The 72089-nt window shown below is 39.1% G+C and overlaps 1 protein-coding gene across 3 annotated transcripts; it reads right to left on the reverse strand.

Moving 5' to 3' along the window:
• Positions 1 to 18286: 18286 nt before the first annotated feature.
• BTLA (B and T lymphocyte associated) lies at positions 18287 to 60385 on the reverse strand. 3 transcript variants are annotated; one of them, XM_058661877.1, is made up of 6 exons: positions 60106 to 60385; positions 36335 to 36658; positions 28472 to 28507; positions 26967 to 27110; positions 25742 to 25794; positions 18287 to 21094 (listed from the first exon to the last, which is right to left on the reverse strand). In XM_058661877.1, the coding sequence occupies exons 1-6, from the start codon at positions 60191 to 60193 to the stop codon at positions 20819 to 20821; spliced, it is 921 nt and encodes a 306-aa protein (XP_058517860.1). In that variant the 5' UTR covers positions 60194 to 60385; the 3' UTR covers positions 18287 to 20818. The 3 variants fall into 3 exon arrangements, with proteins under 3 accessions (XP_058517860.1, XP_004578352.2, XP_058517861.1); XM_004578295.2 differs by lacking the exon at positions 28472 to 28507; XM_058661878.1 differs by lacking the exon at positions 26967 to 27110 and having other exon boundaries at positions 18288 to 21094; positions 60106 to 60383.
• Positions 60386 to 72089: the final 11704 nt, after the last annotated feature.

Raw genomic sequence — 72089 nt, forward strand, 5'->3', positions numbered from 1 at the left:
TAAGACAGGAAGCCCTATATTGCAGAAGAAAATAAAATAAAGTTATACAAACTTCCCTCAGAGTAGACTTCTCAATTCAACTTTACAGGCTAGGAGCTTGTGAGATCAGATTTTCATAGTACTGAAGGAAGAAATTCCTAACAAAGAATACCATGTCTAGAAGAGAGATCCTTCAACTAAAAGGGAGAGAGACAAAGACATGTCCAGAGAAACAAAAGCTATAAAAATGTGCACCACAAAGTCTGTACTGTAAGTTACACTAAAAGAAATTCTTCAATATGGATGATGAAGATTTCAATGAGTAACAAGAAAATAGTGGAGGTTTCAAAATTGCTGGTTGGAATAAACATACAGACAAATTTAAGTTGCCATGATATTGAAGATATAATGCACAAACCATTCAAATCATCAGTGTGAAAGTACAAATTAACACAATTACATAGCAACTACATTAATACATTAAGATATAGACAATATAGAATGATGTAAAATAGAGCATTTAAAATAAAACATTGAAAAACACAGGATGGGGGCCAGCACAGTAGCAGATTAGGCCACTGCCTGTAGTGTAAGTATCCAATATGGGCATAGTTCACATTCTAACTGGTCAACGTGCAATCCAGTGTTCTGTGAATGGCCTTGAAAAAGCAGCAAAAGATGGCCCAAAGATTTTGGTTCTTGGTGCCATACAGGAGACCCCTGGTTCCTGGTTTGGTCCTGGCCCATTGCTGGCTGTGGAGGCCATCTGGGAAGTAAACCAGCGGAGGATCTATCTCTCCTTCTCACTCTTTGTAATTTTGGTTTTTAAGATAAACTAATATGAAAAAAAAGGAATGGAGTGCAAGTGTGGAATTTTTAATTTGTATTTTTTATGGGGGGGGGTTATTTCTGTGATTTCAAAATAGCTTGTTATAATCACAAGATATTTTTGTAGAGTGAATGGTGACCACAAAGCATCAAGGCAATATTTTAAAAAAAAGAAATAAAAGATAAAGTGAAATAGTGTGCAATAAGGCTTTAACAATTCACTCTATAAAGTTGATGCTGTTAATAAAAAAAAAATAAAGTTGATGTTGTTAAAAAGAAATAAAATTAGATACTAGTTCAAGTGATAAGGATGGATTTTATTCAACAATTATGACAGCAGGGAAGAGGATCCAGTGAAACAAAACACGACTTGTCCAAAAAGGCTGCAGTATTCCCCAGAAAAGATTCTAATGGGTGTTAACTGGAGTTTGTACCATATGAACTGGACATCTAGATTTGATCATTAGTACATACCTGATAGAGTAATAAACTTTTGCCTTTGTTACTGGAGGCAGTAGTGTAAGTCAGAGCAAGGTAACCAAGGAAGTTGACATTAAATCATTATCCTCAAAGAAACCAAATTCCAGAACTTCCTGGCCGGGCGGCCAGCAGGCACAGCCTGGCGCCAAATGGCAATTTGGTTTCTTTGATATGCTGCATGAGACGCTCCATGCTGAACCCACAGTACTCTGAGAATGTGTATTAGTTCATAAGATTTTCAATGGCATTAAATCTCCCTCTGAAGAACCTGTAGTCTCTTTATAGTGCCGATTGCCAACATCAGTTCACTCAAAAGCAAAATTCCGGGCTTGTCTAGCAGGATACCCCATTATCTGATAGGATGAGGGATCAGCAGAGGGGTCACAGAAGGCAGGACTATGACATTGACTGGCATTCGAGAACCATACTCGGGGCTAGAATGTGTGAGGCCTGCGTGGACCAATCCCCTGGAAACTCTGACCCCATTGGATGGTTTAGAAGGGCCGGTGGAGTCTATGCAGGAGGCATGACAGTCTATGGGGCGCGCTGGGCTGACCCAGAGCAACCTCTGGCATACTTAACACTGGCTGGCAACAGGCCTGGTTGGGGAGCGTGGGGGAGGCCTTGGCTGCGTGGAGCCTACCACCAAGAGGCGCAGGAACTGGAAGGGGGCTGAGTTCTGGTCGGGTCACAGTTGTAATCCCTTGGCACAACTATCGATTCGGACTTGATGCACCATGCCGGATTAGACCGCAACACAGTTTGGTGCTCCGGAGGACCAGGATAGATGTGGGACGGCTCGGCTAGGCCTCAACCCCAACTGAGCCTTGTATGAGATATACGTGGGTATGGACGAGCCGTGGCTGGGCTGAAACTCCCAACAGCAGGAACCAGAATGGATTGAAGAGCAGAGCTGGCCAAAGGACCTGCTGGTTTGCGTGAAGCCTGACACCAGGAAGGAGTCGGAGGGAGGAATCTGAACAGTTCCTCTGACAGGACACTGACCCTACAAATAAACGCAGGAAGCATGGAGGTAAACAACCCAGAAGAGGCTTTGGAATGTGACCCACTGGCATACACTTGGCTCGGGTTGGGGCAGAGCAGGCTGAGCCAGTTCACGTCATCCACTGGCAAGCCCAAGCGCTGAAGCTGTGTGGGGGCCTGGCCGGGTTCAGTCGCGATTAAAAAAAAAAAAACAGTACAAAACACAAAATGCCAAGGTGAAATGGCCTGTGTCAGTAGGGAATGCAACACCCGACCAGCACACCTCCCACTGGTTTAGGTGAGGGACGAGAGTGTGATGGGCAGAGCCGGGGAGAGATGCGATACTCATTGGTTCCAATAGAGGTCGAGGCTCAGAATAGAACCAACCCAGGGGGTAAAACCACCAGCTGATCGGAGTGATGGACGGTGGCGGGCACTGTGCTTACTAGTAGTACATGTAGGCGCCTGGACTGGGAATGCCTCAAAGTTTTTTTAGGAGATTCCCCTGAACAAAATGGAGGAACCAAAGCATTAACCAAGAAAAGATGGAAAATGGAGTAGATCAATCAACCACCTCAGCTATATGCTTCCAGCGGAAAACTGGACAAGGGGAAACTCTAAGATGGACTATGTCAATCAGTGGACTCTGCACCAGCCTCATCATACCTGGACTGTTGCTGATGATATGTTGGAGCTTCTAATTGATCGAGGTGACGCTCTGCTCGCTCTGCCTTCAAACCTGAGAGGGCCTCCCTAAGAGGCCGTTGAACTTGAACTGGACAAATGGGATGCTGGACTCTGTATGGTGTGAGCTTTTAATTAAGGAATCTCAACGGAACTTGAGCTGTGGTTATGCATCAAGGTGAAGGAATTCACCATGGGGGAAGGGTTTGGGGTGAAGGGGGTGGGGGGAATCCCAGTACCTATGAAATTGTGTCATGTAATACAATGTAATTAATGAATAAATGAATATATCTATAAAAAAATAAAGTAAATTGAAAATGGAAAAAAAAGAAAATATATGTGTATCCCCTTTTACATCAGATATATGAAGGAAACAATTTTAAAAAGCTATAAAAAAATAAAATTAAAAAAATCATTATCCTCCCACAGGGATGAGAAAAAAGAGAGATGAGAGTTATCTACCTGAACATATATTAGCCTGCTTGGGTTACCATAACAAACTATTACAGACTAGGTGTCTAATACAGTAAAAATGTGTTTTTCATAGTTCATGGTAGGCTCCAAGGAATCAAGGTTCTGTCTGAGTAAGTTCCTGTTGGCAGCTCTCTACCTAGCTTGAAGGTGCTGTTTATTGATTGTGTGCTCACCTGGTCTTTTCTTGGTACGTTAACAAAAAGAATATTCTAATGACCTTTCTTCTTATAAGGACACCAACCTCAGAAGATTGGGGTCCCATCCAATGACCTCCTTTAACTAAATGACTTCATCTCCAAATATGTTCAAATTGGAGATTATGACTTCTGTTTATGAATATATAAAGTAGACTAAAGATATCAACAGGCATTTTCAAAGGATGAAATACAAATGTTGACAGACGCATGAAAAGATACTGGTCTCACCAGAAATCAGGGAAATGCAAATAGAATCTGTTTCATAGGCTAAGGCTTAGCCTGCTACACCATGGCACCAGCCCCTTTGAGTATCGATTTTAAGCAGTGGGGTTGAGCAGTGACTGGAGTAACTATAAGGGTATGGCCTTAGGATTCTAAAAGCTCTGCCAGCATTTGGGCAAGTCTGTCAGACAGAGGTTTCAATGCAATCACATGCCTGGAATTCTTTAGATCTCATTGCCAGCATGACAAATCACCCAAAGATATTTTATGCTATGGAGATGTTACTTAAATGAAGTGTCTAGTCTCAGTAATTAATATAATTACTCTTATGTTTCAGGTTCCTGCATACATGCATGATTCACAATACAATGAACCCAACACTCCAGCATGAATGGTCAGACCAAATATAGTGATGATTTGTGGGTGTGATTAGTCAGCTGTTATTAGTGTCTAAGTATAATTATTTATGTGACTTCTCTAGGAAGAGTATTAGCTAGACAGAGTTCCATTAAGTTTGTAACTTCATGGAAGTCAATGAAGGGGAAATTAATGATCTGACAAGGGATAAGTTCTTCAGATATTGAACACTATTGATTTCAGAGTTTAAGAATTGTGCATTTGGCTATGGTTAAACTTCATGAAATATCTGATCTTTATTGAATACTACTTTTTTTTTAAATTCAAGACTCTTACAACCTCTTGTATTAATCTGATGAAGTAGGCTTGGATGAAATTTTATTTTTAAAAAGTGGGGAGAATTTATGGTAATACCTGTGTGTGTGTTGAGAGAGGGATGGAAGGATGCTTACATTGTTTTTTTTTTCAATCCCACTAGAATTTTTATTAAAAGAGTATACATTAAAATAAATTTATCCTTGAATTTCCAAGTAAATCAAATAATTCACAATGAAATTATACAGTGTAAAGCATATTCACAATGAAATTATACAGTGTAAAGCATATTTTGAATATTGCATTAATATTCTTCAACAAAATGCTTTGTCTTATTGAGATGCTTACATTGTTTACTTAAACTCCTTTTATTGCTGCTGAAGCAATGTTTGGAGCACAGCTAATTGGGAAATTCTACACTTACTTAAAAGATTCCTTACCTGAATAATTCAATTTTTTCACAGAGTTGAAAGTGCTTTATCATGACTTAGAGGGTTTAAAAAGTTGGTTAGCTTTTTAGGATGAAGAAATTGGCTTTGTTTCAGATGACCGTGTTGTTTAGCTGCTATTTTGTGGATGTGATGTTTTTGGATGGACAGTGTTTGGTCAGTGAGTTGGTTATCGTCAACACTACTGTGGTTGTTAAACAGTTAAAGACAACGCAAGAGGCAGAAATTGAGAAAATATATGATTAAAATTTGCTAAGCACCTTTGTTATTATTTGTGACTATAGAAACTGGAATGAAGGCATTTTTTATGATCAAGTTTTGACCTGCTCTGAGATGTACTAAGTTTGGGAAATGGTGAGCAATGATTGTGAAATAGCCAAGTAAGTAAGGCAGCTTAGAGAAGTGTGAGATTTATTAGTAAGTTTGCTCATTAAGTTTTGAGATGAGATTTTAGGCCCAAAATGCAGTGGAAGTAGGAATATGCATAATGAAAAGCATCACATTTAAGTAATCCGGTATAGCTATGTATAGTGAAAATGGCTTGACTTATTGTTAGAGTGGCATTGTTAATAAGAGTCAGATAAAAATGCTTTGAGAATATGTTTGATTGAATTTATCATCAGAATTATTCCCATAAAATAACATTAATATTGGAATTTTAAATTCTGTATTCAGCGGTAGCAATTAAAATTAGAAAATAAAAAGCATGCAAATAGACTAATGACTAAAACGTCTAGGTCCCACATCAGAGTACCTAGGCTTGATTCTCAACTCTGACTTCTGACTCAATATTAGATGTTGGCATAGGCAAACTTCTTGGAAAGAACCCAGAAGCATAGGCAATAAATTAAAAAATAATGATAAACAAATGTGATTGCATCATGTTAGTAAGCTTATGCACTGCAAAAGCAAGACCCAACAAAGTTAAAAGACAACAGAATCAAGGAAAACATTTGCAAGCTATCTGATAAAGGATTAATATTCAGAATCTGTAAAAACACAGTAACAACAAAAGATCCACTTAAAAGATGGGCAAAAGACATGAACAGTCACTTTTTCAATGGATGAAATTCAAATGGCCAATAGACATGTGAAAATGTGCTCAGGACTTCTAATCAATAGAGAAATGCAAATGGAAACCACAATGAGATTTCGTCTCACCCTAGTCAGGCTGCTTGTCATACAGAAATCAAAAAACATGCATCTCTATTGCCAGAACAAAAGATAGACTCCCAATGAAACTGTTAAATATGTCCTTTACAAGATGCTGGCCTTCCTACCATTGTCTATACTTACAATGTTGTGATGCACCTAAATAGCAGGATGATGGACTTGTGACTGTACTATTACAATGTTAAGCAATCTGCACTATTATAATAATAAGTAACTATTATAATAATACCAGAGAAAATGGGGGTGGAGAGGTTGGGGAGGGTAGAAGGGGAAATTACTGAGCCTGGGGAACTGTATCATGAAAGAAAGGAAGGAAGGAAGGAAGGAAGGAAGGAAGGAAGGAAGGAAGGAAGGAAAGAAAGAAAGAAAGAAAGAAAGAAAGAAAGAAAGAAAGAAAGAAAGAAAGAAAGAAAGAAAGAAAGAAAGAAACAAGAAAGAAAGAAAGAAAGAAAGAAAGAAAGAAAGAAAGAAAGAAAGAAAGAAAGAAAGAAAGAAAGAAAGAAAGAAAACAGCAATTACTGACAAGGATGTGGGTGATCCTAATCCACTGTTAGTGGGAATGTAAACTAGTGTACTAATTATGGAAGACAATGTGGGGAGTCCTCAGAAATCTGAAAACACATGTGTTCCAATAAGACCCAGTCATCTCACTCTTACGAATTTATACAAATAAAATGAAATCTGCATTTAAGAGAATTGTTTGTACCCCTATGTTTACTGCAGCTCAATTCATAATAGCTATGTGGACCCAACCGAGATGTCTACCAACATGTGACTGCATAAAGAAAATGTAGTGCATACTACTCAGCAATAAAAGAGTCGTGTCTTTTGCAACACAATGGATACAATTGAAAATCATTATGCTTAGTAAAATCAGCCATTTCCCAAAGACCAACTTAACCTCTTTTTTTTTTCCAATATGTGGTAGTTAAAATAAAATCCCCCAAAATGTATGAGAATCAAATAGACATCTTGTGATATGATTGTCATTTTTAGCCTTTATTTATTCTGCTGTGCAACTGTAGTTTTCCTGCTTTTCACTTGGTGAGTATTATGGTTAGTTTTGGATTAAGCCTATGACTACAGAATGGATTCAAATTATGGTTTTGTAAAACTTAAAGAAATCAAGGAAGGAGGAATATTGATGCAAGGAGAATGAGTGAGGGAAGCATGGCTATCTTAGCACTGTACCTGTGAAATACATGAAATCTGTTCTCTTTATATTAAAAATAACTTTTAAAATTTAGAAAGGAGCTAAGAAACAAATAAACCCATTCCAACGTGGGATATGGGTGTCTCAACCACTAGGCTAAACCCACTTGAAACTGTAACTTCTACACCAGTTTGTGATAAAACTTAAGCAGAAGCATAATGTGTTGCTATGATAGTAGGTATGATTTCTCGGTTTGGATAGTAGAATTGTCTTTTGTAATATGATGAAATCTGCTTAGCAGGAAATCATTTACTATTTTTCCTAAGGAAGAACAATATTGGAAGTAAGATTAGGCCATCTATGAAGAAATGAAATCACTGATGGAGATAAATTGTGTCTGACTTCTGAATGTTTCTATAATTACATTTAGCTAAGTGGAATTGCTGGAATAATAAAAAGTAATTTTATGGTTTCACCTGCTATGATGAGAAATATTTATGATAGAATTACCATTAGGGTAAAAATATTTTATTTTCAAACCTTTAAACAGTTTTGTTACCTAGATGATTAGTTTAACAAGCAGATTGGTGGTGAATTTATCACAAGTCAGTGAACTAATTGCACTTATTTAAGTTAAATATGAAGCTATCTAAACTACAGTTAATAAAAACTTGAATCACATGTACTTTATGTATTAATTAATGTGAATCCAGCAATGACTAACCTTGGAGTAGACCAAAGTTTTGAACCTACTGACTACAAATATTTGATAGTTTTACTGGGAATGGAAAACTAACAATGGATTCTCATGCTGCAACTGAAAGTAAAGTAATGGCGGCCCTGCTTCCCATCCAGCTCCCTGCTTGTGGTCTGGGAAAGCAGTTCAGGACAGCCCAAAGACTTGGGACCTTGCGCCCAAGTGTGAGAGACCCGGAAGAGTTTGCTGGCTCCTGGCTTCGGACCGGCACAGTACCGGCCATTGTAGTCACTTGGGGAGTGAATCATCGGACAGACGATCTTTCTCTCTGTCTCTCCATCTCTCTGTATATCTGACTTTGCAATAAAAATAAATAATAAAATCTTAAAAAATAAAAAATAAATAAGTCTTAAAAAAAGAAGAAGAAGAGGCATAACCCACACTGAGTACTAAGAAATTAACTTAGAAGGAAGCAAGAGTGAAGAGGGTAAAAGTCCTGGGAGAGATGAAGGCAGAATTAAGTCTGCAGTGTCAGTTTGATTAGACTTTAAGTCATCAGAGACTGGATTTATAAAGTAGAGATCCAGGCAAGAAATATTATAAAATAAAGGTATAAATTATCTATCCTTTGTGCTGAGAAGCAAGGATAGATTGCATTAAGATATTAGCTGAAGCAGATTTCACTCAAATTTAAGAAAAGCATAAACTTAGTGGAAAATGTTGACGAAATGTGTTCCTACATAATGGTGACATTTCCAATAGGTTCCAAGCACTGTGCTGGTGATGAGGAGACAGAGATGCAGCCTTGAACATAGTTGAAAGGAGTCAGAGTCCTCCTGGGACACAGAGAGACAATCATCATCCAACATTATGAGCAAACACAGAATGAAGCAATGCTGCTTGAAAACATCACTCCAAAAATTTACAATGAAAGTCACGTTTGAATTAAATCTTAAACAAGTGGGAATTGTCCAGTTAGCAAATGATGGAAAATCTTAAAAGAAACAAACTACTTCATCCAGTATTCAGGTGACACATTAGTGATTAAATTAAATAAATGCATAAATGTGACTCTTCCTGTATGCTCACTATTCCTACACAGATTCAGGGGCCCTGGAGCTAAGGTGGTGTGTGTTTTATGCATATATGTTTGATTTGTGTTTTTTTTTTCTGCCTTTTGGGTGTGGATAAAAGTGTAGAAGATGAAGCTGCGGGTGTAAACTGGAGCAAAATTGAAAAAGCTTGAAAATATACTGCTGATGAATGTGTAGATGGCCCAGCCTCATCACTGTCGATGTCTAGGAAAGCGTGAGATTACTAGCAGCTAGTCTTGTGACATTCACAGGGAACAGAGCCGGAACAGAGCCAGAACAGAGCTGAAAGGGATACAAGAACTGAATTGAGATACGTTGATAAAATAAAATTCCTCATTTATTTAGTGAGAATATGTATTAAGTAAAAACTTGAGAGATTTCTATTGCAATTGGGATACAGAGCAACCCAGGCAAAGCTGCTAAGAATTGCTATCAATCCAGACTAGTACAACACATCCAGTCTTTGGAGATATGTTTCTTCAAAATATGCCCTAGATCAGAAAGAATGTAGTGACGGCATTAACTTTCAAATAAGTGAGACTGCAACTCTCAAGCAGGAACTTTCCCCCAAACAAGGTGGGGAGTTCTGGCAAACTAAATTTGGGCTTACCAGAAAGACATGAAGATAGTCTATGGAGTGCTAGCCAAAATAACCATGCTGGGCCATCTTCCAGTGAATTTCCAGCAGTATAAGTAACACAAGGTAGAATGAAAAGTTTTTGTTACAGAGAAGTTTAGTCAAACTAATTTTCAAACCACATTATTTTGGTGAATCGGCCTGTTATTGCTGAGAGTTCACAAAGTCATGTCTCAGTCAGTAATTACCTCAGACTTTTTCCAATCTGCTTTAGTCAGATTTTCATTTGTTTAAATAAAAATATCTGCAAGGAACAACATGGGAGGAAACAAGGGCTTGTTTTTGCTTTTTTAGCTTACAGTTTGGAGGTTCAAAGTTCAAAATCTGGCAGCCTTTTAGTCTATCCTCTGATGGAAGCTGGAAATCACAGAACAATTGTTTGAGAAATAATTATTTGGAGAGCAAGAAGGCAAAAAGGCAGTCTAAGTTAAACTCGGCTCCAATAACAGACCCTCTCATTTGAACTACTTTCCAAGGGCCCAACCCAATGACAGAAACTGCCCATTGGGTCTACTTCCAAGCTGCCACAACAAAAATAAGTTTCCACACTAATCCATCAGCTAATAGCATTAGTTCATTAACTGTTAACATAAGACTGTGGGGTTTAAATGTCTCCACGAGTTTGGGAATTTAAACCGTTTCAATCTGTGAAATTGGGTAAGTTGAGAACACTTCAGGAAATTCTCTTAATGTTCAACTTCTCAGGATTCTTGAGATAGTGAGAGATAGTAAAGTTAATAGCAGAGTTGCCAGGAATGCTGTGGAGCTCCTTGTCAAGGGATGTGACAAGGCAGATGGAACCACTGTCCAATCCCAATCAGTCCCATTAAGAATAAGGCTGTAACTAACAGGGCTCTTTAAGATCCAACCATAAACACAACGACCTCCTAATCTGGTGCTGTTCACTGGCAACATGTGCCTTTAGCAGAGTAAGACCTTGTCAGAAAAATGGATCTTAACCTGCACTCATTGTCTCTTGACATTATTTACATTAGAAATAGAATCCAAGGGTGAACAGAGTGAAAACGCAGAAGTTTCTAAAGACCTCTAAGTTTTCTGGGGATAAACATCCTTCACTGTGGCTCTAAATCCAAAGTTTCACATCAGAATACTCCTGTTCTCCTTTGCTTCAATTCTACTGTACACTCTGATACTTTTAATCTAGTTTTTAGTACCCATTTCTATATCCCTCTGTTTATTCTCATCAGTCAGATTAAGTGGTTAGACTATATGCTTAGACTTGGGTTTAGATTTTTTTTCCTGAATATTAATCTGATTTTTCAACTTAATTATGCATTCTAAGACCCAAAGTGAGGGCCCAGCATGATGCCTCAGTGGTTAAATCCTCATGTTGTAACCTCCGGGATCCCACATGAATGCCAGTTCATGTGCTGGCTGTTCCACTTCCCAACCAGCTCCTGCTTGTGGCCTGAGAAAGCAGTGAAGAATGACCCAAAGCCCGGAGACCCTGCATCCATGTGGGAAACTTGGAAGAAGCTCCTGATTGCTGGTTTCATATCCACTCAGCTCTGGCTATGGTGGCCACTTGGGGAATAAACCAGCAGAAGGAAGATCTCTCTGTCTCTCATTCTCTCTGTAAATTGGCCTTTCCAACAACAACAACAAAAAAATCCTTTAAAAAAAAAAAAAAGATCCAGGATGAAGCCACATATGGCCCCACTGACTAGCTCAAGTATTCATGACAACTTCACCTTGATTTATTTTCCTGTGTTTGTACATCCCAAGGGAAAGACCTTATAAGGCAATAGTAAATCCACAGGGTTTCTAAACAGGAAACATCATTAATTGGATGTTTCAGCAAATAAATAAGCCTTTGAAATTGTAGATGACACAAGCTAAACTAATTGGCTTAAACAAAACTGCAACCCCTTTGAGTCCCAGGTTTCTCAGCTCTAGATTAGGACCTTAATTGGCACCTACCTCATCAAGTGTTGTAAGGCTCAAATGAGATAAACCATGTAAAACCCACAACATACCTCCTGCTATGTAGCGGGCATTCAGCAAGCTTCAGAGATTATTATCTATGTGCACTGGTGGACTGCCAATGGTTTAGCAGTATTTAAGATTCACATTTTCTCTCATATTTGCTCTCATGACTCAAGTCGTGTTAATAAATACATCTACTAGAATCAACACACATGTTCTCTCTTTGTTTACAGTTCAGTGGTATTGACTCATGTGAGAAAGGTAGCTTCTGATGGTGCCTACACAAACCCAAGCCAAAGGGACTTCCTCCTCCTGTGCACCAAGGGCACCCTAACCAACTTTGATCTGCAACAAGTATGGCTGATATGAAAATTACCTGTGTGTGGCTTCTCCCGCTGGCTGCAGGACTCCTTAACACAAGGTCTCTTTGAACACCCCAGAAGCTAGCACAGAACTTAGTATGCAATGAAGTCTCTCTCTCTCTCTCTCTCTCACACACACACACACACAAAATACTTGCTGAGAAAATTAATGAATGAGTAAAATCAACAATTCTGAGTGCTCTAGACATGATGTAAACTGGGACATTTTCCCCTCTTATTTTTAGGAAGTATTGCCTCTCATGGTTTCTAATGATAAACAGGGTATTACGCTGTTTTACTACACTCTGTCTGTAGACCACTGAGCCTAAAGCTCTAAAACTACTGATTGAATGCCTGGGCCGTGACTCAGTGACATGTGTATCTCCCACAGCTTGCTAAACATGATATTTCAGCCACCTGTATCAACCAAATAAAACTGTGCAAATAATAAGATTCATAGATAATGTGCACACATTCAGGTTGACGCACATTGCTTAAAGGTCAGTGAAATTAAGTATATAGCACCAATAGCCACTGCCTTGAGTATTATTCACTCATTCATTGAGACAATGCCACTGAAAATTTGCCTGTTTTTTTCTATTAAATCAGTAATTCATTTTAAAAGATGGTTACAGACATTTTTAAATAGCATATTTTGATGATTTGAAGTTGGTTTTTAGATTCATTTGTTGTGTGATTTTTCTTTAGTTCTGGTTGTGGTTCAACTTCAGTTAATTTCTTGTTTGTTCAAAATGACCCAACTTACATTGCTAAGTCATACCTTATACTTTTTGCTTTTCTGGACAGAACTGCTAAGATTTTACTTTAGGAAAGTAGTTAAGTTACAGACAGAACTGCTCAACAAGCTACTTCAATTCTGGCTAGTTGGAACAACTGTTTCCCAATAGCGTGTTATTTCTAGACTGTTCATCCAGCTCACACCTTCCCAGGACCTGTCTCTGGCCTACTCTCATGTAGTTTCATACTCCACATGGTCATGTTAATACTCACCCAGAGCTAAGAGAAACTTCGTCTGGATTTATGAATTTTCTTTTCTCTCTAGCTTTCTTGTCCCATACCTTGCTTCACAATCCCAGCAGACTTCGTCTGCACTGTTTCACCTCAAAAGGACTCTCCTGCTGCGATGGGGCTGCAGCCACTGTGTACAGACTTCATAGAACTCTCTGAGGAAAAGGTTGCTATTCCCCTTTTCAGGAATAACAGCCCTGTGATTCTATGGATTAATATTTCAACACAGTTGCTTCATATATAAGTATCTTTTTCAGTTAGAATTTTTTTTTAATGTGGAAGTACTAGTCTAGTGAAGTTTCTCTGTGACTTAAGGCAGAGGTCTTTTAATCCTGTTCTTCAGCACTTCGTAGATACATACCATGCGTTTACAATCCATATGTATGTACCCGATGCATTTCACTTATGTATCTGCTACTAAAAAGTTTATCTGTTTTATGTTTTATTTTTTAATATTTTTCTTTAAGACAAATATAGAAAGCAGGTCAATTATAAGGCAAATCCAATCTGTCATGCATTCTTGTTGGCTTACACAGTTAAAAACAAATTTGTGGAGCTGACTATATGGACTAAAGGGTAAAGCTGCCTCCTGTGGGGTAGATGTCCCATATAGGTGCCAATTCAAGTCCCAGCTGCTCGACTTCTGATCTAGCTCCCTGATAATGTGCTTGGCAAAGTGGCAAAAGATGGCCCAAGTGTTCTCCAGGCTTCGAACTGGTCCAGTTCCAGCTGTTGCAGTCATTTGGGATGTGAATCAGTGGTTGGAAGATCTCTCTCTCTCTCTCTCTCTCTCTCCTTCTCTCTCTCTCTCTCACTCTCTCTCTCTCTGTAGCTCTTTCAAATAAGTAAATAAATAAATCTTTTTAAAAATAATTTACCCTTTTGGGGGCCAGTGTGGTTGCTCAACAGACAATAATATATCCATACAGAAATATATGTGTACAGTAAAAATATAATTAATTTGATGTGATTATTCTAGTCTTTCTATACTGTGAACTCAATATAAAATTAAGTTTGTTTCACTTTGTTTTCACCTTGGGAGATTACTTTATGTTTATGAAGTATTATTACCATTTTCATTATTCCAAAGTCAATTTTTTAAAGAATTTATTTGAAAGCCAAAATTATACAAAGAGGGATGTGTGTGTGTGTGTGCGCGCGCGCACATGTGCACACATGCACATATAGGCAGTGGTTTTATCCACTGTTCTACAGCACCAGATCCTAAAGTAAACTGTACACCAAGATATACTTCTAGGAGCTTCGTAAATCTCTTAGATCACACACTATTCTGTCCTCTCACCACAAGACAGCCATTTAAATTTTTCAGTTTTCATTTTTGAATGAGTTATACATAGGTGTGTACATGTGTGCCTGTATATACATACATTAAACTCGCTACTTTCTTTATATAGATTTCTGAAATATCCTAAGATACTCAGTATACTTACATTATATAACAAGCAATACATTTTTGTGATTAAAAAAAAGCAAATTTTGTGCATTTGGAGGTTGTTCCTGTAGAATCAAATACATAAAGGTCAGCATATTTTAAATTGTTGTCAGCAAAATGAAGTTAAAATTAGGACATTCTGTACATGTGGGTTTTAGCCAATGGTAAGCCCTCTAATTTTCCCAGTACCACTAAGATGTATTTTAACTTATGATTGTTGAGCCTTACCCTTAACCACACATTCCCAGCTCTTAGTGGTTTTCTTCATAGCCTCTCTTTTCTCTTTTGATTTCATCACTGTTTTTCTTTCTATCTGTTTTTCCCAAATATTGGTACCTCCTGAAGGGAGAAGAACTGTGATAAAAGTGTCAGTTCTGCCTGAACCATGTACTTCCTACCATCACCATTGTCAGAAACCTTCATATTCTATAATTTTTAAATTCTTTCATCCAGAGAAGGCTTCATGTTTGTCTTCATCTTCACATTTAAGCTTCTCCCTCTCAGGGTCCATGTCTAAGTACAGATCGTGTGACCGGCTCCTGCACTCAAATGCGATTGGCTCAGAATCAACTCTGTGCATGCTGTTGGTCTTGTGTTACTTTCCTGTACCACTAATTTCTGATCAGTGTTCAAATCGCAGGCTTCCTGGTTATATCATGCTCTTCTGTTTTCTCTTATACATTCCTACCCTGGTCATCATGTCATTATCTGTGCTTGCCCTCAACATGTGTGCTGTCCCTTCCAGTATAATATCAGACCCCTGTCTTCTGGCAATCCCATCCTTCTGCTGATAGCCCTGCACTGATAACTATGCAACTGAAAGTCTTACCACTGTAACACAGGGCTTAAAAGGACACTACTTAGTCAGCCTCAGAAAAGTCTTTTTGAGCATTTTACAGAATTCAAAGTAATCCTCCAGATCTACTGCTGTTTGAGTTGGTGTTGTGATGAGAACATATTTTCATTGGGAATCAGAGTCTAGTTCATAGCTGAGTCTTTATCACTCATCAGTGTGTGAACTTCGATGAGTTTAACCACGTAAACCTCAAGAAGGAGCCCTTGCATTAGGGTTGCCGTCACATCTCTGCCCTTCATCCATTTGCTCTCAGTGAAGCAGAGGGCACACTGGCATTCTTTGTAGGGTTGGTTGGATATCTTTCTGTAGACCCCCATTTTTCCTAAAAATACATCCAACAAACAAGCAGGAGTTAAGTGGAGGAAAGGGTAGGAAATCCATTTTGCCACTGGACCTGTGCCATGTTTACCAATCCATCTCGACCATATTTTCCTGTAATCATACTGCTCTGTTTCTCAATTGAGTAAGGCTTTGTAGAGACTGAAAATTATGACTTGGGGGCTCCCTCAAAAAATAGTCTGTCAGAAGCACAGATTCCACTAAAGTGGGTAGGAAGAGATCCTTAGATTTAAGGAGCTTAAAATTCTGTGGTGCTTTAGTATCACATTGCACCTATATCCATGACAAAATTGAAAAGTTGACTTGTAAATTTTTAAGATTTGCATTATTTATTTGAAATGCAGAGTGAGAGAAAGGAGGAGAGAGATTTTCCAGCTACTGGCTCCCTCCCAAATGGGTGCAACAGCTAGGACTGTTTTGGCACCAAGAGCCTGAAACTCCAAAGTGGTCTCCCAGATGGGTGTCAGGGCCTTAGCACTTGGACCATTTTCTACCGCTTTCCCAAGTGCATTAGGAAGGAGCTGGATAGGTCACTAACCAGTCACTAACAGCACTGTAAAATGGGATTTGTTATCACAGGTGACAGCTTAACCTGGTGCATGACAACACCAGCCCATTTTGTTTAGTTTTTACTTCTTCATCTGCAGTGTGCATGATATTAGGACAAACTGAATTATTCTCAACCATGTAACATCAGAATCTGGTGAACTAGCAAGTACTAATAAGAGGGTTATGTATTGTTAACTGATGGAGCAATATGAATGAGATGATTTCAGAATAGGGCCTGCTGATTTTAAAGATCAAAGACTAGAAGTCGCTTTGAATGTGTAAGTTCATTTCTAGCACAAAACTTTCAGTTCCCATGTTTTCAAGATCAGCACAGACTTTTATGCTGCAAAATGTTTTCTTTCCTACATGCCATTTTTACTTTGTGGGTTCGGTGAAGAGTCCCTTCCTGTTAATACCTAAAATATAACTCTTTCAGTTCATGTGTACTGTAAATGTGACTTGGCCTCCTACTGCACCTGCCACAGGGTGGGGAGAAACAGGTTCATAAAATCACACACATGAAAGTACACACAAATCATCTCGGCAAAATATAGAGTGTTACAATATGAAGCTTGAGATTTTACGTCACTGGCAAGCTCCCAAAGGAGTCTCGGGCTGCTGACTTGAGGACTAGAGAACCAACTTAACAAATACAATCAACGATTCATTCAACATTATCAAATTCTAATATGTACTAAGCTCTAGAGTTAAGAAACTAAGGAAGAATGTGACATAATTCTTACCTATTAAACTTCCACAGAGTAATGTGGCAGCAACATAATAACAAGCAAGTTCTATGATCACCATGAAAATGATAAAACAATCATAAGCTAGGAGAAAATACTTGCAAAAGACATATTTGATAACATATTTTTATTATCCAAACTATACAAAACAACACTTAAAATTCAACAAGGAAATGAGCAACTCAATTTAAAATGGGTAAAAAATCTGAATGCATATCTCACTACAGAAGAAAAGATGATGGATATAATATGTCATCAGGAAATGGAAAGTTTAACAACAAGATACTGCTACATGACTTTTTACTGGCGAAATTCCAAAAGCGCAATAAATAATGGCTAACACCAAAGGGAAAAAAAACAATCTGGGAATTCTCATTTAATGTTGGTAAGTTTACAAAATGGCAGGGTCACATTGTAAGACAATTTGGCAGTTCCTACAAAACTAATTATACTCTTACATATAGCCATCCTCTTTGATATTTTCCCAAATGTCTTACACAAAAACCTGTGGACAGATGTTTACAGCAACTTTGTGTACAATTTTCAAAATGTAGAAGTAAACAAGTGCACTTCAATAGATGAAAGTATAAATAAGCTGTGACACATCCAAATCATGAGATATTATTTAGCACTAAAAATAAATAAGCCAGCAAGGCATGAAAACAAATGGCAGGAACTTCGAGGCATATTACAAAGAGGAAAAAGGCAGGCTGAAAGGCTACATTGAACACAAGTCCAACTGCATGACACTCTTCAAATGACCAAAGTCTGGGTTTCATAAACAGACTAGTAGTTCCCAGAGCTTAGGAAGAACGAACGGATTCTGAATGTAGAAAGGCTATTTGTAGGCCAGTACAATGATTGGTACATGTTATTGTACAAACCAAAAACTGAAGAACTATGCCATTAAGAGTAAGCCTCAGTGTTGCAGTGGCATGTCAGCACCAATTTGACTGTAATACATGTAGCAGTGTAGTTCACTGATTACAGGGAAGTCAGTGCATGTTTGGGAAAAAGGTTATGTGGGAAATCTTGCCTTATATTTTGCTTAGCTGAAACTAAAACTACTCCTAAATATACATATTATTAAGCATAAATACACAAATAAAATATAGTGAAGCCAGAAAATCCATTTCGAGAACTAAATTCTTGTTCGGTACACAAAACTTGCCAAGTAAATCCTGTACGTCAAACCTTGCCACTGATTTGGTCCTCACAAGTTGTATGCACTGAGAAATTTGTCAGAAACTCTCCCTGGGTTTTGGAAAAGGTGATAGACTCTTAGATTAGGTCTTCAGGGTCAGACTTTCTTAGTGCTGGGAGTTTAACAAGTTCTTGGGGTTTTTTTTTGTATGCTTTGAAAATTAAGAATTATTTCTATTTTAGGTCCATATAATTTTTAGTAAAATAAAACACAAATACCAAGTGAATTTCAAATAAATCTTAATAACTTTATTTTTCTTAACGAGAACAATTAGCAAGCTTAAAATTTATCAAAAATCATTAAATTATTTTCTTCTTCTGTTTCTAAAACCACTTGTAAATTAATGAAATAAGTCATGAGAAGAACATCAAGATAAGTTTTTTGGAAGAAATACATATGTGTCTCTGACACTTTATATAATTAAGGAATGAAATTATAAATAGCTTGGTATTTTGACAAGCATTGTACAAGTATAAAAATCAGTCATTTAGAAAAAGGAAATCACTAACATCTGTACTGTAACCCACTCTAAGCACATTCTAGTAACTAGATGGATTTTGCTTTTTAAGTGGGAGAAAATTAGGAAGGAACTGTTCAACTTTGTGTGTTTATCTGATAAGAGAAGACCAAAACGTATCCTCCCCAAGCTTCCTGTTTCTATTTTTAGGAGTTGGACAAGCAACTCTTCTCTACATTTTACATAACATGTCCACAAATGCTGCTTGGTTAAAGAGTCAATGTACAATTTTGTTAAAAGCTTTGCTGTAATGTTACCTTACTGGCTAGTGACATCAACTCAAAAACTATCTCTTCTGCCCCACATTTCAGTTAAGTAAATCGTAATACCAGCATTACATAAGAAAGCCCTCAATTTTGTCTCATTTCTGTGTATGCCAGTACTCCCATCCCCAATTTGATACATTTTGCTTAGTGATCCGTTTCCTGTAGTATTTTAAGTTTCATAAGCAAGCTGAAACTGCAACAGTAATGTGATCAGTTTCTCTTGTGCAGTTTCTGTTACTACCCCTCTATACACTAACACACATGCACACACGCATTCATTCATTCATAGCTTGTGTATTTATTCAAATGAATCCCAATTTTGACTAACCAGTCAGTATAATGATTATTGTATTATTTTCTAGCAGCACCTGAAAACTCTGGCCTCAAGCTGGTCAACAGCCTTGGACTGTTTTTGAAATAAACAAACTCAAAAAATTCAGATATGTAAAACCATCTTTCTTTTTGTTAAGTGGCTGCAATCTCAGTACTTAAAAATCACCACTGTAACATTTCACTACATGTGAATTGCTTTGATTCCCTCATAACAAAAATAGAAAGATGAAGATACCGATGAAAATATGTTGATCCCTGTTAACTAACTTAATATTCTGAACTCATCGTCATTTCCTTAATACTGATTATAATTTGCTATCAGGACAACCATGATGCAGTTTTCAATCTGCACATACCTGAACACCTATTTTCATTTTAAGTTTATTCAGATGCCCACAGTATATTCCTTCAACATGAAGTAGCATTCACACACATTAATCAAGGGGACTCAAATACCAAGTCACCACTTTACTCACAAATGAATGTACATTGATTACTTCATCAATAACCATATTTTCTGAGCAATCTAACTGTGTACATAAAAGCATTTGTTTGCCAAGTATGGAAAATATTTACCCCACAACCAATTGAACATTCTACATCTTTGCTGCATCAATTTTCTTTTCCATTTTTTCTTATTTAACATCTAAAGTTATTTCTCACTTATATTTATGGAACATCAATCTTCAACTGACATATAAAAAATTCTGGTCATGGAAGATTGCAAAAATACGGTCACTGTGATGCTTGTGCTTTAATTAGTCTAATTGGGGCACTATTTCTTTTTCTTTTAAAGGTTTAATTATTTTTATTTGAAAGGCAGAATTTACAACGAGAGAAGGAAAGAGAAGTTCTTCTAATACTGGTTCACTCCCAAAACACTCCCGACAGCCGGAGCCGAGCTGATCTGAAGCCAGGAGTCAGGAGCTTCTTCTGTGTGTCTGACATGGGTGCAAGCTCCCAGCGACTTGGGCCATCCTCTGCTGCTTTTCCCAGGCCATAAACAGAGAGCTGAATCAGCAGTAGAGCAGCCAAGACAAGAACTGGTACCCATACAGAGTGCCAGTTCCACAGGACGGAGGATTAGCTTGCTGCACCACCACTCAGGCTCCCACTCTTTCTTTTCATCTTTTTTCAAGAATGTGTAGTGAACTCATACGAGTAATATAAATCTTCTCTTCCCAACGAGTCTCTCTGACAGCTCTAAAAGAAGGTTTAAATTTGCACATTGGGTAAAATGTAGCTAAAGTAAGTGTTCTGCTACTCTTGGTGTCATTCAGTTTTAGAGAAAAAACTGTTGTTCAAGCCAATAATTGGAAAAAGGTTTTGGGAGAAGCCTTAATCATGGTTTCTATGGGCACTTAAGACACAAGCACCAGCATGAGCTTCTTTGAAATGAGGCTCAACTGCCAAGTTGAGCGATGCTATTTGGATCGAGGCAATGGCGTTGATATTCTGACATTTATTAATTACAGCTTAGAGTCACAAGAAGATTCAACTCCTCACACATATGGATGCATATTCCGTAGGTGCTTCTTTCTCATTTCTTGTCTGTTTGGGATTCATTCCAAAGAGAGAATGATTCAGGGAAGCATAAACGATACCCTGCTTGTTTTCTTCCAGGCATGAGTTAGAATAAACTTCAGCCCCTTCCTGCAACCTAAACCAGGGGTCATTGTCATAAATTCCAGTTTCTGATGGCACTGTTTGGGATTTTTTCCTGGGGCCCACTTTTGCTTGCTCACTGCTGATGAGCTGGGGAGCATCAACCTACAAAAGAAACATGGCCATAAGAACCTTGGAGGATGTGATAATGAACACCTGTCAGCCAGCTACGAGTGAAAGGTTAATGCAGTCATGCACATGAACAAAAATCATCTGCTCTTCCTCAAATACACTGCTGCACCTACATTTTTAGCAGAATGGAAATTAGGAAAGGAGAAAACACTCTGACTTTCCTAAACAGCCATTTTTGGTTTCCTTATAGGTTACTTTTGGTGCAACAGAACACTTTACTCCACTTTCAAAATGAAAAGCATAGTTCAAATTAATTGGAAAAATAATTAATTATCACACAAAAACCTCAGAAAACTTATCAAGCAATGAATAGTACTAATATATTTAAAATAAAAAGGTTTTCTATGAACCCTTACTAAGGAGACAGAAAGAAGGAAAATAACGGGTCATCACAGTAATATGAATCCAGTAATTAGAAAACTGATGTCAGTTTTGGAGGGGTAAAGCTTGGGTAAAGTTCTGAAATATTCTTCTAATTGTTATTTCTAACACAACAAAATTCTTATGCTTTCAAACAGAACCAAGTATCTTAAAACTTCAGTGGGAGAGGTGAATTCACAGACATGAATTTTTTTAAACTCTTCATCATGTTAGCCTTTTTAAATTATGTATATGATTATATATACACATATTTGGCAAAAATGAAAATGTTATATTTATGCTAGGGATTGCTACTTTAATGTTTCAGCCCCAGTTTTCTAGGAATTTATGTTTGTAAAGATTGGCCTGACTCCTCTAAGGTATCGGGTCATATAATCTATCTGCCTTATATTGTATTTTGGCATTCTATACCATAATGTGAAGTATGATGTTTCTAACATCTGCTTGGCAGAATTCTGTCATGAAAACTTTTCTGGCATTATCTGGAAAAACTGAATAGTAACTGCTGATACACTTCTGGGCAGGAATTGCTGCCCAGAAAAAAACACTAGCACTGATGACTAAAAGAGACAAGTTTTGCTGAGATGGGAAGTGCAGCTGCCTCCACTGGAAGGAGCTGGTTAAAGTCAGAAGGTGGGCACCGAAAGGGAGTGTCCAGGTCTGGGAAAGAATGGCTTCAAATCTTCAACAGATCAGCAAGGTCCCTGTCATATTCTTTTCACCTAAGTCTGTCAATTCAGCTACCTGGATCTCCTCCAGGTATATGTTACATTTCCTTGAAAAAAATCATTAGCATGAAAGAAATAAAAGAAAACATGGTGTTTTACAAGCCGACATATTTGTTGCACCCCATCAAAGCCACAGGTGCCCCGAGTCTAATGCATCATGATGCATTCTACCTTCCATTCCTATGCTTCTAAACACTTAACAAAGCATATTCTAAAAGGATTGACCCTACAACCATTAAGACTCACCAATACTTTCCTGGGCCCGGCGGCGTGGCCTAGCGGCTAAAGTCCTCGCCTTGAACGCCCTGGGATCCCATATGGGCGCCGGTTCTAATCCCGGCAGCTCCACTTCCCATCCAGCTCCCTGCTTGTGGCTTGGGAAAGCAGTTGAGGACGGCACAATGCATTGGGACCCTGCACCCGCGTGGGAGACCTGGAAGAGGTTCCTGGTTCCCGGCATTGGATCGGCGCACACCGGCCGTTGCGGCTCATTTGGGGAGTGAAACATTGGATGGAAGATCTTCCTCTCTGTCTCTCCTCCTCTGTGTATATCCGGCTTTCCAATAACAATAAAATCTTTAAAAAAAAAAAAAAAAAAAAAAAGAATCACCAATACTTTCCTGTTGGTCTTGTCTTCCAGGAAAAAGTTGAGTTGTTCTATTTGAGTCCCATGGAAAGGTTAGGGACTATGTATCTGAACAAACCTTAATGAATGACCTTCCTCCCTTCCATGAGTAACAACCTTTCTATTATCCCCTCCCCTGTAGTGAGAAAAGAACCTGCAAGTTGCTTTCAGTCACTTTAATGTGGAGAGGCTGATACAGAGTCTGAGTGTGATAGTTACTCTTTTGACTTGGTTCTGTGGTTCAGGACTGTATTAGAAGAATGGAGTTACTGATTGCTCTTGTGGCCTTGAAGGAATAAATTACACCACTGTTAAAAGGTGTATCAGAGACCCAAGTAGCCATAGCAAGCAATAGGAAACTGACAGTAGCCACCTGGCTGACATAAGTGAGGAGTGGGGTGTGGAGGGGAATGTTAGAATGCTATTCTACCCATACAAGGAAGTGGATTCTATCAACAAATGCATAAGGCTGGGAGAGGACAAAAATTCCAGATGAGAACACAACCTGACAGACGCCTTGATGGCAGCCTTGTGAGACCCAAGGGAGAGAACTTAGATAAGCTGTATCCAGGTTTATCTCACTTGTAGCAACTGTGAGATAATAAATATGTGCATCCCTATATTCACAGCAGCACAATGCACAATAGCAAAGACATGGGAGCAACCTAGATGACCATTGAAAGGGGATTTGAGGGCCTGGCGGCGTGGCCTAGCGGCTAAAGTCCTCGCCTTGAACGCCCTGGGATCCCATATGGGCGCCGGTTCTAATCCCGGCAGCTCCACTTCCCATCCAGCTCCCTGCTTGTGGCCTGGGAAAGCAGTCGAGGATGGCCCAAGGCTTTGGGACACTGCACCCGCGTGGGAGACCTGGAAGAGGTTCCTGGTTCCCGGCTTTGGATCAGTGTGCACCGGCCTGTTGTGGCTCACTTGGGGAGTGAATCATCGGACGGAAGGTCTTCCTCTCTGCCTCTCTTTCTCTCTGTATATCTGACTTTGTAATAAAAATAAATCTCTTTAAAAAAAAAAAAGAAAGGGGATTTGAAAAAGAAACTGTTTAGTTTAGGATTCTACTCTATGGAATACTACTCAGCCATTTAAAAGAATGAAATTCTATAATTTGCAATGCTCAGTAAAATAAGTCAATCACAAAAGGACAAATATCATATGTTATGTGACATGAAAGAACTTTCATGCAAAATACACAACAAAAAAAATATGTAGATAAACAGGTTTACACCTGTAATCTTATAAACAGTGTAATGAAGGTCAGAGTACCAGGAAAGGAAAAACTGTAGTATGCACCTCTACTCATGACCAGAATGCCTATAATAAAACCGTTAAACACAATCTTGACAACAAGATACTGGACTCTATCTACAAAACTATATAATGGAAAATAAGAATTAAAAAAATTTAAACAGACATGAGTTGCCAAAAGATGTCTTGACTTACAATCTACATGCCATAAAATTCATCCTTTCAAGTACAAGATTCAGTGGAATTAAAACGATCAGTACTTTGGCTTTTACATGGACCTTCCATGCGTTCCATATTTCCTTCCTCCTTTTTGGATTTTCCCACTGGGTCCTACACACATCCTTCTTAATGGTTAATCACAAAAACTGCGTATGTCATCCATTTGATTGTTTTTTAAAGTGCTAGACAACTCAAATAAAACAAAAATTTCAAATTTCTGTGACTCATAATAACACCTTAAAACAAACCTCACAAATAATTACACATACAAAAAACCTTTTTGAATTCAACTTCAAATCATTTTTCCAGCTTACACAGAAAACAAAAACAAAAAACAGAACTGCAAACACACAAACACAAAATTGGTGATTGTTTTAAATGGTTTCATAGTTCTCATGCCTGACTGTGATAAAAAGTAGTTTTTGTTATCATTCGCCTAGGAAAAAAGGAAATAACATTTAAGAACACATTTTCTATTTGGTAAAACAAAGTCTTGGCACTCAGTACTATGCTTTAGATATTTTCTAAAAACTTAACAAATTTTTGCAAGTTAAATGTATATGCTTTGATTTAAAACTAAGCTTTCAGGCAAGGAATGTCCACACCCATCGTCAAGAATTTGTGCACAATTTGTGCTGGGACTATGCCTCCATCTGCTGCTGTGCTTTATAAAGGAACTGAGCCATTTTCCAGGAGGCTATGGATGTGCTTATTCTTTCATCAAATTGCTATTGTCTTCCAGAAAGATGTTTTTTTTTTTTTAAAGATTTATTTTTATTACAAAGTCAGATATACAGAGAGAAAGAGAGACAGAGAGGAAGATCTTCCGTCCGATGATTCACTCCCCAAGTGAGCCACAACAGGCCGGTGCACACTGATCCAAAGCCGGGAACCTGGAACCTCTTCCGGGTCTCCCACGCGGGTGCAGTGTCCCAAAGCCTTGGGCCGTCCTCAACTGCTTTCCCAGACCACAAGCAGGGAGCTGGATGGGAAGTGGAGCTGCCGGGATTAGAACCGGCGTCCATATGGGATCCCAGGGCGTTCAAGGCGAGGACTTTAGCCACTAGGCCATGCCACCGGCCCCAGAAAGATGTTAATGTGATTTTGTGAAAAATAAAATAGCCTGAAGTTACATAATAGGCAAGAGTAGAGTCAAGATTATGTGATTCAGTCTGATTCCTCTATTTTGAGTCTCAACTGTTTTTTACACCTTTCCAAAGAAACTCTGATTATGAGAACTATTAATCCTGAAAAGCTTTTGAGACAAGCAGCAGCTAATGTAAAATAGATATCTTAAATATTTTTCAGAACAGTGCCCAGCATGTGATATTACAAACTCACTGAATGAATGAATGAGTGAACAAATGAATGAGGAGGTAGAATAGTGCAAATAACATTTACCACACATACCAGGTTAATTTCTCTTCCTGCTCTATCTGTATCAGTAGGCTTCTCTTGTTTGCCTGCAAGACAAAAAGAATAATAAGCAATTGAGAAGAGTAAAGAAAGCAGAAGTGAGTGCCCTTCCCACCAGCCCCACCCCTTGCAACCTGGTGATCCTGTTGCCTTGACTTTTTACTTGTTTATTTACTTTGGCTAGCATGACCTGCATGGGAAATGACAGTGTTCTCAGAGAGGTTCCAAGAACCTCACAGAAGATGAGGAATCCACACCAGGTTCATGAGAAAACGATGAAGGTCGGGATGAACTATGAAAGCACAGACGCAGGATTGCGGTTAGAGTGGACTTCCTCAGAATTTTGAGGAGGCTGTCATCTGGAAGTCCGTGCTCCAAAGCACTGGGAGTGCTCTTGCACTTGGTTTCCCCCTGTGGCAGCAAAGTGAAGGTCTCTGCTGGTTCCATAGCTACCCTGTGGCTGATGTGCAAAAAAGGGTGAGCGTGGCGCAGGAAAGAACAAAAGAGAAAGCTGTGGTGGTTCAGATCAGAGCCAGATCAGAATTACCTCCACATACCTCTTGTAGCTTTTCTAAATGTTTGGTTGTGGTATTGATGGACATTTTCAAAAATAGAAATTTTTTCAGAATATCACACTTCTTCCATCATAGCCAAACTCACATTTTTCAAATGCATTATGGTTGTGGAGAAGTGTTTATGATGGTGACAGAAAGTATACACCCATGAATTCCCTCAAAGGATTTTGATTCTTTCTTTAGACAAGGGTGTGTGTGCCAGCATGATGTGGCATTGTGTGGGGAAAAAAAGGATACGAAATAACTTAAGCCAGATTGTTTCTCTGAGAGATGATTTCAACCTCCCTGTCAGCTCCTTAAAGCTTAGAAGAACTCTTCCTTCTCCAAACCTCAATCTGATGCAAATGACATGAAAAAGCTGAAGCCTTTGGCCTCTCCTAGCCACAGCCGTAGGTTGTGTGAGCCCTAGGTTTAAGCCTGTACATGGCAAGTGAGCATACTTCCTCACAATTGGGGACAGCCCAAGCTATTCCATCTGACTTTTTGGCAGAAGTATGAGTTTTCCCCTGCAAAAATCATTACCCTTAGTTTAACCTAGAAGATCCAAAATGCAAACAACAGGAAACATCTACAATTTCAGGAACTCCAGGAATGAGAATCCCCAAGTGTGCGGTTCAGAAAGGCAAAGGGGAAATAGAGCCCACCTTGGTGCTCTCTCAGGCAGCAGAGGAGGCAGAAGCAGGTGATACTGAGCAGGGGCAATCCTCCCAAAACCAGCAAACCATACAGGAGCCACGGTTGGCTTGCCATCTCTTCCTTGGAGGTGGGTCCTGCAGTACTAGTTGCATCTGGAATGTTAGTCAATGCTAGAGAGTCAGGAATTCTGAATTGATTATGATCTTCCATAGCCCACTGCTTGGTCAGATTTGAAGGAAGGCATTTTCAGGGCTTTCCCCTCAGATATTCCCTAAGAATCCCAGGCCTTAGATACCTCTTGCTTTATTCTTCAGCATATGTGGCTTGACAAAAAAAATTTGTTTTTGCCACAAAATCATTTATTAAGCTGGAGAGAATCTTCCGGAGAAGAATCTCCAAAAACATCTCTCAAGAAATGCCTCCTAGAGGCTTTTCCTTTGCAGCATTTAATTTAGCACTCATGCTCATCATTTAAGAATATTAAAACAACTCTTCTTTTCAGCCAGTCCAATGATTAAAGACTGTAATGGTTTTGAGAATTGTCCAAGGTCAGAGAGCTAAGAAATAGCAAGGGTGGTGGGTAGAGCGGCTCAGGTCAGGATGGTTCTGGCAGCAAATTCATGTTCCTTCATCACAATACTCCTCTCTTAACTCTTCACTTGTTGGTATCTCCAAATACCAAATACCTTAGGTATCTCCAAATAGCTTTGCCTGGCAAACAGCTGTTGCTCTCTACTGTTGATCAACATTAGCAGGCATTAGGGACCAGTTTGCCTCCTGTTGGTTGCAACATATTAATAGGTTGTAAAATAATTTAGCAGATCACAAATATTACTTTTTAAAACTGAAATGGAAGAGAATTGAAAATTCAGAGTGTATCACATGTTCTCTAGAGAAATGACTGTCACCTAGGATAATATTGCCTCCCAGGGAACATGTGACAATGGATGAGGACACTTCTGATTGTCATAGTGTCTATGGGACACTATGATGAGTAGAAGCTACTAATTGTGCTAAACAGCTTACCTTACATATAATGTGTTGCCTGTCTTAATGCAACAAAGAATGAACAAACTGAATGTTAATAAAGAAACTCTGCTTTGGGTAAATGTGACTGTGGAACATTATCCCATAGGTTCTATAGGTTTTTTACTGGGCTTGCTGTTAGCACAGTATAAAAAACACTGGAGTTACTGCTACAATGTGCGTGTTCAGGGCAACTGGGTAACTAAGGCCTCAAGTGAAGTGGTTTAGAAACTCACAGTTGGTAACAAAGACCATATTTATCATGTCAGAGCTGCTGTTCAGGTTGAGCAAGCAACCAAAACCTTGGCAAGAGTGGGAGATTCAGCTGTCGGAGGGAGGAGTTGAGAGAACAGTAAGCTCTGTAGTTCCCACAGAAGATAACCTAATACAAACAAACAGATTCTCTCATTTAGAGGATCCACCTTCTGGTACTTCTGCAACCAAACAAACCAGTTTCCTTAATTTTATGTATTAATTCAACACTTACTCATTAGAGGGCGTTCTGACTTATTTTGAATCTGATCTGAAATAGAAAAAAAACAAAACCACACAAATATTTGAAACTGAGAAAACCAATAAAGACATATACTTCAGTCATGTCTAAAATCAGAGCTAGTTTTGAAGACAGACCAGGAATTCAGCTCAAGATCAGTGTCAAAAACATGGATCATCACCGTAGTGAAATACAGAGCAAATTGCTGGGCTTATTTGGTGGAGTAGATAAAGACTTTGTTAACAGTGTTAACTCTCTCCTGCCTTCTGTGACCTCCTCTTCCTAATTCCTTAAGTACAAGAACCCGTTCCAGCTTGTTAGGCTCTTCTGGCACCTGAAGTAACAAGGTGCACGTTGACCAGATGTGTTCCCAGGGAGTGTGTAGAGAGTCATAAGGAAAGGAGGCTCTCAGAGATACTTGGGGTGCTATTTTCTGAGAGGAAACTATGTCTTTCCTTCCTACCTGCTTACTGCACACTCCCTCTCCTGCATTAGTAATGACCATTGCACCTTCATGATGTTCCTGCCAGAGCCTGACCAAGAGCAGTGTGAGGAGCATTGGCTTATCTGAGAATGCATGACCCAGCTCCACTCCGAGCTCCACCAGTTTTTCCCCCCAGGAACTTGCTGTATTTAGAAAAGTGCTTTCATTCATTCTGTGAGAACATGGTTTTCCCAAGAGCACCTAAGTCCCCATTCTGTCATGTTTTCCCATGAACCAGTTCTTGAACATAAATAGCAGAGGCAAGTCAGATACAAATATGAAAAAAATTCCCAATATCCTTTTAGAAATACACATTGGGAGGAGAAATTAAAATACTTGTGAGCATACTTACAAAATTTACTTATAAAAAGCATGAGCATTAACATAATTCCACAATATATTTTTCCCTCATAAAAGAGCACTTCAAAAATGGAATTAAATTATAACCTTAGTTTGGTACAACAAATCCACCAGTATTTTTTGATCTTTAAGAATGCTGATAAACATGAACGTTATAATATTTCTCACAAACTTTGAAAATTTTTGCACCAAAGTGAACTCATCTTTTAGTTCCATTTTCCTAGGAAAGTTTTGAAGTGTCCTCATAGTTTACTAAGTACTTTCAGAAGGAAAAAGAATTTTCCTGATACCTTTGTTTCTAACAATTTTACTAAAGAAAAATTACATATTCAGTTTCAACTAATTTAAATCTATACCAAACTTAAGTAAAACTTAAGTTTTTAATGATTTGACTTTTCCTAAGAAATGGAGACAAAGAAATACAATTCGTGCCTTACTCCACGTTATAATCATTCATGTAACTTAAAAGTCATTTCCACACATTGCTACAACGGAAGAATAAGCGTGATAAATGAGAGACACTGACTGTAAATAGCATTAAAAAAAGAAATACATTTAAAAAAAAAAGCAGAAACATTTCCCCGTGAATGTTTATAGAGAGCTTCCCTGGAATTTAAGCTGTAAGCCAGGCAGAGAAAAACAGGAATAGAAGTTGATAGATGGAGACAGATGAAGTGGTTCCATGTAAGTGGGAAAGCAACAAAGAAAGGGACATGGTGAGGACATGGCAATGGCCAGCCAGGTGGTTAGTCTGGACTTGAAGGATTCTACATGCAGTGCAGAAACAAGCCAAATGGCTGTATGGGGACAAATTGTGCAAAACCTTGCTGCTTACCAAACACACAGGGTGAAGGTTTGCGCTCTGGAGATGTTCCTAGAGAAACTCACAGAAAAACAATGTTATGAAAGAAAGATAGCAGGTAAATTAAGTGCATTAGGAAGATTTTAGGCAAGAATGTACTAAAATGGGGATACACTAAAGACAAGGAATAGACTTGCACAATAAATGGGATCCTTTGAAAGGAACGTAATGAAGGGCTGAGCTCCTCAGATAGAAAGGAACACATTACAGAATGACAGAAAAGTCTAGGAAATCAAATCAAAGTTTAGCGGAATTTCCAATGGACCCCCTGGAGCACTAATTATCAAAATGAAAAGAAACCAAGTGATAAGAAAGGTAGGTGGTAGGAATGTAGGAAACAAAGGAAGTAAAATCTCCAAAATGAGATCTACAACACTATTGGTGTCTCCTCTATAGTTCTTAGACTTCTTCTTTTGCCACTTTACCCTTCACACTCTTCAAATTAAACGCATGGTCGAAGAGGAAATACTAGCTCCTGGTCCTGAAGTCAAACACCCGCTCCATCTGATTATCAAGTCAGCCTCAATTTGATCAATAGAATCAAGGACTTCATGAACTTTGCATGCCATAAACCAAGCTTAATGGCCACAGAGAAAGTTCAGTTTTGGGTAGAAGGAAAACTAATACTACTGGGAGATGCTTGTGTCTCAGTAATTACCAGTTTGTCTCTGACCCTGGTGAAATTCCTTCCTCTTGTAAGATGTGGATTAATTGCCATAAAAGAAGACTAAATTACACAAGAAAGTTTTTCTTCCAAAGAAGATGGACTCAATGTCACTAAATTTGACTACACGTTATATAAGTGCTGGTTAATATAAGTTATTCAGTAGCATCTAATTTTTATATTTAATAATATAAAGATGATATCACTTTGGAAGTAGCATTCTTGCAAATTTTATCTATTTTTAAAAATTTTATGCCTTTTACTTATTTAAAAAGTAAAAACACACAGCAAACCTCATCTGCTGGTTCCCTCTCCAAATGCCTTGGAGCTCCATTCAGACATCAAACGTGGGTGACAAGGACTTGGCTACGAAGTCAGTACCTGCAGCTTCCAGGGCGGCATTATCAGCAAGCTCAAATCAGGAACAGAGCCAGGACTCAAACTCAGACATCTGGTATGGGATGCAGGCATCCCAATCTGCACCCTAACCACCGCATCAAATGTCCATCTCTGCTCTTCATTCTGAAATAAATCCTGTTAGGATAAAGTTGAAGCTATAGAATGGAATGAAAAGCTAAGCTAATCATAGATGTTTGTGTCTAATGGAGAAAAGAGGAAGGGGATGGGAAAAGAGAGAGTTTTATTTCTCTTTTGCTTAAATATGAGAGGAAACAGTGTCATTTGTTTTCCTTGCTGCCCTAGCAGCAAACTAGCTCATTTTCATAAAACACAATTTCTGCATTATGGCCTTGCAATAATGTGGCTATATTGGGGAGGAACAAACATGAAGACAACTGATAGTAGAACTTTATCTTGTCTCAAAACCTCTGATATCTGATTGTCCTCATGCTGGGTCCACAGGGAATAATAAGCCCATTAGATGCTGCAGTTACATCTTCTAAAATGTTGTAGTGAATGGGTTGACAGCTTCTCTCATTGCTGTTGCTGATGCTTTCTTGCACATGTAAATTTTTTTTGGAAAAGTTGAGGTAAAAGGATGGGGGAGAGTTTCACTTAGAGTCACAAAGTTCCAGACGTAACCACCAGGCCTCCTGTCCTACTTTACTGCACATGCTTTTCTGAGAAACACGATCACTGAGAGTAACGCATCTTGGTTGAAAAAAAAAAGATCCCCTCATCACCGTCCTCCACCCTCTCTTTGTGTGAATGTCACTGTGTCACAGAATAAAATCCAAAAAAACCCGTCTCTGTTCCCTCACACCAGGACAATTTCATGGTGACTCGGTCAAAGGTATGGGTAAGGTGTCCATGTTGGTGGAGGAGATCCCTGCCAGGAAACATGGTAATCCTTTGTGATGCACACAGAGAGCACCTTGGTCAGCTGCTCCTGGGAAACAAAGCATGTTGATGAGTTACTATTTGTGGGAAGCGTTTTCCTTGATTAGCTGGGGGAAAGACTGGGTCTGCACAGTAGTGATGTGATTAACCTGCCCATCACTGTTATAACCAGTGTTTTCACAGATCCAAGCCAGAATGTGGAAATACCGTGGATCAAGCTCTGCAACTCCAGCTTTTATGTTCATCTGTCAATCCATTAGGATTGTTTTTCAGACTGTATTTCAGAATGAAGGTCACAGTGAAGTTCCCATGTGCTTACCATACAAGCTCATGCTCCTGGTAGATGATTGGCAAAGACAAACACTAATGCCCTGTTCGATGGGCACATGGGCCAGAACACAAAGAGATTCTTTGCTTTACCATCATGCCTATTTCAGTGACTGCTCTGCACACATGTTCATCCCTGGGGGACCGTGCCTACTTCATGCAGGAACATACGTTGCTCTGCTATTTTTGAAAAGTGAATTGGAAACCACAGGTTTGGAGTCATATTATCTACATCTTGTTTGCCAGCATTGCAGAAGACTGGTAGGTGGTTTCCCCAGGCTGGTCCAGGCATGTCAGCTAAGCTATGGAACTGACTTCAGTCCTTAAGTTTCCAGTTCCAGAACTAGTCTACACAGTGCTGAATCGGCGACTCCTCAACACTTAGCTCTTAGTTGTTATCACCAAGGGCTTGCTTTGCAAGTTACTTAGGTAATTCAGTCAAAAGCAGTGTATAGGCATTCTTTGTCCTTTTTTTTTCCTTTGCAGTAATCTGGGCTTCTGCCTTCCAAATGCTTGTAAGCTTTGTGCTATCATTTCAGGCGACACCAACCCCCAGATCATCTTTTGCTGCTCATGTGTTTCTTATATTTTTCTGTGACTGTAAGGAGGCAGCACCAATATCCAATTTCCTCATGGATTCACCAGGAGCTGGTGTCAGTAGAGCTTCTATGGCGATGTCTGTCTGTAGGATGCCAAAGATCCAGGAGAAGCTGTGAGCACAGTTCAGTAAGGCTATGGTGGGTTTCCGAGGATAGTGAGTAGCAGGAAGGATGGAGCAGGAAGGAGAAGCTGCAGACACAGAGGTGCTAGTTCCTAAAGAAATCCTCCCTATTTTCTTGTTACCATTCTAGCTGTCTAAAGAAGTATGAAGTAATGTGCCATGATGGTTTTGATTTGCGATTGCATATTGACTAATGTCATTGAGAAATTTTTCATGTGCTTAGTAATCATTTGTACTCCTTCTTTGGTAAAATATTCATTCAAGTCCTTTATCATTTTTTACATTGGGTGGCTTTTTTATTTGTACTTGAATTGGAGGAGTTCTTTACATTTTCGAAGTAACAGACATGTAATTTGCTAGCATTTTCTCACAGTCTGTGGGTTGTCCTTTCACTAGATAAAGTATTTTGACACAAGAATGATTTCAGTTTTTCATGAAGCCTTATTTATTTCTTTTGTCATTGTGCCTATTCTGAGTTCTGATATAATGCTTTACATAGATGTAATTTTTCTACTTTGGCTCTATATGTAAATACCTGATCCATTTAGGTATTCACATAATATGATATAAGGTACAGACCCAAATTCATTCTTTTCAAAAGCACATACACTTGTCCAAGGATCATCAATTAGAGATTATTCTTCACTATTAATTCACTGACTCCTGTAATTCCTGTCAGAAATCAATTGAACATAGATGTACAGGTTTATTCTGCTCTTACATTGATCTTTATGCCTATCAATGCCCAGCACCACACTATTTTGATTATTATAATTTTTACTAGGCATTAAAATAGGGAAGTGTTATCCGGTTTTGTTCTTTTTCTTCAAAACTGGTTCTGCTGCTAATGTTCGTTTTGGAAATTTCACCTGACCATCTTTTCCATTTCTGGAGGGTAAAAAAAAAAGGCTGCTGTGATTTTAATTGGGACTATATCTCTATAGATCACAATGTTGAATATTTACATCTTTTCAACGTTAAATCTTCCAGTTCTTGAACATGGGATATCTTTACACTTACTTACCTCTTCTTTAATTTATTTCACTTCCTTGCTATTTATTCATTGTCTAAGTCTTACACTTTCTAAGTTAAATTTGTTCTTGGGTATTCTATGTTTTTTGATGTTGTTAAAAATGCAATTGCTTTCTTCATTTCTCAGCCTGCTTATTATTAGTGTAGAAAATGTTACTGATTTTATCATTTACCACATATCATGCAAATTTACTGAATTCATATAGGATTGCTAGTGGTTTTGTGGATTTTAAAGGATATGTGTGTGTGTGTGTGTGTGTGTGTGTGTGTGTATAATCTTGCCATCTGTGAATAGAGATAGTCCTACTCCTTCCATTCCAATTTAAAAACTCAAATGCCTATTTAATCATATTTCAACTGCCCCGGCTAAATTTCTGGTTCAATGTTGAAGAGACAAAAAGAAACGTTCTTGTCTTGTTTTTGTTCCCAGTGGAAGTATCCATTCTTTCGCCATTCTTCATGATGCTGGCTATAGTATTTTCATAAATTAAATGTGCTGTTCCCTTACTCCTCACTATTTCTTTTCCCTGTAAGTTTTGTTCAACTTAGTTTTCCTATTTTAGCTTATAGGTATACTTCTTTGACTGTCAGAGGCAGTTAAAGGTCCCCAGGGGGACTGGAGAGGCATTTGAAGCTCTGAATATACCCATTACCTCATCAATCGTTACATTATCTGGTTGGGAACTATTCACAGGGTGTAACTATACAAGCATCACATAACTTCAAAAGGTTTCATCAAGAAAAATCAAGGACAGAAAAATGGAAGAAAAAGAAAAGAAATGCAAAGAATAAAGGGCCTCCAAAATTATTGATGTTTCCTTCGAAATTTTTTCAGTAGTTCACTGATCTAATTTTAGATTTATTAAATAAGTTTTAGAGGGGATGTGTTGTGATGCAGTAGGCTAAGCCACCACCTGGAATGCCTGCATTTCGTATCTGAAAGATTGGTTGCAGTCCTGGCAACACTGCTTCTTGTGGAATTTTTTGTTTGCTTGTTTGTTCATGTTTATTGTTTATTTGAAAGTCAGAGTTACAGAAGGAATGAAAGAGTTACAGAAAGAGAGGTCTTTGATCCACTAGCATGCTCCCCAAATGACCACAATGGCTGGGTTAGACCTGGCCAAAGCAAGGAGCTAGGAATTTCATCTTGGCCTTCTTCACGGATGGCAGGGGCCCAAACACTTTGTCCACCCTCTGCTACTTTTTCCAGTCCATTACCAGAGAGCCACGTAGGAGGTGGAACAACCAGGATACAAACTGACCCCATACTGGGATGCTGATGTCACAGACAGCAGCCTTACCTGCTGTCTCATCTCTGCTTAAAAATCGGCTTCCTGGGCCGAACACTGAGGCCTAGTGGCTAAAGTCCTGGCCTTGAATGCACCAGGATCCCATATGGCCGCTGGTTCTAATCCCGGCAGCTCCACTTCCCATCCAGCTCCCTGCCTGTGGCCTGGGAAAGTAGTCGAGGCCGGCCCAAAGCTTTGGGATTCTGCACCTGCATGGGAGACCTGGAGGAAGTTCCTGGCTCCTGGCTTCAGATCGGGGCAGGACCAGCCATTGCAGTTACTTTGGGAGTGAATCACCCATTAGACGGAAGATCTTCCTCTCTGTCTCTCCTCCTGTCTGTATGTGTCTGACTTTGCAATAAAAATAAATCTTTTAAAAAAAATCAGCTTCCTGCTAACATACACTCTGGTGGACAGTAAATGTTGACCTGGATGCTTGAGTTTCTGCCTCACTCCTGTATTAACCACATGGAGACATGAACTTCTGACTTGGGTTTGGCCCAGCAGTGGCTGTTCTGAGCATTTAGGGAGTGATTAGATAGAGGGTCTCTCTCCCACTCTCTCATTCTGCATTCAAATAAACAAATAAACATCTAAAATTAACGAATACATACATGCATGCATTTTACAAGCCTTCACATCAAGAATAACTTTCCTTGCACTCTTCTCTGATTCACACACTTCAAAGAAACACACATAGAAGACTTCTGATGTAGTGTAAGAGCTCAACTGCTCACCTAGCACTCAAGAATCCGGATCTTCGTTTTCCTGGAAAAATGACGAGAAAAGCATTAGATGGTCTATGAGTCAAGACCTTACCTGTCACATAAATGGTTGTTGAGTGGCTCTCAATGATTTCTAATGAAAGCTTCGCATGACAACGATATGACCCATTGTCACTATGAAGCACTGATTCAAAATGTAGAATAAAATCCGAAATATTCTCTCCTTCTCTCCAACTTGTGTGTAGATGAAATCCATCGACCAGTGGTTGACAGTGGCTTCCATTGAGCTTACACCAAGTCACATTAGGTCTGATGTCACAGTATTTCACGGGGCATTTCAGCTCAAAGGGATCTCCTGACGGGACAGAGTGCACAGAGTTTCTCTTAATGTAAAGTTGTACTTCACATGATTCTTCCCCTAAAAGATGAGAACAAAATCAAAATCAAAACTGCTCTTCTGTAAAACTCACATGTGATGGTTCTTGAAAATGTCCACGGAAATGTGTAGAGCAAAAACAACAACAACAACAACAAAACAGCTATTCAGGGATTTCAAAAACTCAGGCACCAAATCAAACTATGAAGTCCATGCTTCCAAGAACATGTTGAAGTGCCACTGCAGACAGCACTTAAAAAGTTTCTGACGGGCCCTGCGGCGTGGACTAACGGCTAAAGTCCTCGCCTTGAACGCACCAGGATCCCATATGGGCGCCGGTTCTAAACCCAGCGCCCATCCAGCTCCCTGCTTGTGGCCTGGGAAAGCAGTCGAGGACGGCCCAAAGCTTTGGGACACTGCACCCGTGTGGGAGACCTGGAAGAGGTTCATGGTTCCCGGCTTCGGATTAGCGCGCACCGGCCATTGCGCTCAGTAGGGAGTGAAGCATCGGGTGGAAGATCTTCCACTCTGTCTCTCCTCCTGTTTGTATATCTGACTTTGTAATAAAAATGAATAAATCTTAAAAAAAAAGGTTTTTGCCAAGAATTACTTAAGCATGATTCTATAGTTTTCCTGGATAACTTTTTCTGGTAGTTGACCATCACTAATAAAGTGGCTAATACTAAATACATAATAAAACTTTGTTTTTAAAAATGAAATAAATTAATCTGCACAATAAATATGTTTTTTCTTTTTAATACATTTTATTATTGTTGAATTTATTTTATAATACAGTTTCATATTCCCTTATCCCCTCCCCTGTTCCCTCCCCCCCCAGTTCCTCTATATCATTACTAACATATAGTTCTTCACACTCAGTCGTATGTCCATCATTGCGGGCCTGGACAATGGCAGAGAGTCCAGAATCCTATTGTCAAGATATAGTAAACAGTTTCATTATAAGTCCATCTTTGTCTGGAAGTAGAAATGCATACCACACTACATCCTCACATCTGGATGTTAGTCTCCATTTCACAGCTACTATACATCCCCTTAAATGAAAAGTCATGATACAAAATCAACAATAAAAAGAAAAATAGAAATTTACAATGCCTAAAGTTAAATGACATGTTACGAGATATGACAGTCTCCATTACACAACTACTGTACGTCCCCTTAAATGAAGAGCCCCAAAACAAAATCAACATCAGGGAGAAAAAAGAAATTAATAACATCAAGTAGTTAAATAACATGCTACTAAATGACTAATGTGTAGCTGAAGAAATGAAAATCAAGAACCTTCTTGAAGAAAATGATGCTACTGTATGATCTAGGAGTCATTGAATGAGTTAATCTGAAGGAGGTGTTTTGAAGAGATGAAAACAACAAAACAACAAAACCCATGTGACATAGTTTCCGCTGATCTTTGTTGAAGTGTGTCTCCTCCAGACAATAAAAAGATGGGTTTTGTTTTTTAATCCAGTCTACTAATCTATGACGTTTGATTGAGCTTAAGCCATTTACATTCGGAGTTTAATATACATGGGTGGTACTTTGGTCCTGTCATTTTAGGAATGGGTTGTTCATTGATTTAGTCTGCTGTTGTCATTTTACTGGGATGTTCTTCACATTTGCCTTTGGTTTTGGTAGGTGCTATTCCTCTTTTCTGTCAAGAGAACTTCTTGAAGTATCATTTGTAGGGCAGGTTTGGAAGATGCAAATTCTTTTAGCTTTTCTTTACTGTGGAAGAATTTTATTTCATTTTCAAAGACAAAAGAAAGCTTTGCTGGGTATGTTATCCTGGGCCGAAAATTTTTCTCTTTTAGAATCTGGAATATGTCACTCCATCCTCTTCTTGCCTGTAGAGTTTCCTGTGAGAGGTCTCCTGTGAGCTTAATTGGTATTCCTTTATATGTCAATTGATTTTTTCATGTGCACATTAAAGGATCTTTTCCTTATGTTCAATTGAAGAGAGCTTGATTATCATATGTTGAAGTAAAGATGGCTTTTGATCAAGCCTGTTGGGAGTTCTGTGCCCCTCCTGGAACTTGTTTCCCAATTCTTTCTCCAGATTAGGGAAATTTTCCTTTATTATTTCATTAAATACATTTGTAAACTGAGCTTCTCTTTCTGCACCTTCTGGGACTCCCATAACTCTTATATTTGTCCTCTTAATAGTGTCTTTCAATTCTTGAATACTTTTTTTGGCCTGATCCAGCTCTGCTTCCAGCTTTTTGTTTGCTTCCCCCTGATGACAGGAAATATCTTCCAATTCTGAGATTTTCTTCTGCTTGCTTCATTCTATTTTGGAGACTCTCCACTGTACTCTTAATTTGCTCTACTGTGTTCTTAATTTCTGATATATCAGCCTTGATTTGCTTTATTGCTTCCTTAAATTCTTTGAACTCTTGCATGAGCTTCTCATTGTTGATCAGAATCTTTAAAATGAGTCTTATGGATTCTGTGTGCCCCATTTTCTCGATGTCTTCCTCGGTTAACTCTGAGGTTGGCAATGGGTTTTGCTCCTTTGCAGGGGAATTTTCAGTAATATTCATTGTGCGTTTTTGTCTCTTCTTTTGCTCGTGGTCGTTGCACTTCTGGTTAGCAGAGTCTTCTCCTTGGGGCAGGTTTCTAAGTTGTGTCACCCACAGGGCTACAATGCGATTTTACTTATTGCAGTTGCTACACAACTTTTTGCTTGCAGCCACTTGTGTCACAACCTCCAGCGAGTTCCAGGTCTGGGTTCTTATGTTAAATTTCCACCGTGGTCTCCACAGCCCCAACTCTTGGCTCACCACTCTCTACCCCCTGTGATACCGTGCTGAGATTGCACTGTTGTCTCTGCAACCTTTCTCCCATTTCCGGTTGGAGCAGGTCCCAGGATTAGAGAGACACCAGGTGTCCTATATAATTAGGTTGTTGGTGGCGCTGATCTTGCTGGAACATGTTGGACTTTAGGTCTGGGTGCCACACGGACCTATTTGACTGGTACGCTGAAATAGTGAGTATTATTTTCCTGCAGGACCCGTGCAATAATGGACCTCAGCAAGTTCTCACGAGATCAGCACATGCGCAGTTCACTATTGTCCCCTGCAGTCCCAAAGCTATTGCCACAGTGTCCAAAATGGCTCCTGATATACAACCACTAAGGTTCTTGATCTGCTGGCCATCAGATCCGAGGGCTATCCAGACCTGCCCTGGGTGGAACCCGTAGAATGCCATGTCGTTGCAGTTCACTGAGACAGAAATGAGCTCACTCCCAGCTCAGCGCTTGCTCCGTTTCTTCCCTTGCCCTTTCCTTCTTATGCAAAATGGCGCCCAATTCAGCTCTAAGGGGCTGACTGGGCTATGGAATCCACTCTGTTCTCATACTGCCCATCTGAGATCTGCTGTTGTCTCTGCTCCTGGTCAAATCAAACGGACCAGCAGGACAGACAGTTCTTTGTCTGGGTTCACCACCCAAGCTCCCAGTGAAAGTCCCTTCCCACCTGGCTGCTGGTGGATTTCCGGAATACTGGTGGAGTTCAGATTGCCGTGCTGGAGTATCAGTCTCTGCAACAGCACACCGTTGTGTCCACTGCTTTCCTGTGTCTGTCAGTCTCCAGGTACCCCTCTGCTGTTGTTCTGTCCCTTCCTATTTCCTGAAATATGTCCTCTCTGCTTCATCCTGATTAAATGTTTTTCCGTCCGCATAAACGTGTCCTTACCCTATTTCGCCATCTTGATTCTCAATATATGTTGTTGTAGACTATTTTATAGATCAAAAACTGGGATAAAAGAACTTGCCTACAGTAACATGCTAATAATGAGGAGCATTAAGATTTGCACTCGGGCCCTGCGTGATAGCCTAGTGGCTAAAGTCCACGCCTCACACCCTCCAGGATCCCATGTGGGTGCTAGTTCTAATCCCAGTGGCCCTGTTTCCCATTGAGCTTCCTGCTTGTGGCCTTAGAAAGCAGCTGGGGATGGCCCAAGGTCTTGGGACCCTGCACCCATGTGGGAGACCCGGTAGGTTCTGTACTCCTGGCTTTGGATTGGCTCGGCTCCAGCTGTTGTGGTCACTTGGGGAATTAATCAACGGATGGAGGATCTTCCTATCTGTCTCTCCTCCTCTCTGTATATCTGGTTTTCCAATAAAAAGAAAATAAATCTTAAAAAAGAAAAAAGATTTACACACAGGCGAACAGTGTTGTGGGTTCTGCTACTTGGAACACTGGAATCTCCCATCAGAAGTCCTGTTTAAAGTTCCAGCTGCCCCACACTTCACACCCAGCTCCCTGCTTATAAGCCTGGAAAGCAGATGATGGTCCAACTACCTGGGTTCTGTTATCCACATAGAAGACTGGATGGAATTTTTGGCTCCTGATTTCAGCCTGGTCCAACCCCAGCAATCACAGGTATTTGGGGAGTGAACAAAGAGATGAAGAGGTTTCTCTCTCAGTTTCTCCCTTTTTCTCTTTCTCTCTCTCTCATCTCTTTCCTCCATTACTTTCTCTGAGCTCTGTCTCTCAAATCAACAAGTAAATCTTTTTTTTTTTTCAAAAAAGAGATCTAACTTCATACAGAAGTTTATTCATTACTCTCTATTTGCCATCTGTATTACTCTGTCTGGAACAGTAATCGCATTTCCTATCACCAGATTTCATGTATTTCATGAAACAAAAAAGAGAAATTTTTGTAAGCAAACAGTCCCCTTGGATATTTAGAGCTACAAAATTTTTTATGATGTTTCAAAGGCTTTAATGGTACTTCGCAGTTTTTTCCATGATTTTTTTTTTTTCTGTGTAGGATCATGCAACTCAAAATAACCAAAAGAAGACAGAATGTTCTAAAATAAACTGAGTTTTTTGTTTCTCGCAATGGGAAGAGGAGCAGTGCTCCACCTATTTCAAAAATTTCACACACCAACCCAGCATACTGAAAATATCCTCCCTTTGGATAGTGGTTGCTGGGGGTTGGGAGTAGTAGTGAAGAGATTTTTTTCCCCCTGGAAATAGATCTTTTTATGACATTCTGTGAACCTCTAGTTAGTAAGTGTCATGTGTCTATTAAGTCTGAAGAACAGAATAGATTTTTAATTTTTAATGTCATTAAATATTTTTTGTTAATTTATCCTGAAAGTATGTAACTCACAACTTTGATATCTAAAATATATCTGAGCATGGCACCATGGTATATCAGGATAAACCTGCATCTGTGGTGCCAAGCATCCCAGTTTGTGTCCTGGATGTTCCACTTCTGATCCAATCCCCTGCTAATGTCCTAGGAAGACAGCAGAAAAGGGCCTAAATCCCTACGCCCCTAACATGCACATAGGAAATGCAGAAAAGATCCTGGTTCCGGCTTCATATTGACCTAGTTGCAGCTATTGTCATCATTTGAGGATTGAACCAACAGATGGAAGATCTCTCTCTCTCTCTCTCTCTCTCTCTCTCTCTCTCTCTCTCTCTGTATTTCCCTTTTCTGTCTGTAACTTTAACTTTCAAATAAAAAAAAAAACAAATCTTTTAAATATATCTGAGAGCCAATACACATGAAAAAGCAAATCCTTTCTTAACATATATATCGAACGATACAAAATTTACCTCATTTATACATAATTCTTTTCCCTGACTGTTATGTCCAGATGAAAAAAATATTATGAAAACATTAAGGTCATTAATAAGCTTAAAATTACGTTTTCTTCCATCCATTTTTTAAACAAGCAAGTATGCATCCCATTATATACAAAATTTCATCAGAATAACTATTTTAAAAAATGCTATGGAGGGGCAGGTGCTTGGCCTAGTTATTAAATCACCATTTGGAACTCCTGTGTTCTATATTGGAATGCCTGGGTTCAAATCCCAGCTTTGCTATGCATGATTCCAGCTTTTGTGTCATGTGCAACCTGGGAGCAACACTTTAGGACTGAAGTTTTTGAGTACTCAATACCCATATAGGAGCCCTTGATTGATTTTCCAGCTCCTGTCTTTGGTGACAGCCTAGAACTTGCTATTGCAGTCATTTTGGGAGAGTAAACAAGTACATAAGATATATATATCTCAATTTCCAAAGCATGTTTTGAACTTAAAATAGCTTCAATTGCTTAGAATGTGTAAATATGTAATATTATTTCTTCTTTGCTAATTCCTGGACTATATTTTCCTTTGTGAGTTCCATGGGCAAAATTAGCTTAAGAAATAACATGCACTTGCAATGACCACTAACATCACACACAAGTGATGTGTGCATGGTACATATAAAAGTTACTGAATATTTTACTATGGATCTGGTTTGTCAAACTGTTGAAACAAAATCACCAAAATAGGCAAGGATACTCTTTGGCTAAGTGCTTTCTGGTGATTTTTATTTTATTTTTTTTTTTTATTTTTTGAGTAAGTGTTAAGACTAGATACATATTCTTAAAGTGTTTTTACTTCAATTAGTTTTTGTTCCATATTTCTAGGTATCAAAACACTCTTTTTTTCTACAATATATCTGATCATTCTAATTATTGGTTTCTTTCACTTATCTTCAAAATTTTCCTGAATAGATCATATTACCATAGGCAAATGTAAAAGAAGTGTAACTGAGATTATAGCTAAAACCCAAAAATGGAGGCTGAGGGCCTCATTTGTTTACATGCCCAGTCTGATGTTGAAACAGTAGATCACACTTCACATGCCCTTTACCTAATGTAATGGGTCAATTTATTTCTACACCATAGCCAGAATTAATACTTTCATTTTTTTAGCTATTTCCTAACACCTAAAAAAATAAAAAACTCTATGCTACCCGTTCACATCTCATCCACCACTACTCAGAATATTTGATTGCCTTTCCAGAAATCAGATTGAGACAAAGGACCTGCAAGGAACTTTGAGAATCTCTGAGTATTTACTCTTAACTTCTTGGAGACCTCAAACAAGCTCACTTTCAGATTTCTTAACCTCAGTTGCTTCCAAAAATTCAGAGTAAAATGAAAGCAAACTTAACAGTAAGTTATGGAATGAGGTTTTTAAAAAACTTGAAGAGAAAGGGTAAATTGATTTGCCTAAAGGAAGTGCCTAACAATACAATACCTGGATGTGGTTACACTTAACACAAAAAAGCAAGGAGGCCAGAGGCAGAATGGGCAAGTGAAACTTCTGTTTACCAAAATTGTGCCTCTCTCTGAAGCTGATGAACTTCTCAGCCTTCTGACTTCCCTTTTCGCCTTCTTAAGTCCATAGTCTTGTATGGAGTCTGTAAGTGTGCTAGAATGTAAAAAACAAAATACAAAGGCAAATACCATTTGCTCTCAAGGAACTTACCAGAATTAACTATCAGTGAGGCCAAGTCTCTGAAATAAACTTAGTATATGCCAGTCTCTTTTTTCCTTACATTTGCCTGAAATAACCAAAATTCAGAGGAATCTTGTATGCCAGCTGTTAGGGACGACATTAATAAATAAAAAACAATGCTTGCCTTTGTATTGTTTGCATTCTAGTGGGAAATAAAGATGTGTGACAAATAGGAGAATGAGATATTTTTGTAAAAAAGCAAAAGCACTTTAAAGGGTGTGAATGGGTGTGCAGAAGATTAACTTCAACGGGCTATTTGGAGCAAAGCTGAGTGGCAAATTTGTATTTGAGATGCATTTAGTGAATAAGTAGTCCTTTCACAATCAGAATAGGGCATATTGGATAAACTAGTACTGATATTAAAAGACAGATGAGAAAACAACAATGCTTATACTGTAGGTCAATAACTATAATAGCATAGAAGTAGCCAGAAATAAGAATATTTATTGATCAGGGTTGTTTCAAATGCTAACACTCTGTGCAGCACTGAGAAGGCCACCCAGGCTCACCAGCCCTTAATTTCTTTAAATTATGATAAAGGATTCAGCCACAAAAAAATAGAAAGCTGTTTCTCACCATTCCACTCACACTTCACTTTTGTCAAGTGATCCTAACACTATAAAACCATTTCTAGTCCGTAGTTTCTGTTTTTATTACAATATGCTTCCATTTCATTTAGAAACATAGGGCTATTACCTGACATCAGCAGCACAATTACAAACATCCCTTCTAGTCGCAGCAATCTGTAACTACAAGCATGGGAGGATTGTGCCAAGTTGGTTAGAGTTGGAGAAAAAGAACTCTTGGTCCTTGTCATATCATTACTATGCAATGAGATTATGCAGACATTGTTATGATTTCTAGATTTTCCCAGGAGCAGTATGAAGACCACTAACAACCACATGAGCTGACACAAATTTGCACAGAAGGATGAATAGCTGATGAATGCTTGCAGACAGGCATTAAAAATTATCCAGAATATTCGCTATATGCCCACAAAGCAACATACTTCCTGTTACCCAGGATGCAGTACAAGAATGATCTACTAGGCCAAGCAGTGCTATTCGAATTTCCATCACTTCCTTTCTGCTTGTCCCGAGTTATGCCTATTATATTATGCATATGCTATCATGACACCCAGGACACACAAAGTCATCCCAAGAGCTTTGTCTTATCAAATGTTTTCAGAAGAGGACTAGCAATCATCGTCACTTTTGGCAGGACTTAGCTGCCATCTAACAGTGGTTTTTGTTCTTGTTATTGCTATTCCAGCTGTTTTTCATAAGTTTGCCTATCTGATGGGAGGGAGTTTTCAATGCTAAAATAAATGAAATAAAATAAATATATGCCTAAGAAAGATGAAAACTTACAGCATTCCTCAATTAAATACTCCCTTGAAGTCTCATTATAAAATACTTATGGAAGCCATGATATATTTCCACAATCAGGTGATACCTAACACATTTGTGGTCCAGAATGTATCATTCTGAGTGATCCATTCCTTTAAGTATAAAGATGTTTTCTGAAATAAATTTGAGATGAAGTTAACAATAAAATGTCCAGAAAAGAAATAGAGACAGTATTTATTTTCTTACAGGGAACATTATACATAAAACCATACAAATAAGACAGTTGAAAAATGCTGGGGTCTGTGCGTGGGTGTGGATGACATAAAGGTGTGAAAAGAACAGCTCTCCTGTTGGCAAGGCAGTGAGGAAATTCCAGCTGTTTGGCAAGGCCTGGTGGATGTCTCTCCAACCACCTCAATGCAGTTTCACACCCTTTTGCATGGACACTCAACCACCCCACTAAGAATTCTGTAATGCATCAAGGCATTGTTGTTTGCCCCTGTGAGATGGCTTTTTGCAACCAATGTGAACTTGGGAGTTATCGTTACTTGATAATGTTTTGGTGAGTGTGTCTTTAACTACACACAGGAGTACAATTAAGCCCATCCCATTTCTGGACACCTTATTGTGTGCCTACCCATTGCCCTGGAATCTGGCCCAGACATGTAGCATACCTTCTGGGAAATGGCTTGATAAGAATCCTACAAATTAATGGAAGTGATGAGAGTATGAGCGGAAACTGCTATAGCAAAACATATAGTTACTGTGATCCTAAAGATTAGCTTGCCCTTGCAACTCTTTGGAGCATAGAATATGTAGCTGCTTTAGCTGTTTTTATAATGTTTTGGTTAGAGAATAATAGTGTGCTTTTATTAATATCATAGAGATATCCTTTGATTATTGTTTGACTGTTTATGGGTTGTACAGTCTGCACTTGTAGGGGGATTTAATGTTTGCGACTTCTTGTCTTGGATCTTTATGTTTTTTCCCTTTTAATGTATTTCTCCCAATGAGTGATGGATAAGTTGTAGAAACAGAAATGTTGTGGGAATGTATTATTAATTAGTAGGTAACCGCATGTGCCTTGGCCTTAGAGTCCTGGCTGTCACCCAATGGCTACTACTGAAGAATGAATAATGGCTTGCCTTGAAAAACTTGATTATAATAATTTACAGAATTATCTTTAAGAGCACCTGATTAACCATGAAGTGAAAATTAATTAATTGAACATCTGTGCATGCTGGCTTAGTTCTGAAGTTAAAGATAGTAAAATCAAATTTTATATATATATATATATATGTACATATACATATATATCATATATATGCAGTGTGAACTTTGAACCCATAGTTATAAACTGGTATAATATTTTATACAAATAATTGGCCTGTAACTATAGGTGAATTTCATTAACACAGAAATTTTGCAGACAACTACTAAATCATACCATTAAATTATCATCTTTTTACTCATTTTTTAGTCTTAATGTAAGCAAAATAATTGTAAGATTACTTGTCAATAGAACAATCCATGTATGAGGTAAATTAATGAAATTTAAAAAATTACACATTAGAGTGTGTGCATCATTTCATTGTTTTCTTCCTCTATTATACTCATTAACTATGACAGAGAGACAGAGACAAGAGAAAGAGAGGAGAGGAAGGAAGAGAGGAAGGAGAGAGAGCCCATCTCCCCAAACTCCCACCAGTGTGCTGAGGCTGAAGCTAGGAGCCAAGATTTTAATTTAGTTGGAGAGTCAACCACTTGAGCCACCACCTGCTCAGCCCGTCTCCACCCCAGTGTCTGCATTAGAAGCAAGCTGCAGTCAAAAGCAAGAGCTGAGTGTCAAACCGAGGCACTGGGATGTGAAACCTGGACATCTGAATTGCTAGGTCAAATGCTCATCCTTATTTCACTGTCTTAAACTTTCAGCACTAATGAAAATGCAGTGTATTGCACAGAATGGCAGAAATGAAACTATTCCTAACCTGTTTCTCTGTAGCTATAATCTCTCTGATATTATTGTTCATTTTTCAATCAATAGTTGAAAGGTAGAGATAAGTGGCATTACAGAGATTGGGGATATAAACTGGGATATAAATCACAAACAAGTGATTCTAAACATGATGAATTTGTTCTCAGAATGAACATAAGCAGCTGATTTTGTGAGTGTGCAAAATCTGGGAAGCTGAGTTAACTTGCAGTTAAAATACAACGTATATTGAAGGCCAATTACTTAAATATTTTTAAAACTTGCCAGTAATCATAGTAATTACTTAGAATTAGACCAAAACTATTTTTGGGGGGTATAGGTAGTATTTTTCTTTAACATTGTTAAAGTAACATTGTTACTAGGATTGTGACAATTAAAAGTAGATCAACTTTTAGTTGTTTCAAGATTCAGTATGAAGTACAGTCAAGAGTGTGCTCAATCCACTGTCCATGGCAAATTAGGAATGAGACAGTTTTCAGCGAAAATAAATTGAGAAAGATGTTTACACGGCTCTTTAACTTTGCCATTAGATTTTCATCTTATTATCTTTAGCATGATAGACTAATTTAAAGCTTCAACTCCCCAAAGAGGAAGCGAACACTTCAAGCTGAGTCAATCAGGAAATATTTCACAAATGAGAATGTTCCACTTCCTACTCCCAGTCACATGCACAGGCAAGCTTGATCCTCCTCCCGTTATTCCACGAGCATACACTCTACTGCATCAATCTGGCCAAGCTGGAGCTATCTCCATCTCTTCTGTGCTGCTAATTTCCTTCAACCACCAAGTTAAGTTGATGTGGCATAAAAAATAAACTTCAAATTTGTTTCTAAGGCATTATTGTAATTTGAGTTTCATTTTATATCATGTGGGTTACTGCCACAGCATATCAATTCAGCTTGCGTGTTTCTTTTTTTTCATTTTTTAAATTATATTTTTGACAATCTTTAAGCTTGTGTGTTTCAAACATGCCCTTGCTTGACAGTTACCACCTTAATTCATTCTTCACATCACAGTTCCGTTTGTACTTCTCAGATGAAAACAGAGTTGCAGGATTTTTGGCTAAAGCCCGCTTGATACTCCACAAAGCCAGTGGAGAAAATGTTCAGACTTCATCAAATGATATTTAGCCCCTGCTTCCTTATACAAAAGCTGCTCTTACAACCCAGGCCACATGGCATCTCCCCATCCTCATTCCCTAAAGAATGCTTTGTTATTATGCATGACATTCACTTCACTATAACTACATGTGTTTAGCCATCTGCCTTTTATCTAATCTAAAATCTGCCTTGTATCTAATCTAAAACCTCCTTGTTGGTATGATTCCTATCTTTGCAGAAGATACAGAAGTATGAAAGTGAGAAGATAACATGTGCCCACTCAGGAGTGATGTTCAATATTTAACAAATAAGGCTTCATATGCAGGATCCAAAATATCCAGCTGAACAAACATTATTATATATGTATAAATGTCATCACTTATTGAATAGGTGGCTACCCTGTGAAAACTTTGGCTGGCATTTTTTAAAAAGAAGGCTGTGAGGGCCCTGCATGGTAGCCTCCTGGCTAGTGTCCCTGCCTTGAAAGTGCCAGGATCCCATATGGGTGCCGGCTCATGTCCTGGTTGCCCTGCTTCCCATCTAGCTCCCTGCTTGTGGCCTAGGAAAGCAGTTGAGGATGGCCCAAAGTCTTGGGATCCTGCACCCATGAGAGACCCAGAAGAACCTCTCCTGGCTTTAGATTGGCATAACACCAGCCGTTGCGGCCGCGTGGGGAGTGAATCAGTGGATGGAAGATCTTCCTCTGTGTCTCTCCTCCTCTCTGTATATCTGACTTTCCATAAAAAATAAAATAAATCTTAAAAACAGAGGGCCATGATTGCCAATCTTCTGTGAAATAGCATTCTTATTTTTAAAGACCATGTAGCTTGATTATTAGTATTAATAAGAGAACAATTTCAGCTGATTATTTTCATTATCTCTCCATTAAAAAATTTTACTCATTTATGAAAACCACAAAATAGTTCCATTTATGAAAGAGAGAAATAACTGTAGCAAATGCAGATTGCCTTATTTGATTCTAAGACAGTGTTAGTAATAAACCTACAAAAATAAACAATTTTAACCAAAGTTATTGCTAAATGTGTATTCGGTGCACAGCAATAATGTTCTATACCATCAGTCAAGATTTTAAGCTTTCTTAGAAGGTACAATTACAGACAAAAAACCAACAAAAACTTCAAACATATGCTAGGAAACACACAGAAGAGGAAGAAACAGAAGTCTTCACATTCAAGAAAGACAAAGACCTCCAGAGGATGTGGGTGTGTGTTCTCCCTTGCTTTGTAAGGTGTAAGTGGTGGGCAAGAGGGAGAAATGATCATTACCAAGGGAAGGAATAATCCTTGCAGGGCAGTGACACTGGGAGGACACCAACATGATACCTCGCAGATATCACACACAACTCCAAATACCCAGAAAGTCATGCTTCCCATCACAAGTCAGCTGACATACAGTCACGGAATCAAAAATGTGGTGACATGAGATAAGAGTGTAGGAGTTCCAGTTCACATAGAAATCAATGATTTAATCTTTATTACATAAGACTGATTAAACCTGTTATCTATTAGCAAATGAATCCACTTTGATAACTCAGATATTACCAGAAATGCAAGCAATACATTGAAGAAGCTGGAATAAGAAAGGCACACACACTTGCCTGGCACAATAGTGTAAAGGCCTTGTAAGGCCTTGCCTTGCATGTTCAGAAGTCCCAAGTGGGCACCAGTTCATGACCTAAATGCGCCACTTTCCATCCAGCTCCCTGCTTGTGGCCTGAGAAAGCAGTAGAGAATGATCCAAGGTCTTGGGACCCTGCCCCTGTGTGGGAGACCCAGAAGAAGCTCCTGGCTTAGGATCGGCTCAGCCCTGGCCTGTGCAGCCACTTGGGGTATGAACCAGCAGATGGAGGATCTTTCTGTCTCGCCTTCTCTCTGTGAAGCTGACTTCCTATTAAAAAATAAATAAGCCTAAAAAAAAAAAAAAAGAATGTCATACATACACACAACACACATAAAACTAGAGCTTCTGTGTCCATGGTGACCACTGATAATTTCATGAAAGTCTGAAACTTATTCTCTGAGACAGAGTGAAAGCTGACTTGGTCTGAGTCTTTACTAGAAAATAAAATTAACTGATGCACATCAGTCTGACAAAAAGTGTTTAACATAACAGATCAAGACTTAGAAATAGTGTTATCATCAATTTAAGATTTTCTTCTTTTTGTGCATGTTGTCTTTGGACAGGCAGTACCTTTTCCTCCATGAAAACACACACACACACACACACACACACCCCTTGACAAAAAACACACACATTCCCTTTCACAGAATGTCAAGTTTCCTAAGCAGGAGTGAAACATCAAAGAATTGTTCTCCCACCAAGAGTATACATGGTCTAAATCTGTGTTTACACACAATACTTAAGAAACAATGACCAGGAAAGAAGAAAATTGAGAGAATTTTCACAGCCTGCTTCTACCATGATTTCCTCTTAAAATCCCCTTCTTGAAAAAAAAATACCTTCCTGTAATTTCCTATGAACCTTTCTTCAACTTCACTTTCATGTTGTGTTTATTTAAAATACACTGAAGTAATTTCATCTAGGGCTAGAATTTCTTACACAGTAATATAATTGCTTCAGGGAGAAAATTCAGTTTTGCTCTCCTGAGAAGTTTAAGATTTTAATTCATGTGTCTTTTGATTTTATCCAGTTTGGAGCTAGTCTGAAACTGTTTTTGTAAAAAGTCATTCTGGTGTTTTCCATAGCTTTTTCCTAACACTTAGCAAAGCTTACGGAGTGTCTGTGCCATTTCCTGTCCCTGGGATAATTAAGAATAAAAGAAGTAGGGTGTTTGAAAGTCCTCAGGTCAGACAGTAGATGAAAACTTGAGTCACATTTGGGAGACCATCTCTAGAACCACTGTTCCTTGCTCACTGCCCCTAGCTTACACATATCCCGCACGTCACGATAGCAATGTGCTGGAAAGCCATCCTGGCTCCATCCTGAAAGGACGCAGATAGAAAGAAGGATGATGACTAATTATTTTTGAACATCTTGTTTTGTGCTTTGCATTTTTTTAGGTACCACACACAAGCTGTTCCATTTGGTTCACATAGTGAAGTACATTTCTCTTTTTAACTTTATTTTTATAAGATTATATGTATATTTTCTCAAGTGACAGGAAGATAAATAAAGAGAATCTGTCATTTGCTGGTTCACTCTCCAAATGGCTGCAACAGTCAGGAGCCCAGAACTCCATTCAGCTCTTCCACCAGGTTAGCAGGGACCTATGTACTTATGCCACCACTGTCTCCCACCACATTGGTAGGAAGCTAGACCAGAGGTAGAGTAGCCAGTACTGGAACTGGAACTTCTACCAGAACTCTTATATGCAATGAAAGGCAGTTTAATTCTCTGCATCACCTCTTGCCTGTAGGTTGAGGACAGTTGCTATCAGAGGAGATGAAACACCAGCAGCCACTAGCTGAGCGGGAGAAGAGTCAGGAGCAAGATCAGAACTCAAACTTTGTCTTCTCTCCAAGGATCTTACCCAGCCAGTTGTTGTAATATAAATGAGAATATATTAGGAACATTGTTAGCACTATGCTTGGCTCATGAGAAACAATAAATGTCATATATGACACTTTATGTGTGATGACAAGAATTCACAGAAGTGACACAGAAGTTGAATAGTTGTCCCAAGTCATTAATCCTGAAATGTTTAACACACAAGATGGCAAAACTATTCCTCCAAGTGGCACTGCTCTAAAAAATTACTTCTATGTGCAGAGTGTTCTTCACTTTGGTGCCCAGGGCTTTGGGAAGAAGCAACAAGCACCCAGCATGGCTTAAAAGCTGTGGTCAATGGCACCAGTGAGAACCTTTGAGGTTCTGGCATTTTATCAGAAATCTCGTGAGTTTTTCTAAATGCTTCCTGCAGTTGAAGGGTGTACTTGTGATAATCAGAATGAGTGTGGGTTATGTGTAATGAGTAGAAAGGCCCAGGAAAAGTCAATCTACATGTCCGTCCCGGATAGTTCCTCACATGTATGATACTTTCTCAGAGAGTCACTGAAAGTCACCGACATTTTCAAGTCCCTGAGATACTTAATTATATCTATGTGGATAAAAACCTCCCAATTGTCCCCTAATATCCATTCCCCTTATAACATCAGATGAAGCCAGAATGTGACCACAAAACAAAACTCTAAATGACCCAATCTCCCCTGCAGACACTTGTGTACCATGATCTGTTGCTGACGTGTGCAAGCTTCAGGGTGTTCTCATAAGATGAACACAGCTATCAGAGAAATGGAAGGAGTCTGCAAGTTCTGTCAGCTAGGCCTGTGGCATGGCCCCTGAAACGCTCTCCTGGATTCTGTTCTAAGTGAATCTAATAGCACATACTCAAATTTCAAAGGTTCTGAAACTCATTGTGCTGCCAGCTTGAATACAGACATGCACTCAAGCCTCTTTTTCCACAGAGATGAGCGATAAGCCATAAGACACTACATGACAGGAGGTTATTCTGAAGTGAAAGAATCAAAAATATAAGAAAATGAAGCAAACTGCATCTGATATATCAATTCACTGAAGTCACATAACTCTCAAACTATGTTATCATTTCCTGGAGACTGAGGTTAATAATAGATATGGTGCAAGAATTTTGTCAACTCCAAATAAAAAATTATCTCTAAATACTCTCTTGAGGTAATTATTTTTTAAAAGCCTAACTTTTGGACTTCAAAGATACCATAAATATTTGCTAAAACTTCCACAGAAATTTGAGTGTTCCGGGTATTGTACAAGCTGCTTTTTAAAAAAATTTTCATTGTATTTTTATTTGAAAGGCAGATTTTACAGAGAAAGAAAAAAGACAGAGGTCTTTCGTCTACTGGTTAACTACCCAAATGGTTGCAATGGCCTGAGCTGTACCAATCTGAGACCAGGACCTAGGAGATTCTTCTGGAGCTCCCACATGGGTGCAAGGTCCCAAGAGTTTGGGCTGTCCTCTACTGCCTTCCCAGGCCGCAAGCAGGGAGCTGGATCAAAAATGAAATGGCCAGGACATGAACTGGCAGCTATAGTTTTTTTTTTAATTTATCTAATCAATTCATTTATTTTGTTATTCCATAATACAGTTACATATGCTCTGGGATTTCTCCTTTTGCAAATCCCCTCCCCCATCCCTCATGTCATTACAATAGTATATTCCTTCAAAATCAGCCATAAGTTCATCGTTTTGCTATTTAAGTACATCCTGACATTGTAGGCATGGACAACAGCAGAGAAGCCAGCATCCTATTATCAAGATAACATTAAACACTTTCATTGCTAGTACATCTTTGATCTGGAAATAGAGATGCACACTGCACTGTATCTTCACATCTGTTTGTGATAGTCTTTACTACACACTTACTTTATCCCCTTAAATAAAAACCCATGAAACAAAAACAACAACAGAAAGAATAAATAGAAAAGTTGCACAACATGAAGTTAAATAACGTGGTACTGAATGACCAATGTGTCGCTGAAGAAATGAAAAAGAAAATTAAAGACTTTCCTGAAACAAATGATGCTATTGTGTGACCTCTAAGTTAGGGAGGAAATTAATAAGAAAAACAAAAACTTTTTCTTTGAATGAATGAAAATATTAACAAAAATATAAACTCCCTTGAGATAGAGCAAAAACTGTATTAAAAGGGCTATTGATTTCATATTTTGCATGAAAGTTGCCTTAAATCAGAGACAACTTACGATTTTGTCCTTTTGGGATTTACTTGTTTCACTGAGCATAATGTTCTCTAGTTGGGACCATTTGGTTACAAATGGTAGCGTTTCCTTCTTTTTAATGGCTGAGTAGTATTCTATGTAGTAGATGTACCACAGTTTCTTTATTCACACCTCTTTTGATGAGCGTCTGATGGGCAATTAGCAATTGTTTCATTTATTTGAAAGGCAAAGTTAGAGAGAGAGAGAGTTCTTGTGTCCACTATTCGCTGCCCAGATACTGCAACAACCAGGAATGGGCTAGTTCAGACCCAGAAGCTCCTCTGTGTCTCCCACATGAGTAAGAGACCCAAGCAGCTGACTATCCTCTGCTGACTTCCCAGGCATATTACCAGAGAGCTAGATTGTAAGAACAACAGCTGGGTCCTAAACTGGGACCCATATGGGATGTTAGTACTGCAAGTGGTCACAGTACTGACCCCCTAAGTGACTTATAAAATTAATTCACTTAACATTCACAACAACCTAATTAGGTCAATACTATTGCTGATCTGCTTTTATCTACTTAATTATTTGAAAGAGGATCTTAAGGGTTGGATTGTAGCAAACAGTCTAATCCTCCACCTGTGGCACCGGCATCCCAAATGGGCACCAATTCCAGTCTCAGCTGCTCTACTTCCAATCCAGCTCCCAGTTTATGGCCTAGGAAAGCAGTGGAGGGTAGCTCAAGTCCTTGGGCCTCTGCATCCATGCGGGAGACATGGAAGGAGTTCCTGACTCCTGACTTTGGATGAGCTCAGCTCCAGCTTTGTAGCCATTTGGGGAGTGAACTAGTGAGTGGATGATCTCTCTCTCTCTCTCTCTCTCTCTCTCTCTCTCTCTCTCTTTCTTCTCTGTGTAACTCTGCCTTTCAATAAAACACAATCTTTTTCCAGTATCCCTCATCTTAAATTGTAACACCACACTGCTTCCTCAAGGAAGCAAGCTGAAGTTTAATGTAATGTTTGAATTTGTAATTACAAATGACTGAGGATATTTTTCCTTCAACAATTGAACTCCTAGTCAGGGTGAAACTCACAATTAAATAATGGAAATGAAGCTGGAAAGTCCCAGTGAAGCAAGACAACAGCTTCTGGTGTCAACATTACAATAGAGGAAATTTTGATAGTAGGACCAACGAAGCAAAAATAATTTAAACAGTTTCCTCATGTGAGGAAGACAATTCAAGGCCACAATCAGTGCAGGGGCCAATTTATTCATGTCTTATTCCTGGAAATCTTACATCTGCAAAATGTATTCACAAATATTTAGATGGTGTGTGGCAGGCAATTTTGTGAAAACATTACATTGGCATTTGGTATTTGGCAAAGCAGGGCTCTATCTTTAGCATTCCAGTATGTTCACTTTTTGAAAGAAAAACAGCTAAGTCCAAAAAAATAAAAAAATAAAATTCATAAGCTTGCGAGAAACATTGTGTTTGTCGCTGTAGAAAGCAGTAAAGCAGTATGGAGATTTCTATAAAAACTAGATGTGGAACTACCTACTGTCTGATCCAGAAATGTCATTACTGGGTATATATCCCAAAGACAGGGACTCTGTATCAGAGAAACCTCTCTGCCATCTTTATAGCAGCAGTGCAAATAATAGCCAAAATACAGTATCAACCGAGTTGCCCATCATCAGATGAATGAATAAGGAAAATGTGGCACACATACACAATGGAACAATGTTCAGTTAGAAAAATGAATGAAATGACAGCATTTTCAGCAAAAGGGATGAACATGGAACATATCATATTGGGTAAAATGACCCAGATACAGAAAGACAGATCTCACATTTTCTCCTTTATATTTGGGAGCTAAAATCACACACACAAACACTCACAAGGCCACTCAATCTGAAGGCAGAATGTTGATTACTAGAGAAGAAGAAGGATTTTGCATTTTAAGAGGAGGAGCTGGATAAAGCTCATTAATTGTGACAAAGTTACAAACACGAAATACCAACAGGGAAAATGAGAGGAGCATATGGCAGCTCTTTTTATTACTGCCTCACAAGTTTAGTTCTGTAAAGTTAAAACAATTCTAAGTAAATTGTACAAATAAAAGCACCTTACTATAAAATTTACACTTTGAGCGATGGTGGATGCAGGACACCATCCGCCCTTCTACATCTGTTCCGATTCCAGGACATGCCTTGTCAGTGGAACAACCTAGACTGCGTGAGCATGGAGTGTGGCATTTCCAAATGGCTCCATGGCAACCATTACAACAACGAAAAAAAGGGACACAAGCAAGGATCAGAAAGAGGAGAGGAAGCCCTTACATTGTGTTCTTGAAAGAGCTGAATTACAAGTATTCTTCCCTTAGTGGACTAGAATGTTTATTTTTATCATCATAACCAGTGATTAATCAAACATTTCCTCTTGCCTTTACTCTGGATCATACATGGTGCTGAGCATTTCACAACACTAACTGCAGTAGCTTGTCTCCCTTCCCGAAGTGGACTCCTCAGTTGATTCCTAACTGAACAGCTGAGAGGAGCAGCTTCTATCTGCAGCCTGCCCACAAAGACAAGATGTTGACGGTTGTATTACTTAATTAGAACGGAAGTTGTATGCCAGTCACCAAAGTGCAAGTATCCGTCTTTGCTTTTATTTGTTTGTTTGACTGTCACCACTAGTAAGCAAGCAATTTTATAAGAAGAGCTGAAACAGGAAACTTATAGAGAAAGTTACATCCTTTTCCACCCTTATTGTAGATGCAGTGTCTCCCCTGGGAAGATGCACACAGAGCTTCAGGTTGCTTTGTAGTGGGTGGGGAGGGGAGGAAGAGGGTCTTCTAAAACGAGCTCTAAATGCTTTTTAAAAATGTGCTACTGTAAAGAATCAGTAGTTAAGTAAATCACAGGAAATCCCCAAGATATAAAGATTACATTTAATGTGGTTTTAAGGAATGGAATCAGTAGCGTTTTCTGAGAGAACAACTCTTACCAGGTGTTCTTATTTCAGTCGATATTTTTTATTTAATGTGAGTAATACTACAGTCTCTTGCATCAACTGCTTTGTTAGACACTGGGCCAAATCAGCGTTTCTTCAAATCTTTCCATTTTATTTTCCAAACAGTTTTATTCTCTGTATCTTGAACTAAAACTTCAAGACTGTGTAATGCATTTTAACTTTAAAAATTCAGAGAGCTCTAAGCCAAAAAAAATCAGAATTTCAGCTGTATGTAATAACTTATAGTAATATTTTGCATAGCGTGGTAACTATAAATAATATAAAATTGCTAAGAGAGTAGCTTTTTATTTGTTATCACAAAGAAATGAAAGGGACATGAGGTAACAGATGTGCTAATTCATTTGATAAAGATATATAATAATATCACATTGCACTCCATAAATAAATGTGATATTTGACCTTAAAATCAGATAAAAAAATCTAAAAATGAAACTATTTTACGTGAAAATGTTAAAGTTTATTTCTCATTGAATTGAACTTTGTGTGGGTTGCTTGGTGAAAGTAATACCAGTATAACTGACGTAAATATGAAGTTTGTGTTATGTGCACTTACTATGTTGGGCTCTTTATTCACAGATGAGTATCTCAAAAACCTTGTACAATATGAAATTAAAAACCAAATTTTGGAGCCAGAACTGTGGCAAACTGGGTTAAGTTGATATAGGCACCCCATGTTAGAGCACCAGTTCAATTTCTGGTTGCTTTACTTCCAATCCAAATTGTTGCTTAGTGTGTCGTGGGGTGCAAGAGATAGCCCTTGCACCCTTGTCATCCACATTTTGGAGGCCAGGATGGTCTTACAGGCTGCCAGCTTTCGCCTGGCGCAGCCCCAGCACTGAGGTCATCTAGGGAGTGAATCAACAGTTGGAGATTTCATTATCCTTCTGCCTCTCACTCAGTATTACTCAGCATTTGTAATCAATAAAATAAACCTCTTCTTAAAAATAATAAACTCATTTTGGTACAAAATAATTTTAAGTCCATGCATAAACATATTGCATTTGTAGGCTCCCCAAAAAGCCCATACTTTAACACAATTATCTCAATTTTGACAAATGAAGGAATAAGAGATAGAGAGGATAAGAAAGTTAATCAAAACTGTGCAATAAATAGTAGAGCCAGTAAGCCTAACACCCAACTCCACTTTCATAAACACTAGGTTGCAACACGTCGTGAGGAAGACAGTCTACTTACTCCATTCTCAGTGTGGTGTGGAACTGAAATTAGAATTTTTATATGCATCAAATTGGGATGAACCTGTCTAATATGTGACCCTAACTGTAGCTATAGACTGTAGGGGGTCTGATGAAAGGTGCAAAATTCTGGCAACCATCTAGGCATATAACTACCGTAATGCCAAGTGCTTACCAATGTAAAAATACGCGGATGGCTGAGAATATTTTGACTTTCATGCCTGGTGTGTGGTGTGCTGACATCAAACTTCAAACCACACCACTCTGGAACTGAATATGCCCTCATCTAGGCCCTCAGCAATCACCTTTCGCAACTTAAAAGAACAGCACGCAAACTGACAAATGTGTGCTTGCAGGGAATAAGAAGGGAGGAGTATACTGAGCCCAGAATTAAGAACTCAGAATCTGATAATCATTTGTACACATTTGTTCTTTATATTATGGGGGTTCTTCTTGTGCCAATCAATGAAAAGGAATAATAATTTTATGATAAAGAATAAATTAATGACATTTTTGGCCTACATGAAATCTTTGCAGCAAAGCCAAGCACCATCTACACAGATTTTGACTTGTTTTTTTATGTTTCCTTAACAACCACATTGAAAGGAATTTCTTCAATAAAACAAAAACAAAAACAAAATTATTTGCTCTGCTTATTCCTACATTTCTTAGCTTTTTCTCATTCAATAGTCTCAAGGTGCAAGAGTTGAACTTATTCTTTCTAACAGACATACAAAGTCTTAAAAGAAGTATAGGGTACCAAGTGATGTTTTCATAATTGTATAAAGTTCAAATCAAGTTAAACATATGTATTTTCTCAAATATTTGTAATTTCCCTGTGGTTAAAAACACTCAAACTTATTTCTTCTTACATGTATTTTTTGAAATATATAGCACATCTTTATTATCTGTAGCTACTCTACTTGGCAATAGAAGACAGAGAGTATCATTCTATTCAACTGTATCTTAACATTCAGTTGACAACCTTTTACCACCCCTCCCTCTTCCTACTCTCACAAGAGTTTATTTAGGGGCGATGTTGTTTGAGAGTAACTATTCATACAGGAATAGCCTGGTCGTACAATATCTTCCTACCCATTTAAATGCTACAACATTCTGCTAGGCTCAGTGTAGAAAAAGTAAGCTATTTATCCACATCCGCGTGGCAATCAGAGCATTTTTTATAGTACTGGTAATAAATTTGTATATAACAGTTGTTAGCATCTGCTCAGATCTCTCATCCTACCTTAAGTAATTGCTTCAACGGCCCAGCACGATAGCTTAGTAGCTAACTCCTTATCTTGCACACACTGAGATCCCAAATGGGTACTGGTTCATGTGCCAACTGTTCTACTTCCCATTCAATTCCCTACTTAGGGCCTGGGAAAGCAGTAAAGAATGGCCCAAAGCCTTGGGAACTGCACCTGCCTGGGAGATCTGAAGGAAGCTCTTGGCTCCTGGCTTCGGACCAGCTACGTTCTGGACGTTGTGGCCACTTGGAGAGAGAAGTAGCGGACAGAAGAACTTTCTCTCTGTCTCTTCTTCCTACCATAAATATGATCTACCTTTCCAATAAAAATAAACCTTTTTTTCAGAAGAAAATTGCCCAACCATGAATACAGAGCCAACCATTTAGACTGGTGCATACCAATCCCAGTTTGTTTTATGTTCTTATTAAGTATTTATTGAACAAATATAAATCCTTGATTTCAGCTGTCATCACAGATTTGCCATAAACAACATACACTACTAAGTTCACCAAAGAAAAATATTGCCCCTAAGAAAGAAAACTGAGAAATAATCTAAGTAGTTATCTTACCACAGATGCTCCAGATGCACAAATCTGGGATTAGGAAGAGAACCCAGAGAAATTTCCCAATTGCAAGCATGGCAGAAGATGTCTTCATTTCCTGTGCATGTTAGGAACGAAGAAGCAGCTCAAGTGGAAGGCTGCCCTTCCTCACTGAGTTCTTCAGATTTGGAGTAGGTGCCTGTCCAGAGGCATCTGTGAAATAAAATGAAAGAGAAGAGAGAGGAGACGGGAGAGAACAGAAGGAGCCTGAATTATTTTGTGAAACAGTGTGAACAGAAACACTCCGTGGGGCTCTGTTCTGTGGTTTCTACTTCTTCTTAAATCTGCTGCTCACTTTCAAACACCCTGATCTGCAAGAGTAGCTAAGTCCTGACTTCTCCTTCCGCCCTACCACGCTTTCTTCCCACCTTGAGGTTTTTCTCAAAGCTCAGTGAAATGAACTTTAAAGAAATATAAATCGTTGCAATCTTAGAATCAAGGTTTCAATCAATTCAAGGACAGAAAAGTTATGGTAAAAGCACTTCTGTGACTATACATTTTCATAGTTTTTGATTACATAACTTCTCTTATGTAAAATTCTATATTTTCCCCCAAGCATCATGTCTCAGTAAGATGAGAATGCTTATTTCCATTAAATCAGTGAAGATTTATGTGAAGGTTCGGAGAAAATGAGTGGCAGGATGCACTTCCTCAGCAGAGGAGGAAAGAAAGTGTTTTTAAGTCTGCAGATACCTATCAATGGAACAAGATCATCATTAGTGTTGGCCAGATGGCCTCTCAATATTAAAGTTCCAAACTAAATGAGGGCAGTTAGCTTCAGCAGCAATTAGAGGAAGCTTCCATTTTCAACAGTCTTCATGAAGTTTCTCTATGGATGAAACAGAACAGAAGCACTGTGGATATGTTTTCTCAAAGGCTCGATGTACTAATTTGCTTAGTGTATAATCAAAGGAGTTAATAAAATGCATTTGCCAGTTAAGATTCCAGATGAGACATCTAGATTTTTGGCATTTATGGTCACCGATAGAGGCTGATGTTGAAAGTGTTGCCTCCAGATAGTCTTCCAAGGCCAACAAACTTCAACAGTTACCATGTGTTCTTTTGTTCAACTAGACAAGGTACGATGACTGGAGATTTCAAGATAAATGAGTTACTGTTGCTGATTTTTAAAAATGCAACCAGTGGTGCTAACTTTGTTATATGAACCTCTATTTTGCCACTTATGTCTTTACATATTTCAGCCACATACCATATAATATGAAAACTACACATGGACTCTTGGAACTTACATACTGATAAATAACCATCCTGGGAAATATTTATCCAGCATTTGTACAAGTCTTTGTGCTAAGTCTCAAAGAGGGATTATTGGGCTGGGTAGAGCAGGATGCTGGCCTGAGGCAGAGTAAGAATGAGTAGTAAGATCATCCTGGCCTCTCCTCAGGAATGTCTGGAATGCCCTACAGGAACCACTCGGGCATGTCTCAGCCCACCACCAAGAATACCCTGTGCTACAGGTGCACTACTCCTCACATGCACCAACCAAGGCACTGCCACCTTCCACTGTCCCCCAGGCCTCAGATGTATAGAAGCCCCGTGCTGTATGCCCTAGCTGGCCATATCCCTCTCACAATCACCCCGACATGTGGAAGTGATTCCAGGCCATCTCCTGCCAGAAAACGGTCCTTCAGACTCGCTCCTCTGACTAACAAAATCTTTTGCCTGAACTAAAAACCTCTTTCTCCCACTCTCAATCACCTTTGAACCTAACAGAATGAAGCTTTGCAAGGTTCACTTTCTCTGTAAAATGGCTCCAGGGGTCAAAAGCCATAAACCAAAAGCCAACGAACTCAGCACATTGTTCCAGTACAGAAAGAAACAATTTTTAATCTGTTTTTTAAAAGGCGTACTTATTAATTTACTTGAAAGGCAGAATCACGGAGAGAGTGGGAGAGATTGAGAGATTTTCCTTTAGTCGGTTGATAATGGCTGGAAAAGGCTAAAGCCAGGAGCCTGAAACTCCATTTGGGTGTCCTACATGGATGACCAGAGCATAAGTACTTGAGTTATCTACCACTGCTTTGCCAGGCTCAGTAGTAGGACGTTGGAGTGGAAGTTGAGCAGCTGAGCCTAAAACAACTGGTTAGATGGGATGCTGGCATCATAGACAACAACTTAGAACAGTGCAGTACAGTGCCAGCAGCTTTTACTTATCTATATCTATCTATCTATCTATCTATCTATCTATCTATCTATCTATCTATCTTTCTATCCATATGAAGGGATTACAGAGAGTCAGAGCTAGATTCTTGTCTTTTTTTTTTAAGATTTATTTATTTTTGTTACAAAGTCAGATATACAGTAGAGAGGAGAGACAGGAAGATCTTCCGTCCGATGATTCACTCCCCAAGTGAGCCGCAATGGGCCGGTGCGCGTCGATCCAAAGCCTGGAACCTGGAACCTCTTCTGGGTCTCACACGCGGGTGCAGGGTCCCAAAGCCCTGGGCCGTCCTCGACTGCTTTCCCAGGCCACAAGTAGGGAGCTGGATGGGAAGTGGAGCTGCCAGAATTAGAACCGGGCCCACATGGGATCCCGGGGTGTTCAAGGCGAGGACTTCAGCCGCTAGGTCACGCTGCCGGGCCGATTCTTGTCTTTTGATTCACTCCGCAAATGCCTGTAATGGCTGGGCTGAAGCAGAGCACAGGAACTATATTCAGGTCTGCCACAAGAATGACAGGAATCCAAGTACCTGATTCATGCTGCTGTTTCCTAGAATCCACATTAGCAAGAATCTGGGCTTGGGGGCAGAGCTGGAAATTTAACTCATGCAACTTAGGCTGTTGTAAGCATTCAGTCAGAGACATGAATAGTACTGTATATATTTTTTAAAAAGATATATTTCTTTTTATTGGAAAGGTAGCTTTTACAGAGATAAGAAGATGATTCACGTGCTGATTCACTCCCCAAGTGGCCACAACAGCCAGAGAGAGTCAATCCAAAGCCAGGAGCCTCTTCCAGGTCTCACACGTGGGTGCAGGGTTCCAAGGCTTTGTGCCATCCTCAACTGCTTTCCCAGGTCACAAGCAGGGAGGTGGCTGGGAAGTGGAGCAACCAGCACACCAACTGGTGCACATATGCGATCCTGGTAAATGCAAGGCAAGGACTTAAGCTGCTAGGCTACCATGCTCAGCCCAGTATTGTTTATCTTAAAGTAATATACCTGAAGGCATGTACCACAGTGCCTGGTGTAAAAGTCAGTATCCCAATAAATGCATTCTCCCTTCTTTCTTACCACTTCGGGAGAAATTTTGAAAATTACTGTCTCGATTTTTTAATCTTTTTTAAAGATTTATTCATTTTTCTTGGAAAGGCAGATTAGATTTATAGAGACGAGAGAAACATCTTCCATTGCTGGTTTACTCCCCCAATTGTCGTTAACAGCCGGAGCTGAGCCAGTCTGAAGTCAGGAGCCAGGAGCTTCTTCCAAGTTTCCCATGTGGGTGCAGGTTCCCAAGGCTTTGGGTCAGCCTTCCAAAGCCCATGCCATAAGCAGGATGAGAAGTAGAGCAGCTGGCACATGCCCATATGGATCCTGGAGCTTGGAAGGTCTGGATTTAGATATTGTGCCAGGCCTTCTAAAAAAAAGTGTATTTATTTATTTGGAAGGCAGAGTGGAAGAGACCAGAAGAGAGTTCTATTCACCTCCTCAGACCCCAAAAGTTCACAATAGTTACGGCTGTGCTAGGCCAAAGTCAAGAACCAGAAATTCCATGAGGGTCTAACATGGGAAGAAGTAATCTGGTACTTGTGCCATCACTTACTGCCTTTCCAGGCACATTAGCAGCAAGCTATACCAGAAGTGATGCTGTCGGGACAGACACCATCAGTGAAGGGGAGCACAGATAATCCAAGGGACAGCTTAACTTACTGTACCACAATGCCTAATCTCATTTATATATATATATATATATATATATATATATATATATATATCTGAAGCATGAATGAAAACAGTTGGATTATTTTATCTGCTATGTACCTATGTGAATTGCATTTGTCGTATGTATCTGTCATGTCATTTAAGGTGTTTACCTCATTAATTTTCTCATGAAGCCAACTTACAGATGTGTTATTACTTTGAAAAAAAGATCTTAATTATTTACTTTTGGTGAGGTGTATATGCTTTGGTTTGTCTGAAAATTTCATGTCAGCCAAATGTCAGTCTGCGGCTACAAACTCACATTTTGAGTGGGGTTTAGGGAACTAACATGGAAAAGAAAAGTGGCATAATTCAAAGATCTGCAACTTCAGGACCTGTACTTGACCCAGTGCTGCAGTTTCTGCCTTCTAGAATTCATCATACCACTGTGCTGAAGTTATGATCCCAGACAATGAGCACAACAGAAATTCCAACATGAACTCATCTCTGAGAGATAAGGACTCTTGGGTGGCCTGTTTTGTTTGGAGAACTCTTCAGTAGCCTTGCCAAAATTTCTTCAGTAAAAGGCTAAAGATTTATACGATCTGAAGAGAAACCAGAGTATTTGCCAAAATTTCTTAAGAGAAAAAAGCAATCTAGGATGCCTTGGAACACCCTGTTGAACTCTCAGCTTCACTCAGTATTATGGTCTAATAGTTTAGTTCTTCCACCTGCATTTTTTTTCTCACAGACATTTTTCCTTAAACAAATTCTTGCACTTTTAATTTTATTTTTGCATCTGTTTCTTGGAGAACCAAGTCCAACACAATCATTTTTTCATCATGATGACAATATTGAATACATAATTTTTAATTTCAATTTGCCTTATGCATTGTTCAATGGGTCATATTTTTCATAGGGTCAGCCTTTAATAGGATCAAGAAATCAATATAACTAAGTGGAAACTGCGGGACTAAATTAGCCAAAATTTAGTCAATTTATCCGCCAAAAACAGGGGAAATAGGCAAATAAAGCAGACAAAACATGGAGAGCTCACATTCTTTTAACCATAAAAGAGAGGATAGCTCAGCCATTGAAAATTTGATCAAATACAGTGAGGAGCTTTTACAAACTGCTCTGTACCTGATCCACTCACATTTGTTTTAGGATGGAATTCCCTCTTTTCATGTATAATATGGGAAGGAGCAAGAAAATGCAATAAACAGTGGATTGAAAGTAAAAATAAAATAGTTAGCCTTTTTTGAAGCAAGATAAAAGGAAGTGTGTGGGAGAACTTTGTCCTGTGTGTATGTGTGTGTATGTACACATGCACATGTGTGTACACAAGGATATGTTAGTAGGATTAGACATCACACGAAGGTCTCTTAGCTAGAGTAACTTCTTGGGGACCACAACTATATTAGTCATTTTAGTTGTTGAATAATGGTCAGATTGTATAACAAGGCAGTCCCAAAGAAAGGAGTCCAAAAGACCAGCAAAAGACAGAGGACTCCAGAACTCCAAGAAATGACTACACAGAAAATTCAGAAAGTTCATGGGGTGGTAGAGTAAGACAGTGTCTGAGTAAGGTGCTCTACTAATCTCCCCCACAAGAACTCTGTTTTGAGTAGCTGTTTATGCATCAAGACACTTTCACAAATGCCATGGTAGGCAGGTGAGCAACTGGTGTACCTGGTCTTACAAAATAAATGATGCACTGAGGAAGACAAGAAGGAGAGAGCTGTTTTGTCACCCTGCTGCAGCTGCAAGTTGTGAAGCTTGGAGAGACACTTCCTGCTCAGGAGAGCAAGAAGGAAGAAAGACCAGACCTTAGACTAGAGTCTTAGTACTAAGTATATTGTGGTAAAAAGCTAGAGTCAGATGGGATTGTACAACCACCACACCCAGGCATGTACCTACAGGTTGTGACTTTGACACAAGCATCACCAACCTCAAGCAGAGAAGAGGACACACACACAAGGGAGCAAGACTCTGGGGAGTAGGGTGAGAAAATGAAATCAGAGTTTTGCCTTGGAGTTTAATGCCAAGATCGGTCAAAGATCTGTGGCTTGGTGGGATAGATCTAATCCAACCTGTATCACTGTCAGTATTGCATTGTCCTGGTGTACAGTACTGGCCTATAGCCCGAAACAACACAGTGCCAGAACCCTGTGACTATAAAACTTGGGTGTGGGGCCCGACGCAGTGGTGTATTAGCTAAGGTCCTCACCTTGAGCATACCAGGATCCCAATTGAGCACTGGTTCTAATCCCAGCAGCCCTGTTTCCCATTCAGCTCCCTCTTGTGCCTGGGAAAGCAGTTGAGGACAGCCCAAAGCCCTGGAATTTTGCACCCATGTAGAAGACTTGGAGGAAGTTCCTGGCTCCTGGTTTTCAGATTGACACAGCACTGGCCATTGCAGTCACTTGGGGAGTAAATCATCAGATACAAGATTGTCCTCTCTGTCTCTCCTCCTCTCTGGATAACTGGCTTTTCAATAAAATAAATAAATCTTAAAAAAAAAAAACCTTGGGTGTGACCCAGCTTAGTGTTAGCTTGGGTAGCCAAGGGATGGATTCCAACCTTCTTGTCCCACATTTTGAAAGACAACCAAGCAAGAGTCCATCCACCGAAATTTATAGTAGGAAAGTAAACTGAGAGCTTTTTTTGAATACTCAGACCAGGCCTGCTGCATTGAGATCCAGTATCACTTGAAGCCTTAAATTTTCCATCTCTAGTGTAGTATCACAGTTACAACCTGTGGAACTGTCCCTGCTTCAAATGACTACTTGAACCATAGTAAGACAGATAAGTGGTTTGGCCTGCATTGCCCCCAGCCACAGGGTAGATGTTTGCTATGCATCTGCACAATTTCATAGATCCCTGTAGCGGTAAAACTCAAGTACAACACAGCTTGGTGTCAGCTGGGAAAGTCACAGGTGCCTCCATCGCTCCATCACAACAGGGGCAGGCAATAAGAAGCAAGACTTCAGTCACTGGGCAAGGAAGACCGAAGTGAGCACAGAGCTGGTAACAACATCACTAAGCAAATACTAACAGTTTTGTACTTCATGGCAATACCTATAGATGGTGTTACCGTCTTTCAAACAGGGTTGGAAAGGGATGCACCTTTTGATTAAGAAAATAGGAAATGGGCCTGGTGTAATAGCCTAATGTCTAAATTCTTGCCTTGAAACTGCCAGGATCCCATATTGGTGCTGGTTCATGTACTGGCTGCTCCGCTTCCCATCCAGCTCCCTAATTGTGGCCTGGGAAAGCAGTAGAAGATGTCCCAAAGCCTTGGGACCCAGCATCCACGTGTGAGACCCAGAAGAAGCTCTGGCTTCAGATCAGCTCATCTCAGCCATTGTGGCCACTTGGATAATGATCTTTCTCTCTGTCTCTCCTTTCTGTAAAGCTTTTACTAATTTAAAAATATTAATAATAAATTAAAAGAAGAAACAAGATAATACACAAAAGATTATAAAAAAGGAATGGCCAAAAGGAAGCCTCCTTCTCTAAGGAACGGAGGTCAACAAAGAAGGCTACCTATCTTAACCTTTTATTGAACTACTTGGGGAATTAACTTATGGGAATTGATGTGACACAGATTTTAATAGCCATTTTCCGTTTGGATGTTAACCAGCCGATGGTTGATGATCATGAAGCAACAGTGTGACCCAAGTACAGAAGTCAGCACATGACTGTCTTGGGGATATTCTTACAGCTCACTATTCTGTGGTCTTGGACCTGACCCAGCTGTGGGCCCTTACTCACGTATCTCCTTCTTGTTCTCTGACTTTTGCCCATCCATGGGACCATCTGCCCATAAATATCCGCTTAACTCCCTGGTGCTAGCTGTCTGTGAACTCAATATTCCAGACACAGTCTACCTCGCTCTTCTTTATCAAGTCAAGCTGTTTTTTTTGTTTGGTTTTGTTTGGTTTTTTTGCAAACTGCTTGCAGCAGAAGCACCTGAATCAACCCTTGTCCCAGATGGAGAACTATGTCTCCAGTCCATTGGATTTACATATCAGTCAGCATTACCTGTGGTTGGATACGATAGCCTTATTTGCAAGACATCCTCAGCAGCATGCAGTCCATAGAAGTGGGATTTGACTCTACCTTGTACTGCTCTAGTCTAAGTAACTTGACTCTGGGTGTGGTTTATCATTGTAGTGTAGGTAACCATAAGACTAGTCATTCCATTTCTCTCTACCATAGTCACTGCAACACAGAGAAAATAATTGTTTCCTTGGGGGAATAAAAAGGAAATGGGTGATAAGAAAATACTTAGAAGCCTGGATTTGGCACTGTAAGTATTCACATTTTTCTAATTGGATTTTCTACCAGTATTACCATGATTTCAACCAAGGGCTATTGAGCAGCCCTTCTAGGACCCTGGCCCAGTACCACCCAAATCTCAGCCACATTGGAATGCCATCTCTGTGAGCACAGAACCTACCCATGGGCTGCTACCAATACTCATGCAGCTCTACTAGATCTGAGAGAACACCCATGTTTTCAATGCTGTTGCCAGTGATTGTTGTGGATAATGACATGCTTGAGGGAGAGGACAAGGGTGTTTGGCCAGTGCTGTGATACAGTGGGGAAAATCTGCTGCCTATGGTGCTGGCATCCCATAGGAGCTCCTGATCTAGCCCTGGGAGCTCCACTTCCAATCCAGCTGCCTGTTAATGCACCTGGGAAAGCAACAGAGAATGGCCCAAGTACTTGGGCCCCTACATCCATGTGGAAGACCCAAAAGAAACTCCTGACTCTGGACCAGCCCAGCTTGCCCATTGTGGCCATCTGAGGAGTAAATCAGGGGATGAAGATTTCTCTCTCTCTCTCAAACTCTTTCTCTCTTCCTCTGTATCTCTCTTTCTCTTTCTTTGCCTTTCAAATAAATAAAAATAAGTCTTCAAAAAAAAAGAAGATATGGGGAGATTATACTATAACATGAAATCAGAGATTAGTCTAAAAGAGTTGGTCAAACTGACATTTGAAGATATATGGTTAGGGGAAAGACTTTTTTTGCTGTGAAAGTCATGCATTAAAGGTAATAGAAACAACTAATCTGTTGGATGTGCAGATATTAATCAAAGGAGAAAAATTATGGAAATCAAGTACAATGACTCAATCCAGGTCCCGCATGTGGGTGGCAGGATATCTGCTGATTGAGACATCACTGCTCTTCCCAAAGTAAGTATTACATATGCTTTAGTTTCAGATTCCAAAGAAAAGGAAACTGATGAAATGTCTGATAAAACATCCATTAGAAGAGTGATTGTACGTCAATTTAAACAGAGGTGGCTATTTGGCCTAGCAGGTAAGACACCAACTAAAATGCTGACATCCCTTCGTAGAGTGCCTACATTGGATTCCCTACTCCATCTCTTGACTTCAGCTTCCTGCGGGGCAGTGGGGGTAACCTGGAAAGCAGGGGTGGAGGCTCAGGTACAAATTTCCTTGCCACTCACATGTGAGATATAGATTAAATTCCTGGCTCACCTTTCACTCAGCTACTGAGATCAAACCTACTAGAGGAAGTTCTGCCTGTCTTCCCACTTTTTCTACCTCTCAAATAGCTGCCTCCAGTGACAGCTGAGAAGGGGTGCTTTTACATGAGGAGTGAGAAGGATGATTTATTTGCGGGAAATCCTGGAAGCGTCAATGCAGAGAGCAGTCAGTACTTCACACATCCAGTGCTTGCAGCCATTTTTGTCACTGTCCTCTGCACTGCCTAATACAATAAGCTTGTTGCATTTGTCCCAGGAGGAAAAAGATCCAAAGTCACTCAGTTGCCAAAACCAGTGACTGTCCATATTTGGACAAAAAAAATTCATTTTTGCCTATGAAAACATTGCCCTCCCTTTTGATTTGCTTATAAATCAAGAAATGAAAAGTACTGTGATCTCAAATACATCTCTCTTCTGGGGTTTGCTGGCAAGTCTGGGCTAGAAGAGGCTGGGAATTGAAACGGGTTTTGTACATGCACTTTGTGATATTGTACTCCTATGTCCCCCTGATTCTTATTGGTGTTTGTTGCCCTTTCAACCTGAGCATGAGTGAAGGAAATATGTGGAAACATGGCTATATCCAAAGGGAGACCCCAGCCCTGGGTAGTACAGACAATTCCTCCTTGGGCCTCGACTCCATAGTAAAGGAAGCCCTAGATCAATGGCACTCCACTCTCTATTGTGTATCTTTGCAGGTCTAGACGACAACTCTGCAGGTAAAAGTGTATTTTCACTAAGGTTTCTTCATCAAGGGAGATATCCAATAAGGTAGAAGACACATTTTGATAGGTAACGGCTCCTTTATTTTTTCATAAATTTATCTTCATTGGAAAGTCAGATTTACAGAAAGGGGGAAAGACAAAGAGAAAGATCTTCCATTTTTCCATCTGCTGGTTCACTCCCCAAGTGGCCATGATGGCCAGCACTGAGCCAATCTGAAGCCAGGAGCTAGGAGCTTCTTCTGGGTCTCCCATGTGGGTATAGAGTTCTGAGGCTTTGGACCATCCTCCACTGCTTTTTCAGGCCATGAGCAGGGAGCTGGATGGGAAGTGGAGCAACCAGACAGAAACCAGCACTCATAGAGGATCCTGGCAATTTCAAGGTGAAGGTTTCGCTACTGAGCCGTCCTGCCAAGTCCCTAATGGCTACTTTAAACACACCATTTTTCCTCAAAGACTTCAGTAAATCAAAACAACAGATCAAAATTTTATAACCTGTCTAGTATTAGTGTTTCTTTTTTTTTTTTTTAATATTGTATATTCTTTGAGATGAAGCCAGTAAACTCCCATTTGTTCATCTTGACTATAAAGCTGCACTTAGGGTTTCTGCAAATAAATCCACTTTCTCACTATATCACTTATAAATGTGGTATGTCCAATGATCAAAATATTAAAAAAATAACAAAATGTTTTAAATTAAATAAGAGCTATCTTAAGGCATTATGAAAGAAGGATGCTCAGAGACATCAGAGTACAGGAAGATAATTGAAACAAATCTGGAAAATCTTGCATATTAGGAAGGAGAAATTCAGCAGAGATGGAGATTTTTAAAAAATCAAAAATGGTGGAAATGAAGAATTCAATCAGCCAAATGAAAACCACAGTTGAAAGCCTCAACAACAGAGCAGACTGGGAAGTAAAAATATCTGAACTTGAAGACAGATTTTCTGAAATATTGCAGTGAGACAAAAGGAAAAAAAAGCCTCTGGAATTTTTAGGACTCCACTATATGAATAAATATTTGAACCAGGATTCCTGAAGAGAGGAAAAGAGGCAAAGAGAGGAAGAGAAGCCTAGACAAAATATTCAATGCTGAAAAAGAAAAAGTCTTCATTAGCTTACAATTTCCCCAGTCTGAGAAAACAACTACAGGAGGCCTACAGAACCCAAATGATATGATCAGAAAATATTCTCACTGAGACACAATGTGGTCAAACTCCCAAAAGTACAACAGGAAGAGAATTTTAAAATTTAAGTCCTAGGTCATTTTAAAGGAACACTCGTTAGAGCAACCAAAGGAAAGAGAATCACATACTCTAAATTCAGAAAGAAGAAACAGCACATTTCCTTAAAAAAAAATCTTTTACAAAAGAAGGGAAAAATTAGGATTTTTCCAAGACAAACAAAGGTTAAGGGAATTCCAGCCTTATCAAAGAAGCTTAAGGGAGTTCTAGAGAAACAAAGCAAAGAAAACAAGCCACCATCAAAACATGTGAAAGCATAAAACCCACTAGATACAGAACAAAGAATATTCCGAAGGACTGAGGAAAAATGTTAGATGCTGAAGTCATTACTTACCAACAGTAATCTCGAATATAAACATACTGTATTCTCCAACTAAGAAATACAGACTGAATGCACTGAAAAATAAGATTTAATGACACGCTACAGATAGGAAACACATGTCACCAATAAACACAAAGACTGAAAGTGAAAGGATGAAAAAGATATTCCACACAAGTGAAAAACAAAAGTGAGTAGGAGTGTTTATACACTTTCATCAGACAAAACAGAATTCAAGACAAAAACTACAGTAGTAGGCAAAGATG

Source organism: Ochotona princeps, chromosome 3 (genome assembly GCF_030435755.1).
Source record: "Ochotona princeps isolate mOchPri1 chromosome 3, mOchPri1.hap1, whole genome shotgun sequence".
Classification (NCBI taxonomy): Eukaryota; Metazoa; Chordata; class Mammalia; order Lagomorpha; family Ochotonidae; genus Ochotona; species Ochotona princeps.

Coding starts and splice junctions, on each gene's coding strand:
- BTLA (XM_058661877.1), bottom strand. CDS start 60,193: ATGAAGACATCTTCTGCCATGCTTGCAATTGGGAAATTTCTCTGGGTT. Junction 28,508..36,334: donor AACAACCATTTATGTGACAG/GTAAGGTCTTGA, acceptor TTTCTATTTCAG/ATCAGATTCAAAATAAGTCA. Junction 25,795..26,966: donor CTGCCTGAGAGAGCACCAAG/GTGGGCTCTATT, acceptor TTTGTCTTGCAG/GCAAACAAGAGAAGCCTACT.